This window comes from Amblyomma maculatum, chromosome 2 (genome assembly GCF_055883805.1).
Source record: "Amblyomma maculatum isolate TAMU_Amacu chromosome 2, ASM5588380v1, whole genome shotgun sequence".
NCBI classification, from domain to species: Eukaryota; Metazoa; Arthropoda; class Arachnida; order Ixodida; family Ixodidae; genus Amblyomma; species Amblyomma maculatum.
In genome coordinates this window covers 139,827,395-139,899,483 of record NC_139345.1, presented here as the reverse complement: position 1 = coordinate 139,899,483, position 72,089 = coordinate 139,827,395, and the positions used below count along the sequence as shown (strand labels likewise).

The window sequence follows — 72,089 nt, the reverse complement described above, 5'->3', positions numbered from 1 at the left end:
ACACCCCGCCCACCACGAAGGTCGACGCATGGCGAGGGTTCACTCCCTACATGCTAAGTACGGCCGAAACGTCAATGGAGCGTACGTGGATGCGGCGGACTATCGCCATACCCAGAGACAAGCGTTCGCACTGGCCGCTATAAATGGGAACGCGTAAGTCACAATTTCACAAGGGGACGCATCACGTCTACCTCCTTCCGCATCTTCCAAAGCATCCCCGATCCGATTAGAGGAGGAGGAGGAAAAAACTTTATTTAACCCTATATTATTTGGCAGTTTTTGGACGTCTTCAGAGATGTCTGCTTGTTGTATCCACAAGAGTCTTCTCCGTCGACTTTGTCCACTTTTTCACAATGGTCGGTTGCCCTCAGTCCAGGGCTCCGCTGGCTGCTGCCGCCCGTTGGGCTCGCTGTACCAGACCTTGCTGGTCTTCGCAGCGGTCGCTGGACAGCAGAGTCTCCCATTGCTCCGCACTCGGGTTTCGAATTTTGGGGACCACATCTATGTTTTGACATTCCCATGTGATGTGATATAGTGTTGGTTTTTCATCGCACCACGGACATCTGTCAGCGTATATGGTAGGGTGCATTTTGTTTAGTATGTGTAGGTTTCGGTATGAACCCGTCTGTAATTGTCTCCATATGACAGTTTCCTCTCTGGTGAGAGAACTGTGCGGTGGGGGATATCGTATTCTTCTTCCTCTATAGTTTTCTAGTATGGCCGAGTATGCCTTGGGTGCTGAAAAATTCCGTGGACCCGTCGGGTGCTCGGAAAGTAGTGTATGCTCGAGCTATCCTGTCAGCCTCTTGGTTCCCTGCCACTCCCATGTGCCCCGGTACCCATATAATTTTGTGTCTGGTCTTGTTTTCTTCCTGGTTTTTAATTCTGTCGCTCGCTTTGAGGAGTATACGGAGCGCGTGACGACCAATCCTACCATTCATGAAATTTCGACAGGCTGTTTGAGAGTCCGTGAGTATCGTTAGCGACCGCCCAGCTCTATAGCCCTCCGCCACCGCAAGAGAAATGGCTACTTCCTCGGCCTCTGCTACTGTGCAGTGTCGGATAGAGGCGCTGGTCACTTCGCGTAGAGACGAATTGACCACCGTGGCTACTGCAATTTTGTTCTGACCTCCTCTCGAGGATGCGTCTGCATACACAGTCGCGTCCTGAGGAGCGTATATTTTTTGAATAAAATCGGCCCTTGCTTCTCTTCTACCTTGGTGGAGATTAGGGCCATGTTTCTTGGGATTGGAGCTACCTTGAGGGACTTGCGAAGTTCGTCGGGGATCGTTACCGTCCTCGCTATTTCTCTCATCTGCTCACAGTATCCGAGTCTCTGTAAGAGCGCTCTTCCAGTCGTCGTCTGCAGCAGCCTGAGTTTTTGCGACTCAAGCTGCGCCTCACGTAGTTCTTCGAATGTGTTTTGCAATCCAAGCCCCATGAGCTTTTCTGTAGACGTGCTGCGCGGTAATCGGAGCGCCGTCTTATACGCTTTGCGTAGCAGGGCATCCGCTTGTTGTATTTCACTCTTGTTGAGGCACTGATAGGGCAGGCTGTACATAATTCGGCTCACTACCAGGTTTCTAACTAGTTTTAGTGCGTCCTCTTCGCGCATGCCATGCCGCCTGTTGGTGATGCGGGTGATCATGCGTGTCACTTGTAGCGTTGTTGTTTTGAGCATGGTAAAAGTGTGACTGCTGCGTTGGTTCGATTGAACCCACATACCTAATATTCTTATTGTTGTCTTTTCAGGGATGGGCATTCTTTCCAGGTAGATGTTGAATTTCAGGTTCTCACTGGTTGGGACTGTCCGGTTTTGTTTGCCTTCCACACTCGAAGCAGTTCCGATTTCTCGGTCGAGCATGCGAGTCCTCTTTCTCCGAGATATGTCTATACACAGGAGGCCGCTTCCTGTAGTTTTTCTTCCTTCTCCCCGAGGGAACCGGTGTTCGTCCAGACTGTTATGTCATCTGCATACATGGCGTGCCTGATGCCTTCGATCTTCTCTAGTTTTCGTGCTAGACCTATCATAGCTATATTGAAGAGGATAGGTGAGATGACTGATCCTTGTGGTGTTCCTTTGTTTGGCACGCGAATTTTGTTCGATCGAAGGTCTCCCATGCGATGGTGGCAGTTCTATCTGACAGGAAGGCTTTGACGTACCCGTGGATTCTGCGTCCGCAGCGCAGGTCGTCTAGGCCTCTAAGGATCGCTTCGTGACTGACGTTATCAAATGCTCCCTTGATGTCAAGGGCCATTATGACATTTTCACCTGTTCGGGGTACGTTGCGGAGAACATCTTCTTGTATTTGAAGCAGCACGCCCTGCGTCGAGAGGTTTGCTCTGAAGCCGAACATGGTATGGGGTTCATGTTCATTATCTTCCATGAAATTTTGCAGTCTGAGCATCACCACCCGCTCGTAAAGCTTGCCGAGGCACGACGTGAGTGAGATGGGCCTGAGATTTTCACTTTGGATCTGTTTGCCAGGTTTAGGTATCATAATTACTTCGGCGTGTTTCCAGTCTTCGGGAACAGTCTCCGCCTCCCAGTGTTCGTTTAGAAAGCTTACGAGGTCTTGTATGAGGTCGTCACTCAGGTTTCGGATCAGGGCATAGTCGATTCTGTCGGCTCCTGCTGCCGTGTTTCTGGTCGTATTCCTTATGGCCTCATAAACTTCTTCCACAGTTATTGGGCGGTCGAGTCTCTCGTTTTCGGCTCCGCGATAGGTTCCTTGGTATCGTGAGGGGTTGCGATCACCGAAACATTTTTTTCGTGCCTTCTCTAAAAGGTCGGTGTCCGAACCCTCGAAGGAGTGGATGAATCTGTGGATGCTTTTATTTTTTCTGATTTTGTTTTGGTCGGATCTATTAGTGCTCTTAGGAGATTCCAGGTTCTGGCCGTACCTAAGGTTCCCTTAAGCGAGTCGCTGAATTGTTCCCAATTTTGTCTCGCGAGTTGCGCTCCGTATTCTTCAGCTTTTGCCGTAACTTCTGCTATCTTTAGTTTTAGTTTCCTGTTGTGTTTTTGCTTCCGCCATCTTTTGGTGAGACTGCGTCTGGCTTCCCATAGTCGCAGAAGGTGCCCGTCTACTTCGGGCGTTGTTGTTGTTCGTCTTACACTTTTTGTGCATTTGTCTCGCGTTTCTGTCAACATGCCGCTCCAGTCTTCTAGTGATTGAATGCCGCCTACAGATTTTTTGCAAGCCCCGCGGAACGCGTTCCAGTCCGTGAGTTTTGCTTGTCCGATCCGGCATCTTACCCTTTCCGATGCTATTCGCGTCCGGAGGATAAAGTGATCGCTACCTAGGTTTTCCATCATGTTTTCCCACTGTGACTCCTTGCTCTTCCTTACGAACGTGAGGTCCTGGCAAGTGTCCGTGCTCACACTATTACCGATTCTCGTGGGGGTCGCGGGATCTGTGATTAGCTTACAGCCAAAATATTCGGCTACGTCCGCAAATGTTCTTCCCTTGATATCTTGTTTCCGGTATCCCCAACTCGTGTCCATGGCGTTGAAATCTCCCACGATAATGAGTGCATTTTCTTTGGCCAGCTTGTGCGCTCCGTGGAAGAGTTCGAAGAATTTGGCTTTTCTTTGTCTTGGCGGGCTGTACACGTTCAGTACGAATGTACTCCTTCCCTTTCGCTTTTTCGGAATGATTTCGACATGCGCGTGCTCGATGTCCGTGTCGGCGATGCTGTCGTGCCTGATTGCGGTGATGGCTTTGATGACTAGAACGGCTGCTTTACCTCCGTTTTGGCTCTCGTAAACATCGTACCCCTGTAAAGAGGGCCTGGTTCCAGTCTCTTGGAGCGCAATCACATCGGGGGGTGTAAGCTGTGTGTATTATGTATTGTTTTAGTAGGGCCTGTTTTTTGCGGTAGCCTCTGCAGTTCCATTGCCAAATTTCTAAGCTTTCTTGGTCTTGCTGACGCGTCTTGGTTATGTTTATGTGTTCGTGCTGTTGCCTTGTTCGACAGCGAACGCCGTTAACGCTGGACGGTTGTACGCTCTTTCCCTAATGTTTTCGTTATGTCTTTGTTTTCGAAAAGCACTTTTGATTTCTGAGATCTGCCCCTGAAATTGTGCTTGCATCTGTTGCATTTGAGATTGGATTTGCCGCATCATATCATGCATCATCTGCTGCATCATCTGTTGCATTCGTGTTTCAAGTTCTCCATTGTTGGATGCTTGTGGCTGTTTTGGAAAGGCTCTGGTGATTTCGAGCTCCCGCTGTCGTGCCTTTAGTGTTTTTGTTAGTTCCTCGACCTTGCGTTCGAGCTCATTTTGTTTGAGTCGAGCGAGTTCAAGCTCGCGTCTTAGTGCATCACTGCTCGCGTCTTTAGCTTCTTTGACAGGAATATTTTTGTTGTTTGTATATTTTGTGTTACTATTTTCTACCGAGTGCGGATTAATGGTAGATGCCCAGCTTACTTGCTTCCGCCTTTCTGGGAAAGCTCCTTTTTCTGCTTTTCTTGTTTGTTCCCCTCCCTTGAACCGGCCGGCGACAGAGGTGGGAAGGAACTGGATCTTGATCGGCTCTTCGAGGTCTCTCCTTCTGAGCTGAACCATCGCTTGTGTGGTCACCCGCGTTGGCCACTGCGCCCTCTTTCCCCGCTGGGCTTTGGTCTTGCTTTTTTCAGTCTCTCGGGGTACTCTTTGGATCCGGTGCGATGTGCCTCACCGCATATTAGGCACTTTAGCTCGCACACATGGTCCTTCGTGGGATTTTTATCTCCGCATAGTCCGCACACAATAATGTCCGGTGTGGGGCACACGTCGGAGCGGTGTCCTTGCTGGAAACAGACGTAGCACACTTGCCTCGTGGGGCGGTACTGGTAGCACGGTAGTTCACCTCCGTAGTATATTATGAATTTCGGCAAGATCGGGCCGTCAAACGTGATCACAGCGGTCTTGGATTTTCCTGGAGAATGGTTACTCCTTGAGTTCTGACTCGTAGGTGTGCTTTCAGCTCTTCGGGAGACGTACCTGGGTCAACACCGTGTATTACGCCGCGAAAGACGTCCTCCGGAGCTGCCACGTAAGCGTTGAACTCGTACGACTTTCCGGCGAATTTAAGGCGGGTAATGCGCCGCACCCGGTGAGCCGTTTCTTCATGTGGGGTGCTAACGATAATGATATTTTATCCTGTACGAAGCCTTACGAGTATGTCCTCGTCCTTGCATTGTTGGCCACACGCCATGATAACGGCGCGCGCTACTTGGTGTGTGGTGAGTGATTTCACCATGAGTCCTTTCTTGGGTTTAAAATTATTTTGATGTCATTTTTGGGGAGTGGCGGCATTCTTCGCCTAGGCCTCCTCTGCTCCACTTGTCCGGTCTTGTTGCAGCCGGTAGCAGTGATTTTCCATCATGAGGTTGGGCGTCCGGGCCGGTTCCCGTGCCTTTCCGTTGTCCTTGTCTCTGAAGTTTTCTTTTCTGGCGCTTGGATTGAACAAGCTCCCAACTGGCATCGTTGTTGTACCCGACACGCTCCGATAAGGAATCTGACGGGATTCCGTCTTCGCTTCCTGACTCGGCGTCTCCAAAGTCGTCTTCATCCATCCCTTGGAATTCGTCAAGGAGGGCATTTGGTGGTTGTGGCGACGCACTTGGGGCTTGGCTGGGCCCTCCCATATGGTCTCCCTTTGAAGAAGCGTCGGTGCTAGGCGCCGCCGTCGTCAATAAGCCCAGCGTCCCATGCTCTCCCGTTGTCGTGCTGGGCGTCCCGTCAGGGTTAGCAGGCTGGCGCCCGCTTTGGCACTTTCAAGTCCGGTAAAGATCCGAAAAAATGGCCCTACCGCTTGAAATATGGCATCCAGGGGATCCAGCACCTGATGTCTTCCAGTTCCGAATGAAATCCGGTGGCGAAAAAGCATTGGTCGGGTGAAATCGGTCAAAATTTGCGGAGCCGAAGTGACGCGTGTCCGCCAGCAACAACCGCCATATGAGAATCTCTGATCCGATTAGAGAATTTGAACCAATCTGGGTCGCAGCCCACTCGTTTAATCCGGGGAACGAGGCGGCTCATGCCCCGGCCACGAGGTTTCGTCAACAGGGCAGTGACCACGCCCTCCGACCCGAATTTCACGTGAGAAGGGTTAATTTCTTTCCGTGATATTATTCACCACTTCAGGCTGGAAAGGTACATATATCCGCCTCCTCACAAATCCATAACGAAGACGCAGGAATTACGTTGCCTGGAGCTTACTATAAACAGGCTCCCCCCTAAATTCGGCGTTGCTTACCCTAATGTGTCCAGGCCAGTACAGCCTAACCTGCAGTAAAAGCAGCGAAAGAGCGACGTACGACGACATTATCTGTAACTACTGAAATGATCTACTTGTGATGGAATTAATACAGCTCTCTTCTCCCGAGCGGTGGGAAGCCGAGCTGGTCAGCTTGGGCCCGAAGACCATCCAGCGTGCTAATGAGGTCGTCGTCAGCCGTGGACAAGCTGCCATCTAGTAAGTCTCTCATTAGACCTGCTTGAGCGACGAAATAAATGTTTGGCAATTCAATCCAATCTCCGGTTTCCGAATTGCCGGCTAGCTATCAGCGAATCACGGTGTGTGCATCCTAAGACGAAACGCAGAGCCATTGACTCGTTAATGGCGTCAGCGCCATCAATCAGTCGATGCTATCTCTTCTCCGCGCAATATTTATATGTGCCCACGTGCTACCTTAATTCCTCTCTTCATTTCTCCGACCACAAAGCTTCCTTCATGACAGTCAAGAACTGTTATTGGAGTACTTCTTGAAGGACCATGTGTGAAAAATAAAAACGTTTTCAATTGTACATACATGTCTTGTTTGAAATCTTTGCCTCAATCTGTCGAGAAAGGTGAAATCTCAGATGAGCAGCGCTCAAATTTCGATTAGGAAGAAACGCAATCATCAGAAAATGTTTATTTTTCTTGCTATTTCGATATTTATCCCAATTATTATCATATAATATTATCATGCAAATATTTCCTAATATATCTCTAGCCATTATTTGTCATTTCACGAACCCTGCTAAGAAGGAGGAGGATGAATGACGTTAATTGGTGTCCAGCAGGGTCTCCCACGTGGGAACTGCGAAATCGGGTCTCTTCGCCGCCACGAGGGCCTATTGGACTGTCCAGAATTGGCCTTTTAGGCTGGAGCTGCGCAGTGCGGCGGACCACCTCGACAAGAGCGTTTCGAGACAAACGCTTTTAAAGTGAGCCTTGCACTCAAGAGTATGCGCTGAAGTGTTGCTATGTTTGGCTTGAAGACCTTCATATGTTGGTGTCATATATTGGAGGAATCCTGTTGTACTGCAGTAGTTTCGGGTATGTGTTTGTATTTGCATCCGCGTGATTACCTGACCTCTGCATAGTTTTCTGGTAGGCGGAGGGAAGGTCTGGAGGGCCAGGTAGAAAGCTTTGGTTAAGTCATTAAAGTTCGTCAGCCTCTTTCTGCCCCTTTCGCTATGACTCTGACCAGAATGGTACGCGAGGCCTCGTGCTACGAAGTGAGCGACTTCGTTGATGATGATCAGATGCGGAGAAACGTTCCCCATGTGTTCCGGTGTCGCCCGCTAATAATTATAAGTTTATGAACAATGCGCCCTTAACGGTGCGCGCACTGCCAGACACCCTTAAAGTGAGGGGGGGTAGCTGGTCCAAACACTGTTGCAGTCCGACGCCTCGAGCGCCATGCAAGACGAGCGCCGCTCCATCACAGGCCTGCGGGCTTGCCAACAGCGGGTGATCTCCGGGAGTCCAGCTGTAGCACTAACCAGCACGTCGCAATTACTGACTGACTGACTCAAAAAAGTGCTGCGCCCTTCTTAAATAGGGCGCGCCGCGTCTGTTTGTTAAGACACGCCAAGACTAGTGCGCTCACACACTTAGCTTCGCTTGTTGAAGCGTTCCCTTTTCCTCCGGTCGAGCCGCGCGTCGTCATTGGGCAGACGCCGTCGAATGTTCTGGAGACAGCTGGCATCTTTTCCTCCGGTCGAGCCGCGCGTCGTCATTGGTCAAATGCCGTCGAACGTTCTGGAGACAGCTGGCATCTTCCGAAGGCCCCGCCGGGGTGGTGCAGTGGTAAGACGCCCGACAACTGTCCGGAATGCCCGGGTTCGAACCCGACCTCGGCGCCTGCGTTTCGATGGATGCGAAACGAAGAGGCGTCCGTGGGCTGTGCGATGTCAGCGAACCTTAAAGATCCCGAGGTGGTCGAAATTACTCCGTAGCCCTCCACTACGGCTCTCCTTTCTCTCTTTCCACTTTCACTCCCACCCTCATTCCTTCCCTTACGGCGCGGTTCAGGTGTCCACAGAGCACGTGTGACAGATACTGCACCTTTCCCTTCCTCTGAACCAACCAACCAATCTTTCGAAGTGATGATTTATTTATAGGAAGGGGAAGGCGCGGTAACTGTCTCACTTGTTTTCTTTGGACACCTCAACCGCGCCTTAAGGGAGGGGAGGAAGGTGGGAGTGAAAGCGGAGAGAAAGAGGAGCCGTAGTGAAGGGATGCGGAGTAATTTCGACCACCTGGGGAAGTTTAACGTGCGCTGCCATCGCACAGCACACGGACACCTCTTCGTTCCGAAGTGATGAATCACCGACACCGACATCGCCGGGTGATGAGAGAGAGGGTGACGCCGACGCATACAAAGCTACGCGGGGAAGGAGACTTTTCTCGAACGTCGTAGATCCTTCGATGCGGTGCTGCGCGGGCCTCGCGCCGCCTCGGCTTGATAAAAATGTGCGCCAATTTCATGCAGCCGGGAACCAAACCAGTTCGACATTATTTTATGATGAGAGTTTCTGGTCCCTGGTTATTCGGCAGGCTTCCACGGACATTCTCCCCTTGAGGTAATTCTTAATTGCCATGCGTCAGTCGTTGACAACGATCCCGCAATCGGGTTGGTTGGTTGGTTGGTTGGTTGGTTGGTTCATAGGAAGGGAAAGGCGCAGTATCTGTCACACTTGCTCTGTGGACACCTGAACCGCGCCATAAGGGAAGGGATGAAGGTGGGAGTGAAAGTGGATAGAGAGAAAGGGGAGCCGTAGTGGAGGGCTACGGAGTAATTTCGACCACCTGGGGATCTTTAACGTGCGCTGACATCGCACAGCACACGGACGCCACTTCGTTTCGCCTCCATCGAAACGCAGCCGCCGAGGCCGGGATTCGATCCCGGGAACTCCGGCACAGTAGTCGGGCGTCTTACCACTCACTTATGGAAAGTGTGATGGTTAATTCTTCAGCCACTTAAGCATGTTGGTACTTTATGCTGGCGGAAGTGGACAAGAACTTCGGCAATGTTGACGACAGCGGCAGCTTATCATCTATAATGATGATACTCGGCAGCGTTTACGAAGCGTACTTTCCTCGCTTTTCCACACATTGGACGCAGGGCCGCGGCTCTGGCCAATGCCAAGACACTCGAATATGTGTCGTCCAACTACGGAGGTCGGCAGCTGCGATATGTGCTGCGCTTTTACGAGTTCGTTCGAAGTGTTGTGAATTCCTAATTTTAGTCTGAGCCCTGTGCTTGTCGAATCCGACACTCCAAGAGCTGTCTTTTATATTCTTCGTATAAATGCTTCTACTTTTTTCTCCGCCTTGAACCACTTGTGAAAGGCAGCCATGTAGGCTATGCGGGATATGACATGCTTTGATTAGTTTTGAGGAAATAAAGGCGTGTTATCTGTCACACTCTCTGTGGACACCAAAATATTATTGTAAGTATTGCCTGTGGCTTAGCTGCAGTTAAACCTAGTGTGAAATGATAGCTGAAGCATGGGGACTCCGAAGCGGTATCATCTGTGCTTGTGCTGCTCGTCGCTCATGCCTCGCAACAGCGTTGCGGGGGCGTTTCGCAAAACACCCCTCACGTTGTCTCGGCGTTTCCTTTGCTCTTTGACTTTAGGTCATACTCGCCTCCTCCGCAAAGTTTCAGCGCGCAACGCAATGTCCTCTGTATTGTCAGATGCAGCCAACCGACGATCGTAACGAGCAGGGCTACTCAGTTGCTCCTCCACCGCGTCCATGGCGCTGCTCCGGCCGAGACACGCCTTTACATACACTCGAGATTGACGTCCGCAATCATCTGCCTCACTACACCGCCACTCACGCGTTAAGCTATTCCCCTCTTCCGTTGAACTTTCACCTTGATCAATGCCGGGAACATAGCTACCCAAAGTGGTGGTGGTGGCTTAAGATATAACTTAACCTAGAAGCTATTTGGAGTGCATTGGGCCCCTCGGTGACCTTGGCTTTACCTCGGATGCGAAGCTATCACCTAAATAATACGTTCTCAATAGAGGAAAGCGCAGTATCTGTGGCGCATTTTTAGTGAATTCGTACAAAATATGCATCCAATGAAATTCAATGGCATAAGCTGTTATCCATGCAATCTTATTTCGCATAGATCTCGCCGAGACGAATCGTTCGATACCACACGCATGTGTTCACGGCACCCCTTCAAACGCAAATATTCACCATTTTGGACTACAAAAGGTCGAAGGTGCAACTCCCCTATGAAAATGAGAGTCGATCGAAAATTACAATTTTACACCTACGAACTAAAGTAATCGTTAGACCCCTCTCTTGTCTATCTAAGAAAATTCGTTGGGTCACAATTTAGCTTAATGACATATTTGCATTGATGTATGAATTTGAGCGCACCACCGATCAGCATTCGATTGAAGAACATTAGCTGCTTACACGGACTCGCAACTGAGTGCTAGGTACGTTTGAATATCACTCCTAGGTTCCAAATGTCTGCAAACTTGTTTCGCACGTACGACGGTTCGTTTTGTACCCTCCGCTTCCTCCTGCTGCTACTGGCTTGCCCGTCAGTGGCTCAGCGGTTAAGGCGCTCGGTTACTATATAGGACGACCCGGGTTCGATCCCAACCTCGTTTCGCCTTCATCAAAACACAAAGTTGTCGTGTGCTGGTGGCGGTGGTGAAAAACCTCTTGCAATGCTGGGAGCCTTAAGTGATTACATCTTAATGACGGGTCGGCTCTTGGCTGCGTGTTGTGGTGGGAAGCTGGTGCTTCCCAGCGACACCCAAAGCTCAATCCGTCAGCCGCTTTTGAACAACCGGGTCAGAGCTGCGTACTGCAGTCTCCCATCACTCGAGGTCGGAGAGTTGCCAAGTGGCTGGAGGGTGGAATTCCGAGCATTTGATTATGATGTGTTCAAAATCAGCTTTAGGTGCCCTACACAGGGTGCACTGCGGCGAGAACCGTCCTGGATAGATCAAAGCTAAGAAAGCAGGGGATGAGAATGTACGGGCTTGAAGCTGGCGCTACGTCACCTGTTGTAGCTTAGTCAGATATTTATGAGGAGGAGGGTAGATGATTCTTTGATCACATTAATGGAGAGAGATTTTGGAATAGGATACCATCCACTCGCGAGCATCTTCCCTGCCGGTGGCAGTTCCTGCTCGGCTGACGTATCCTCGATCAAAAGAGCCAGCTGATTCGTTGCCTGGATGACCCGTATGAGCGGACACCCATATTTATTGAATAGGGTGTTCGGGTGGGGGGAGAAAGGCGAGGAACCGGAATGTTGGTCTAGAGATCCTACCACGAGCGAAGTTCCGTACGGCGGATTTAGAGTCGCTAAAGATGGTGGTGGCTCGGGTAGTAGCTATGGCGATGGCAACCACCACCCCCTCCGCATCCAGGGCAGCGGAGGCTAAAGTTGTACCGGCCGCGACCAGTTGCAGAGTTGGAGACGGCGCTGAGGGCGAAAGCAGGGCGGGAGGGGTATGAGGCAGCATCTACATAAACGGTCCCTGGTTGGAAGCTATAGTGTTTGTGGCGAGCTTTTGCGCGTGCCTTGCAGTGAGTGACATGGTGCTCTGGGTGCACATTCCTAGGGGATGCACGTTAAGAACACGGTGTATCGCAGGGGGAAGTGTATGTTGTGAAGAGCAGTGACCGGGAGATGATAGATGGATGCGAACAAGGATGTTCCGGCCGGTGAGGGTAGATGATAGTCTCTCCAAATGTGCTGAGCGGTGGGCTTCCGTGAGCTAAGTCAGGGAGTTATGGGTGCCTATGTGAAGAAAGCATTCATTGGAGGTGTAGCGGGGTAACTTGAGGGTGGCTTTTTACGCCTGTCGGATAAAGGCGTTAACCTTGTTTTCCTCCGCCCGCGTGAGGAAGGGGTAGGTCAGCGAGTACACAATACGGCTCAGGACAAATGCCTTTACCAGGCGTCTGAAGTCATGCTCGCGCATGCCACGATGACGGTTGGCTTTGCGGCGAATGAGGCGGATTGTTTGATGAACCATCAGCGTCAGCTTAGTGAGGGTTGCGGTATTCTTGCCATTGTTTTGTATCAGGATGCCAAGAATCAGGATTTTGTCCACTTCTGGAATCCGGGTGTTGTCAACTCTCAAGAAGAGGGGGGGGGGGGGAGGGCCTTTGTCTTGACGACATCTAGGAGATCTGAGTATGAGAAGCTCCGATTAGGTATGGGAACAAGCCAAGCCGACCTTTACAGGAGACATATACTACAATGTCTGCTGCGGCCTGTAATGTATCTTCCATTGCGCCAATGTTACCTGTGCTGGTGCACAGTGTAATATCTTCGGCGTATAAGTAGTGGGACAGGGCAGGGATTTGGTTGAGGGCGTGTGCCATGAGGATAAGGGTAATATTAAAAATGAGTGGAGAGAGGGCAGAGTCCTGTGGGGTTGCAATGCTACCGAGCTTGAAAGATGGAGATGAGAGAGAGCCGACGGTGATTGCTGCTGTACGGTGACAAAGAAAGACGGATATGTACAGGAGACACGCGAGCCGTCTTGAAGCGATGAAAGAGCATCTAAAATGGCTGCGTGACGGACATTATCAAAGGCCTTTGTGAGGCCTAGGCGAATAATTACTCGGGTGCGCTTTGCGTGGCGGGGGTCAAGGACACCTTCTGACAGCTGCAGCATAATATCCTGTGTGGAAAGATGTGGTCGGAAGCCGACCGTTGCGTCAGGGAAGAGGTTGTGGTCATCAAGTCATCAATACGGCTTTGAAGGTGTGAGAGCACATGTTCAAAGAGTTTGTCAAGACAAGTAGTGTGCTATTTCACTGCATGTTAGAGATCGCCAGGTGGTCGAATTTATCCCTGAGCCCTCCACTACGCAACTTTTTCTCTCCGTTGTTCAAGGGTTCGACAGAATCCTGACTAGCCAGCGGTAAACATAATGACCGAAGAAAGCATATATTCTCGACAAACACTGAAAAATAGATTTGGAACAAGACGTTTCGGGACACGCAGGGGTTCCATGATAACATTTACAGAACGTGCGGAATGGGTCACCTCTTATAAGCGCGCTTGCAAGCATAGGGAGTGTGCGTAGATTGAGTACTTCGTGATTGTATGTTTTGTTCCTTCATTATTTCTCTCCAACCCATCTCCTTTACTGCGCGGTTTAGGTGTCCGCCGAGAAGTGTGATACATAAGACAATTTAACAGTTTATCGCCGCCTGAAGTCACACCCAAGTAATGGTGGCATTGACCAGAGGCCGTGGATACCACTCTGCCAAAAAAAGCGCGACTCGACTAACATGTTTGTGTGCATCAACAAAAGAACCGTTTAGCACTGGTCCGAGCTTCAGATGTTAAGGTGAACGCCATGTTGGATTGTTAATGTGGCACACCATTATAATTAAAACTGCTTCCGACAGAAATATCTGGAGCCCCGGATAAACCCACAGAAATTGCCAAACGTGAGAATGTCAACATCGCATGCCCTGGCAAAGTGAAGTTCATGAGCTTCCTTCTACTTGTCCGCTCTTCCAAAACAACGAACATTAAAAAAAAAAGAATTGCCCCGCCGCTGTGGAGCAGTGGTAAGACACGCGAATACTTTTCAATTAGCAATTTAACTTATTTTTCATGAAACTTTTGAAGAGTCACCTTGGCTAAAAGCTGTGATGTCAGCTTGACAAGGCCCATGTGCCTGATGTACAACAAGGCAGGGCATGGTGGCCGACCATGTACTATAATACACAAATTCATGTCACAGATTTCTACATGGGAAAATCAATGATAACAGGGCATTGAAACACGTTTGCAACAAAAACAGAAATATAAGCATTCAAAAAATAGATGCAAGAAAAAAAATTATAGATGTGCAATACATGGTAACCCTTTTAAACTGGAAACATATAGAAAAGAAGTGCCTTTTCATATTCAGGTCTTCTTTGAATGAGGACAACAGGAAATATCAATGACTTAAATTTATGGCATAAAAATAGTTCCGTAATCGGTTTAGCTTCAGGTTGCCAAATTCATAATATTTATTGACAACTTGTGGAAGATTATATTTCAAAGACTGTAGTTTGTAATTGGTGCCGAAACGTGGAATCAGCCACAAATCAGTGCTGTGTGTAGAGTAATTACTTGCTTTTATAATGTCAGGATGCGATGGACGTAATAAACTATTTCAAAACAGGTGGTGAATAATTGAAATGAGCGCAACATACGAAATTCATATATTTTTTGTACCGAGACTATATTGTACTGAGAAAAATAATATTCTGCTGAAGAAAAGTAGTCAACGTTAGTTAGGATGCACACAACCTTTTTTTGCAACATGTTAACCTACTTAATTTTACCTTTAGTTGGCTACACCAAATTGCAATAGTTAGTATATGACAACAACAGTGCTTGATATATTTGGAGTTTAGTAGGTACTGGAAGTATTAAGAGGCTGCGAGATATGGCCCCGGTAGCTTCACTGAGTTTTGCGCAGATATTGATGATCTGCGAGTCCCATGTTAATGAATCGGAAAACGTCACTCCTAGAATCTTATGTTCTTTTACAACTGAAATTTCTTCACCAACACGGGGAAGAATGGTCGCCGGGCTTACAATTTTACTCCTCGGCCGAAAAATAATTACTTGTCTTTGCCGGACTATTTTTCATTTGGGGAGTCTGACCAGAAAACAAATTTTTAGGGCATGTCGTTACATTGTATCGCAAGTCTGTTTTCTTGTGCGCCGGATAAAAGAATGCTACTATCATCACCATAGATAAAGATTTAGCCCCCGACCCAGTCGTCTCCAATATAATTATTATATACATTAAACAGAAACGGGCCTAAAATACTGCCCTGTGGAGCTCCAGTAACAATGGGTAGGACAAAGGACTGTCTGTTACAAACATGTAGGCACTGACTTCTGTCTAGAGAGTAAGACCGGATAATGTTTAATGTTGTTCATCGAATTTAATAAAAAAACTATTAAAGTAAAAGGATATGATTACTGGGTGAACAAATGTCTTGGAAAAATCAAGAAATTGACCGAAAGTAAGCAACTTATTTTCAATATTCTTTAAGGCCTTCTGTTTAAGAACCAGCAGAGCATGCTCTGTCGAGTGCCCAATTCAAAAACTAAACTGGGCATCAGAAAAAAAGCCTCATCTCGTCAAAACATTTTGTCAACCTTAATGGTATATTTTCCAACCCTTCTGAGAATTTTGGTATAACAAATATTGGCCTGTAATTATAGCGTCATATCTGTCGCCGCCTTTGTGTATGACAGTAACTCGATTTAATCATTTCGTTAGGGAATTCATCATTGTTGATGATCAAATTGAAAATGTGCGTGAGAACAGGAGCAAATTATTTATGTCATGAGCATTGCTAGTGATAAGTTGCATGAATGTTCTTTAAACGTGTATCTTTGCATCAGGCTGACGAACAAAACTGTTAATAGGGCAGTTAATAGTTTCAGTTGGTGAAAATGAGAGGCTATTATCCGCATGTATGCTGTCGACAAATACTTCGATAAAGGGATCAGCTAGAGCTTGAACGAAAGCTCACGATTATTAACAAATATCTTCTCAGGTGCGGTGTTCTTATTTCGAAGGCTAAGAACCCTATTTATGGCTTTATAAGGGTCTTCTAGTTTATCCTTGCCAATATCAGCGAATATATGTTCAAAATATGCCGTCTTTTCAGGTCGGAGCTTGGAATTCACTTTAACTCAGAAGCTTTGAAATGTTAAAGTGCGACCTGCGTGAGGGCGCTTCAAGCGCGCGACGTGAGTAGGCGATTTGGGGCTGGAGCCGCGTCCCGAATCATCGTATACCCCGGCAACACTGGCAGCGATCGAGCCGGAAAACTATGTGGAACAACTGGACACCAAATTATTCCAGTTAGACGGATGCTTTCCAAATCTATGGACGTTTTTTCAGTGTTTCATGGACCTGGGGATGCTTAACATATTGCGGAGCTCCTGGATGAGCACTTGACCAATTAATACACAAGGCTTTCATAAACGCCGTCGGGATGAAGCCTAGTGGCCCGACTACACATCCACCACCCAATATTTATGCAAGAACGCGTACGTATTCCTCAAATCTGGAGATACGCCCTGCAAGTACGCCGAATTCCGGCCAACAGGACACGTCACGACCAGAATGGCAGGCGCCTTGCGCGTGTGGAGGCACTGGCCCGTCAATATGGGGACAAACACAGAATATTCTACGTGGACGCCTCCGACCCTCAACATGGGGGTGGTAAACGGCCGCAGTCGTCCACCAAAAAATTATAGTGTACGGCTTAAAGTTCAGAGTTCAAGACATAACAGATGCGGAAGAAGTTACCATCGCGTTAGCCGCCGCAGACCAGGACTCGCGAGTCATCGTCAGTGACTCGAGAGAAGCGTGCAGAAATATTAAACCGGGTACATTCCTCTCTTCGTGCACCACATCCTTCAAACCAGTGAGTACCCCGGGGCCCCCACGGAAAAATTCTCTAAACTGGGCATAAACAACACAGTGCAAGTGCACATCCAGGCCCACCTTTTCGCGCGGATAATAAGACCCATGCAGACGCTAACGGGAAGGAACAAATTGAATATACTGGGCATGAGAGACGCTTGCATAGAAATAAATAGTTTGAGGCGCATACCAAAGGAAATAGGAGAGATCATTAAGCTCAACCAGATTCCGAAAAGCATGCATCCGAAAATACACTAGGCCAGAAGAGAAGCAAGATCAAAGGCACACGAAAGAAGCACACGAAAAAACATATTGTACGTCGACGCGACCACATGCAAAGAACAATACGGAGTGGTAGCCAGCGTGGTTGATCAACAGCTTAGGGAAATCAACTGCACTTCGATCAGGAGCAACCACATTTTCGAGGCTGAGGAAGCGGCAATCCCTCTCACTATAACCCATCAGGGTGAGAAGGCTACTACACAAATAATTACGAACTCGCAAGAAGCATGCAGAGGGTAGAGCAGTGGACGCATATCCACTGTGTCCATGCGCATGTTCAAGGCAAGTAGAATCACTTTTCAAGATGCTTCATAACGTACACACCACGCCATGAGACTGTCAAAGGTGACCAACATGCCGACGCCAATGCCCGAGCATACGCCAACCGGAAGGCTCACAAGGATTGGAAACTGAACGCAGTCACAAGACGCTATGGAGCCATCCTTGAACATCAAATAGCCTTAAGGAGGATCTACCCACCTCCCCACGAAGACCTTAATAGAGAGAGTCGGTTGCCTGGAGAGAGCTACAGACTAATACTTGCCCCAACCTGAGTCTACTCAGTAAAATCGTTTCCACAACATACGAGAATAAATGTCCCCTATGCGGGCAACCCCCTACACGCCCCCATGTTACATGGGCGTGTCAAAAACAACAGGTAGCGCCAATAAACACCACACCAACACCGGAGCAGTGGGAGGATGCGCTGTCCTGGTCGATGCCTGATGACCAGCTCAAACTGATCGACAGAGCGCGCAAGACAGCAAGTTTCACTGGGGCCCTGGACTGAGGGTCCCACCCACGCCGGGAGAATTTCCTTTTTCATTCATTCATTCATGGGCCTCGAAGGCAATGAAACGGCAGCAGACGCCGTGCCCCGCGCGCTCACTGTCCGGGCAACGCCTTCACACTCTTTTGATACGGATCCCAAACTAAATCCGGCCCTTAATTTTCGAAAAATTACTGAATTATTCCAATTCGGCCATGAAATTTATCCCAAGCCTTGTAAGGGCCTTAATTAGGTGGAGGAACGCACACTCATCCGCCTTTAAACCAAAATGCTGCTGTACACAGTTCTAAAATGCATTAATCATGCCAGTACAGGAAATGCCTGCACTGTGCGGAGAAGTCTTTGGACACCTTCTACATGGTATAGGCATGCCAGTCAACCCCGAACCTCGCTCCTAAACCCACCTGAATCCGGGAGGACTGGGAGGCAGCCCTGCTCGGCTGCTTCAAACTGGAAAGCCAGAGTGCCCTGGTTCACCGAGCCCGAGCCGCGGCGGTAGCTAATGGGCTCCTATGAAGAGGGCACCCAGTGATTGCGAGATGTTGCAACGGCTATCTGAAGATTCCTCCCTGCAATAAAGTGTTACACACAAACACACACCGCGATACAGAAATGCATGAAAGACGTTATTTCTTTATTTATTATGCGTAGGTGAAATGGCCCAAACTGCGTTGAAGTACCCGGGTTACGTTAAAGATCCCCAACCTGCACTACAAACACGCCTTTCTGTCTTTTCACTTTCACTCCCACCTTCCTCCTTTTTCTTGTTTACTAATTGGTTCAAATGTACTAACAACAAGTGGGTCAAATGCTGAGTCTTTCCTTTCCTGTGAACCAATTATTTTACTTGAGAACCGTCACTCGGATTGTAACACTACAGAAATGATAACAGACAGAAACATTACTGAGCGGTGAATGTTGAAATTCATTTCCACGTGTTGATGTTATCGGAAAAAAACATGCCCTCGATCTTCGATAGAACCTAAATTCATGGGCTCACCCGTCACCTAAATGAGCTCCATTAAGTGTGGATGACAATGACCGCATTTTGTTTCTGTATAGGAGCACGCCTCTTAGCTCACTTAAACAGTGAAAATAAATAAGTGAGGAAACCTAGTGAGTGTCGGCTAACTAATCACATGGGCAATTCATGGGACGGAAATAACATGCAGAAAGGTGGGCTACGGCCCGGCACGCATACGTGTTCCGGAATATTAATTGGTTCACAGGAAAGGAAAGGCAAGGTGTCTTCTTCTCAGTCCTGTGGGGTATTCCGAATACCGGACGCGGGTTATGCCGGCCTAATGTCGTGGCGGCACCACGGTGGAGCGCCACGCTTGGCGTCCAAGTGATGGGGAGGTGGGAAGTGGGGGGGGGGTGGTTAGTTCATTAGTTCATTATGGCCAGCACCAAGCAAACAGCTCGGAGCTCGGTACAGCAGCGCTCCAAGGTAGGTCCAGGCGAAGCCTGGTACTGCTCTTCGGCGAGGCACAGCGAGGACTGCTGAAGTTAGCAGACCGCCACAATGGTTGGAACAACCGCTGTAGCAGAAATGACCCCGATTGACTACGGCCAAGGCAGCTGCGCGGCGGTTTGCGCTGGTAGACCGCCATGTCCGGGGGCGCGCAGGGGTCCGTGCATCAAGGAAATTGAGGGGTAGCTGAGCGCATGCAAGGAAGGCGCGCGAACGTCCAGGAGCTGCACCGAAACGTGCAGGAGGGGTGCTGCCACTGCGCGGCAACAGCGAAGTCGAGGAAGAAGGGGCTCGCTCGTCCACCGTCGGTCCGCTGGATGCAGGGAAGAGATCGGGGAGTTGTTTGCCCCAACGTATGTCGCACCACTGCTGCCGTTCCTTGCAGCTAGTAGGCCCGCGTTGGCAGGCGTCCTGGCTGGAGCCAGCCTCGAGGCCAGCACTGGCCTATGGCAGCACTTCGCATGAGGTATGGGCGCAGCGAGGACTGCGGCATCACGAGGATGACGGCAGGAAATCACCGCAACGAAAAGGTCGGGCGGCAACTTGGGAGACCGCCGGGAACTGCTGCAGCAGCTGCAGCGAGGCGGGTAGGTTGCCACGATTTACGGTATCACGTAGTCCAAGGCGGCGGGGAAGGCAAGGTTCTCGTGCCACCAGGATGCAGCGAGAGTTAGCCCGGAGTTGTCCTAGGTCCGAGGAGCTGCATGTAGCCGCGGGCGGTTCTGCAGGCTGCTATCCCTGAAGCAGAGGGGGGTGGGCGCCGCCGCCGCAGGAAGCGACGGCGGCCCTGAGGAAACCCTTCTTTGAGAGCCCGCCGAGCTCGGCCTCTAGGGGAGGTAGCCAGTGGCGTCGGACGTGGCCGGCTGCTGGGAGGGCTGCTTAGTAGTAGGAACTCGCCGGCACTACAGAGTGCGCGACGAGCGAGGACGTACGCCTGCTGCTTCGGGCGGTAGCGAGCGCACGCGAAGGTGATCGGCGGCAGCGAGGCTGGCGCAATCGAGCGAGGTGCGACGATATCGCGGGAGGGGAGCGAGAAGACATCCGCATACCTCGGAGGTAAAATTGGCTCTGCACGCTGAGGTATCTGACAGACTTTCTGTGGACATCTGATCCGCAACATAAGGGAAAAGGGGGAAAGTAGGAGAGAAAATGGAAAGCGAGAGAACGAAACAGGAGTCCTAGTGGAGAGCTGCCGAATGATTGCGACCACCTGGGGAATGTTAACATGCGCTGACATAGCCGAGAGAAAGGTGGCTTATGCTGACCCTGATGGGGCTGGGACAGGTCAGTCAATGCCGTTTTGCGGCGGGGGCTAGCCTGCTACCGCAGTTTTTCTTTTGTAGGCCGTCATTGCACCCACCACTGCTTCGGTGGTGGAACACGGCTGTTGTTGCGGCGCGCGTCTTTCTCTCCCCTTTTCTTCTTTCTGCTCTATTTTTTTTGTCAGCACGAGGCAGCGGAGGTGGCTCAGCTACAGAGTCAGTAGCAGGCCCGTCCATTTTGTCTTTGCCCAAGTAGCACAAAGTGGGCTATGACGTGGGGGCCCGTGTTGGGCCCTGAGGGCAGCCCATATGGGCCCCATGCGGGATTTGCAACACGTACCCAGAGGGCCCCGCGTGGGCTGCCTAATTCTGCCGCTATCGGTCCCAATCTGTATCCGTGTGGGCAGCCCAAATAGGGCTGTCCGCATTCAGCCCAGGTCGACGAATGTGGGCAGCACACCAGAATCATTAATGGGTCCCACATTTGTGCAGGCAATGGCATCCCATTGATCAAGGTTTTAGTTTTTAAGTCGATTAATCCCTCCAATACCTGAATTATACAGGCGCGGGATTTGCGAAAGCCAGTCTGTTTCGGGCCTACCCACGTGCTGCCCTGATAGGTTGAATCTGGCATTTTCGGGGCTGCCCAAGTTGCAATAATAATCAATTGCGAAACAATAGGCGCTATTGTTTTGCTTGTATGCGACACACAGTAACATGAGAGAAATTAATTCACAACACTACAATAATGTGGGCTGGCCCACATCAACCCTACATGTAGGTCTGAATATTTATTTTAGTGGTGCGTGTAGAATGGTAATGTCGTGGTTCTTGTGGCTGTAGGAAGAAAAAAAAGAAAATGCACGGGCCTGCTACTGGCTCTGTAGCTGAGCCACCTCCGCTGCCTCGTGCAGACAGAAGAGAAGATACAGAGAAGAAAAATAACAGGGAAAGAAAGACGCGCGCCGCAACAACAGCTGTCGTCCACCACCAGCGGTGGTGTGTGCAATGACGACCTAGAACAGATAAAAATTCGGTTCCAGGCAAGCGCCCGCCGCAAGGCGCGGTGACCCACCTCTAGCAGCCCCATCAGGGGAGACAACTTCATGTTGTTGTTGTTGTTGTTGTTGTTGTGGGTGTAGGAAGAAAGAAAAGAAAATGCACGGGCCTGCTACTGGCTCTGTAGCTGAGCCACCTCCGCTGCTTCGTGCAGAAAGAAGAGAATATAGATAAGAAAGAAAAGGAAGAGGGAAAGAAAGACGCGCGCCGCAACAACAGCCGTCGTCCACCACCAGCGGTGGCGTGCGCAATGACGGCCTAGAACAGATAAAAATTCGGTGCCAGGCTAGCCCCCGCCGCAAGCGGCGGTGACCCACCTGTACCAGCCCCATCAGGGAAGACAACTAGCTCAGAAACATTTGGAGGTCGTTCAGTGCATACTCGTAAAGCGGAACAGTTACTGTTGCATATTTTCTGTCGATGCTGCATAGTTAACGTAGTTAGAGTAAAAATTAGTAGTCTTTATTCATAGCATAGATATGCTTAGGACAGTTATGTGAAACCTTCAGTAGAGGCAATTAGTAGCCGGTATAGCATGATTTACATAAATAAAATGGTGCCTTAAATATAGGGTGGAGGTTTCAGAGCGGTAAGCCTGCCTACGGCCAATTTGGGGCCTACTGCGGCATTTCATGGGCCGCCCCAATTTGGCTGATCTTGATTTTACCGCATGAACTACGAATATATGTTGCATTTTCCCGCAAGAACCCCAAAAATACCCGTGTGGGCAGCGGGGCCGTGTGGTCGCTTTTCAGCCTGGCCGCAAACCATGCGGGACCTATTCGGTTTTTGCGTGGGCAGCCCCAATCGGACTAGCCCGTCTTCTATTTGCTTTCGGCATTGCATCGCATCTGCCCTAAATGGCCCCGCAAGAGACCGATGCGGGCAGAACTGGGAAGAAGCAATTGCCTGCCCCGCTAACGCCCACGCGGAAATTATCTAGGTTTTTGGTGGGCAGCCCTATTTGGGGCAGCCACGAATTTTCTGCATGAATTCCACATTTTCGTCTGACCTTCCCTCAAGTACCCCTCAAGGATCCCTGTAGGCAATGTGCGGGCATACCCATATTTAGCCCCGCCGCGGCCCATGCGGGACCTATTCGGCTTTTGAGTGGGCAGCCCCAATTAGATTAGCCCAGGCGTTTCCTACACAAAGCCCAAATTTCATTTGCATCGGCCCTAACATTTCCCAAGCGGGACCCTTGAGGGCCAGATGTGGGAATAATGACTCAGTTAGCCCTTTCCACGCCTATATAATGCCCAGATGGAAAAAGCAAGGGCAAGCCCAATTTGGGCTTGCCCGCTTGATCCGTAAAGCGGGCCCTCGTGGGTGTTATTGTGGTTGCCCAAGTCCAACTTGCCCATACGGGCCCCCGGTGGGCCATGTAATGTGTGCTACTTGGGAGCGTAGCGCTTTGTAGCAGATACCCGATCATTTCTTTGTTTCACTGCGCTTTCATGCGATTAATGAAACTCTGAGGTGCTTGTGCAGTAGTTGGCTGGTTGGTTGCATAACTTTTAATTCCATCAGAAATGGGCGTTTTCTTCCCCGCCCCCGGCATGCGTGCCGGGGAAGACGGGGAGTCGTGCGCCCGCGGATTAGAGGCTGGCAGGTAGCCCTTTGCTTGTTGCGGCTTCCCGCCAGATGAATGGTGCGGTGATGGATTGCAGGGTCCGCGCTTCGCAGTAAGGTATCCCAGGCTTGTTTACTTGTTATATTTGGTCCTATCCCTGGCGATTGTGGGCACTCCCAAATTATGTGGTCGAGTGTCCCTCTCGCCCCACAGTGTTTGCACAGATCATTGTCCCTAAGGTCTGATAGCGCGTGAAACGCCCAGAGCGGGTTCATGAACGTATTAGTTTGCAGCCACCTCCACGCGACAGCTTTTGTATTATTTAGTCTAACATTTGGCGCGGGCCCCAGTTTACGTCTCAATTTATAGTGGTCGGTGATTTCCCCATAATTTTGCAGACGCTCATCGTATGCCCAGTGTTCGGGGCCTCGACAGCTATCCGGAAGTAAAGAGCTCGGGCTAGCTCGTGAGTCGCCTCGTTACCAGGGACGGCAGCGTGAGCGGGTGTCCAATATAACTGAGTTTTCGCATTTAGCGTTCTTTGGGTGAGGATTTTGGCCGCTTCCGTCGATATCCTCCGCTTACCAAAATTTTGAATGGCGGTTTTGCTGTCGATAATTCTGACCTTGGCTTCCTTTCCTACGCAAGCTATAGCTGTCGCAACTTCCTCCGCAGTCTCTATGTTGCGGCCTCTGATGGCTGCAGGGGATACCGGCGCCCCTCGGCCATCGACTACCGCAGCTACCGCCGCACCTGTTCTGCCTCTTGCCGCTTCAACATGGAGTACTTCCTTCGCTCCCATGTTCTTGATCCGCCCATCTAGAGCTTCAGCTCGTTTGGCTCTTCTCTCGACATTAAATTCTGGATACATATTTCTAGGGAAGGGGAGGGGAGGGGACTACCAAGGCATTCCTGCTTTGAAGGGGGAGGGGGGGACTACCAAGGTATTCCTGCTTTCCCTAATAATTGACTGTTTTTTGAACTCCTCTGTCTGGGTTGAGGCCTACTCTTGCAAGGATCAGCCTGCCCCTCTCTGCCATGCTTAGTCTCTCTAATTGGGAGACTCGCACTGCTTCCGCCAATTCTACCTACGTGTTATGCACCCCAAGTTCGAGCAGTCGTTCGCTCGAGGTACCCATGGCAGTCCTAGCGCCTTCTTAACGCATCTTCGAATCAGGCAGTCTAACTTCTCTTTTTCGCCAGCCTTGATGTCCAGGTAGGGCGTGACGTAACTGATTCTGCTTATTACATACGCCTAGATTAGTTTGAGTAAATTTCTCTCCTTGAGGCCTCTTCCTTTAGGGACGACCCTCCTGAAGAGCCCCAGGGTTTGTATTACGTAACTTTCTCATTTTTAGGACCTCTCCGTCCGGGATGGTCATCCAATCCCGGACCTCTCCGGGATTGGATGACCATCCCCAAAATCCTGATGTGATCTACTTTTGGCACCGGTTTGCCCTCCACCTGAATATGAAAGTCCCTGCTATTATCGCAGCGGAGGTACATTGGGTTATAAACGAATAACTCAGATTTATGCGGGGAGCACGAAAGTCCTCTTTTAGCCGCATAATCGACAATGATGTCTGTCGCTGTCTGCAGGCGGTCCTCCATACTCGCATCGCTTCCATGGTTAATCCAGAGGTTGATATCATCCTCATACATGCTAAAATTTAGCCCCTTGATTTGGTTAAGTTTACCCGGGAGGCCTCTAATAGCCACGTTGAATAGGAAAGGCGATATCACTGAGCCCTGTGGCGTGCTTTGCGTCATAACTCTATGGTAGAAGATTCTAAATTTTGAAGCATCATGTAGGCTTTTCTGTCCGATAAGAAGTCTTTTATGTAGTTGTAGTTCTCTCCTCTACTCCGAGCACTTCGAGCCCTTCGAGGACAGCCTCGTGCCTAACATTGTCGAAGGTCTTGGTGAGGTCTAGGCCCAGGATCACATTGGCGTCTCTCGATCGCGAGTCTATGATATTGATACTGTAAAGAAGAAGTTCCGATTAGGTGGGCAGATCACCGAGAAAGAGGAAGTTATTTTGCGGACCAGCTGACTGCAAGGTAGGCCACCCCCGCTCCGGTCCTGCTCGCTACCAGTGCCCGATACTAGTGCCTGGATCCCCGCTCAACACTTGGTGGAGGTCGCGGAATTTCTCTTCCATTTCCTCGCCCTGGAGCTCCGCAGCCGCCGAATTCCTACCTCAATGACTGACTGCAGCACTAACACCACCGGCCACGCTACTCAGCCCCTTCTATTCCATGCTTCGGGGTGCTTCTCCAGCGGGACCCGCTGGTCTTCAGCGGTACCGACGATCAGGACGTGGAGGACTGGCTTTCGTCGTATGAACGCGTAAGCACCCACAATAAGTGGGTTGATATCTTGAAGCTTAACAACGTGATATTCTACCTCACACAAGTAGCAAAGCTGTGGTTCACAAATCACGAGGCTGACATTCCAACTTGGGCCTCGTTCAAATCTCGCTTTGTGGATGTCGTCGGTCGCCCTGCGGTCCGCAAGCTTCGCGCCGAACACTGTTTGCGCGAGCTGGTGCAGCAGACATAAGGTAAGATGGAGTCTCAGACAGGCGAAACCTTCACCAGCTACATCGACGTTTTAGCTTTGTGCCATCGTGTAAATGCATCGATGACTGAAGCCCAGAAGATTCGCCACATCATGATGGGCATCCATGAAGGCGTGTTCAACATTCTCATGGCCAAAGAGCCCCGCACTGTTAGTGATGTTGTCACGATGTGTCAAAACTACGACGAACTTCGTCGCCAACGCATCGTCCCTTGACAACCTGAAGGCACGATCGCGGCTATGTCTGATGGCACTGTCAGCTCCGCACTTATCCAAGAAATCAAAGGCTTCGTACGGGAAGAAGTTGCCCGGCAATTATCATTATTTTAAACGTTCCGCAATCCCGTTCACACCTCGCTTCGAACATGCGCCAGGTTATTCAGGAACAATTTGCCGAAGCACTTCCGCCCCCTCGACAACCACCTCTTCATGCCGCTCCACTCACAGCTCCGCTCATTCATGCCGACGCTGTCCCGACGCCCGGGCCCAGTCCACTGTCTTATGCTTAGGTTGTCGCAAGACCACCCCCTCCTACCCCTTTTTCATCGTACGGTTCACCTCAGTGGGCATTTTTCACTTAGCGTCATGCGCCACCTAATCTACGCCCTTAGCGCACATCTTACAATCGGCTGATTAGCTTTGCATGTGGTCTCCCTGGCCATGTTGCATGCCTGTGCCGCCGTCGCCCGGCACCGTACGCTTTCGATCAGAGCCCGGTCAACTACGCGCAGTCGCCGTCCCCTCTCCGTGTGCCCCCTCAGCCCTCGTCCCACTTTGACCACTTCTCGCATGGCAACCGCTCAACCTCTCCGCGCTGTCGCTCTCCGTCGCCGATGCGCCGCCGTTCTACCTCGCCAATGTCGGGAAAACCACTAGACGCAGTTCCGCAGGCAAGAACTGCGCTCTCGTCGAACAGTGAAAGTCCTGCTTTGCCACCGAACAATTTATTCGAAGTTACCATTGAAAATGTTTGTACACTTGCGCTTCTAGATACTGGTGCTGCTGTGTCGGTTATTGACGTTAGACTGTGCCGCTTGTTACGAAAAGTTGTTCTGCCGTAATCTGGGGTTTCTTTACGCACCGCCACTGCTGAGCACATCAAAGCGCTCGGTACCTGCACGGCTCGAGTCATCATTCAGGACGTTCTCTACGTCATCAGTTTTATCGTTCTTGTGACTGCTCTCATGACATTATTTTAAGGTGGGACTTCTTGTGTCGCAATCGCACCATAATTTATTGCGCTCGTGCCGAAGTAGAGCTTTCTCCGCTGTGCACGGCACCGACCACCGTTAACGTTCTTGGGGAAGCCAAATGCCACGTTGCGGATGCTACTGATATCCCGCCTTTATCTGCCGCTATTGTGCCTATAAACGGTGCCTCTCTTCATGACTGCACAGTCCTCTTCACCGCATCTTCCCTTTTCGTCTCACGATGCTGTCTTCCCTACCCTTTGCCGTTCTTAGTGTACGAAGCAGCCGCACCGAACTAGCCATTACTAATGATTCGTTCTATCCACTCACGTTGCAATGTGGCGAGTGCGTTGGGCATGCCGACCCTGTTCGATAAGATGATTTTGTTACCGTCCCACCGATTCTCTCCGCCTGTGCCGACACAATCTCCGATAGCATAAGTGCCCTTAGCCAACCTCGTTCCTCGTCTCCTTCATCGCCTCTTGCTGCCTTTGACAAAGCCATCGACAGTGCTCTCGCACCAGATCAACGCGCCAAGCTCTTCGACTTGCTGAATCGATTCCGAACTTTCTTTGACATTCAGCAGCTATCCTTGGGTCGGACATCAACTGTTGCCCACCACATCTATACTGGTACGCACGCCCCGTTACGCCAACGTCCTTATCGTGTATCAACCTCAGAGCACCGCATTATTGATGAGCAAGTCGATGAGATGCTCCGTAGAGGTGTTATTCAGCCTTCCAGTAGCCCTTGGCATCCCCGGTCGTTTTTGTCAAGGACAAAGACGGGTATATTGAATTCTGTGTGGACTACCGCCGACTAAAAGCGATCACCCGAAAGGACGTCTATCCGCTGCCACGCATAGACGCGCTGGACACTTTGCATGGAGCGGAATTTTTCTCTTCAATCGATTTGCGATCTGGCTACTGGCAAGTTCCAATGGCTGAGGACGATCGCCCCAAGACAGCTTTTGTCACTCCCGACGGGCTCTATGAGTTCAGCGTCATGCCATTCGGCCTGTGTAACGCGCCCGCTACCTTTGAACGCATGATGGACAATATTCTCCGCGGTTTGAAGTGGCACACATGTCTCTGCTACTATTTTAGGGCATTCAGTGTCCAAGGACAGCATCCTTCCTGATCCATCTAAACTCCTCGCTGTCGCTGAGTTCCCGAAGCCAACATCTATCAAGCAACTGCGCAGCTTCATAGGCTTATGCTACTATTTTAGGCGTTCCGTTCGGAACATTGCGACCATCATTGCTCCTCTGACGCGACTTCTCAGCGCCCACGAAGATCTTTCTGCCTGGTCGCCGGCTTCCGATACTGCTTTTACGAAATTGTGCACAATACTTACCTCACCCCCCGTATTGCGCCATTTTGATCCGGCTGCTCCTACCTAAGTGCACACCGATGCCAGCGACGCCGGCCTCGGCGCTGTTCTTGCCCAACGAAAACCCGGTGTTGATGAATGCGCTGTGGCGTACGCAAGTCGAACGCTGACCAAGGCCGAGAACAACTACTCGGGGACAGAAAAGGAATGCTTGGCAATTGTTTGGGCGCTTCAGAAATTTTGGCCATACTTGTATGGGCGCGCATTTAATGTTGTTATGGACCACCACGCTTTATGTCGGTTGTCTTCACTGAAAGACCCCACCGGCCGTCTCGCCCGCTGGTCGCTTAGACTACAAGAGTATGATATCCGGGTCATCTATCGTTCAGGGCGTATGCACTCCGACGCAGACGCTATATCTCGCTCGCCAGTACCGCCTGACGCTCCGTGTCCCCTGCCTCCAGCTCCGCCTTGTCTTCCTTGTCCATCGACGACATGCCATCAGAACAGCGCAAGGATCCGTGGCTTACATCACTAATCGATCTTCTTACGAAGTCGTCACTTTCACCGGCTCTTCGCGCCCTTCGTCGTCAAGCGCAGCTTTTCGCCCTTCGTGACCGTCTTCTCTATCGACGCAACTATATGCCAGATGGCCGTAAGTGACTGCTCGTCGTACCTCTCCACCTTCGAAGTGATATCTGCGCATCTTACCATAACGATCCGCAGTGTGGCCATGTGGGTATATTTAAGACTTATGAACGGTTGCGACAGCGCTTTTCCCTGCGCGGTATGTATACCTTCGTCAGTATGTGAGTTCGTGCATCGATTGCCAACGTCGCAAGCCGCCTCCTGTCCATCAGCCGGCTCCAGTACAGCACCTTCCGTGCCCATACCGACCATGCGATCGTGTTGGCATCGATTTGTATGGACCTCTGCCATGCACACCTGCAGGAAATCGTTGGGTAATCATGGCCGTCAATCACCTCACTCGCTATGCGGAGACAGCAGCACTTCAGGATGCCACCGGACTCACTATCGCGTCCTTTATTCCTCATAACTTCATTCTGCGGCACGGCGCCCCCCGTGAACTTCTAAGTGATCGAGGCAAATCTTTCCTATCCGAGGTTGTCGAAGCGCTCCTACGCGAATGTCAAACCATCCACCGGACAGCCAGTGCGTACCGCCCTCAAACCAACGAACTGAAAGAGTGCTTCAATTGCACACTAGGTGACATGATGTCCAAGCACATCGCCTCCGATCACTCCGATTGGGACAAGATTCTCCCATTTATAACCTGAGCCTACAACGCCGCCGTTCAAGCAACTACCGGATTCTCGCCATTTTGTCTGCTGTACGGGCGTGAACCTTCGTCTCCACTCGACACCATCCTTCCCTACCGTCCTGATATCTCAGAGTATACATCGCTTTAGGCAGCTGCCAGGCACGCGAAAGATTGTCGCAAACTGGCTCGCTCACTCACTTCGGACGAGCAAGCCCAGAAACAAGCGCGCAGCGACAGCAGCCACTCTGTCCACCAATTTTCTCCCGGTGCTCACGTGTGGCTATGGGTCCCATCGACACCACCCGGTCTGACCAGCAAGTTTATTTCCAAGTACCACGGACCCTATTTAGTGCTCCAACAGACTTCTCCCGTCTATTACCTAGTTGAACCGCTAGCCGCTTCTACCGACCTTCGCCGCCGTGGACGTGAGATTGTTCACGTCGACCGTTTGAAGCCCTACAATGATCCCGCATTCCTTTCGTCTCCTTGAGCCGCCAAGATGGCTCCTCTTTTCCGCGGGGACAAGATTGTAAAGAAGTTCCAATTAGGTGGGCAGATCGCCGAGAAAGAGGAAGAGGAAGTGATTTTGCGGACCAGCTGACTGCAAGCTAGGCCACCCCCGCTCCGGTCCTGCTCGTTACCAGTGCCCGCTACCAGTGCCTGGATCCCCGCTTAACAATACAAACTATCGTCGACGACGAAGCGAAGACGATCAGTGGCTAGTTGACGTAGACGGTGAAGTGGTTGCTGGTTGGCGTAGACGACGAAGTTGGTTGCCTGAAACCACGCTCAGACCGCTGCTTGGACCGCTCTCGTACTTCGGCAGTCTTCCAGGCTCAGGGCGTTGCCTGGACGTTTGGCGCAATACCCTTTACAGTCTGGTGCAATGCGCTGGGTATGCTTTCGCACGTTTACACGCTTCACGACGGATCTGACTCCGGTCCACCAGCGACTCAGTCGCCGCCTCCGCAGACAGTCGCCTGCGGTCGGGCCCCTTTCCCCACCTTCGAGGATCACGCAGCCGCAACTCTCGAGCCACCTCGACATGGCCACTGATTCCAGGCCCTCAGCTCCGATCCTTTGCCACCCGCCGCGAACACCACCATCTTTTCACGGCGACGTCTTCGAAGGCAGTTAGGATTGGCTGGCGATCGTCGAGCGAGTGGCTCGGTACAACAGCTGGAGTCACGAGCGAAAGCTCAATAGTGTTTACTTCGCTCTAGAAGGGCCTGCGCGTACGTGGTTCGAAAACCACGAGGGCGCCCTTACTACCTGGCAAGCATTTTGCCGTAAACTTCTGACCGCCTTCCCCAACGCCGACCGCTGCGAGAAAGCTGAAGCAGCATTTCAGTGCAGAAACCAGCGGCCAAATGAAAGTGTGCGCATGTACTGTGAAGACATGACCCATCTTTTCCAGCGCGCAGACCCCAATATGAAAGAGGAGATGAAGCTTCGTCACCTCATGCGTGGAGTTAAGCAGGAGCTGTTTGAGGGCCTCATTTGCAGACCACCGCGTACGGTTGCTGAATTCCTCGCGGAGGCAACGACCATGGAAACGACGCTCCAACAACGGGCCCGGCAGTACAACCGAGATGTCAGCAGCCTGGCCCCAGATGTTTTTTCGTCGTGCGATGTAGTCGGTGCGGACGCCTTACGTGACCTCATTCGTTCGGTTGTTCGAGAGGAACTTCAACGTTTCCGTCTGCCTCAGAGTGCGCCAGTGACATCACTGACCAAGTCGTCAGAGATGAAGTACGCCACGCTGCTCATGAATTCCCGTTCACCAACGTACTGCAGCGCGTCTATGAAATGCCCACGCACACATCCCTTGTTCATCAGGCAGCTGCCTACGATCCTCTCGCTACCATGCCTCCACGGGTCGACGACAAACGAACATACGCGTTCGTTGCACGTCAAGCAGCTGCCTGTGGTCCTATTGATTCGACACCGGTGGTTAGCCACATCAGTCCGTATGACGCATCGGCTCAAGCTGTGGTGCCTGTTCCACGCCCTCGCTAGTCGGACGTGTGGCGTACGTGGGACCGCAGGTCAATCTGCTACCACTGCAGGGAGGCCGGCCACCTTTGCCGTGCATGCCCGTATCGCCGAGTGGGACTTCGTGGCTTCGGACCCGATGCGCCCTGTCCACGGAACGGCGAACGGCCGCTCAAAATTGAAGCTCATCTGTCGGCCCGTCAGAGGCCTGGGAGATACTGGCGCTGTGACTCAGGATCGTCATATCCGCTGCGGTACCGTTCCCCAAGCCCTCGCAGAGACTCCAGCAATACTGAGCGGCGTTCTCGCAGTACACACCGGGAGAACTAATTCCAGCGGTCCCCGGAGGCAAGGCCGCTGCTGTCGGAAAAATTGAAGATCCACTGCCGCCGATACACCGATACGATGATTTTTCACAGGGGCAGGGTTGCGACAGCATCCGACGCGCCACTTCTGATTTGTGCGTGACACTTGACGGAACTGACACGACTGTTTTACTTGACACCGGTGCAGACTACTCAGTGATGATCCACGCCCTCGTCCAGGAATTGAGCAAAGTTGTGACGCCATGGTTGTGACGCCAATTCGTTGTCCTGCGTGAATGTTCCAGAGACTGTTCTGGGGCTCGACTTTCTGCAGGCAAACGGTGCTGTGATCGACCTACACGAGGCACGAGTCACATTCTCGACTAAACGGGCAGTGGCACGCTTCGACACCCGCGATCCCTGTAGCCATGCTTTGTGTATTGTGGAGGATGATGTCACGGTGCCACCACGGTGCAGTGTCGTAATGCGCGCGCAGAATGACCTATTTCATGACTTTGAGGGCATTGCGGAGGGTCATATCCCGCTGCTGCTTAAGAGGGGTCTCATCGTTGCCCGAGGTTTCGTCCACCTACGCGATGGCTGCACTACCATTCTGCTCATCAACTTTTCGAACGAATTTCAGCACCTCGTCAAAGGCACGATGATCTCCTTCCTCCAAGACGTCGCGGAGTGTCCACGTTTGTGCGCCGTGGAAGAAGCCCTTCAAGACGATACTGGACCTCGTCACATTCTACCACCAGTCGAAATAAACACCGAGTTATCACCGGCTCAGAAGGATCTGCTTTCGGCTCTCTTCGCAGGTTTTGCAGGCTGCTTCGCAACGTCTTCCAAAGTGGGCCGAACTCCAGTCGCCAAGCACCGTATAATAACAGACGAGACAACGCGCCCCATATTCCTACGCCCATACCGCGTTTCTCCAACGGAACGTGCAGCGATTCAGAGACAGGTCAACAAAATGCTTTCCGACGATGTCATTAAGTCGTCTACAAGCCCGTGAGCTTCGCCGGTTGTTCTCGTCAGAAAGAAGGACAACACTCTGCGGTTCTGTGTCGATTACAGAAAACTTAATCTCGTCACTAAAAACGACGTTTACCCACTTCCCCGCATAGACGACGCACTCAATCGACTGCGAGATGCCCGATACTTCTCGTCGCTAGACCTATAAAGTGGGTACTGGCAAATAGAAGTGGATGAGAGAGACCGGGAGAAGACGGCTTTCGTGGCAGCTGATGGCTTGTATGAGCTTAAGGTGCTACCGTTCGGCCTATGTTCGGCACCGGCCACGTTCCAACGCACGATGCGCACTGTTCTGTCCGGTTTGTAGTGGCAGTCGTGTTTGGTTTACCTGGACGATGCCGTCATATTTTCGACCACCTTCGGCCAACACCTAGAAAGGTTGCGCCCTGTGTTAAAAGCTCTCCTAGACGCTAACCTGACAGCAAACTGGAGAAAAGTCACTTCGGCTTTGAGGAACTTCGCTTCATTGGTCACGTGGTCAGCGCAAAAGGTGTTCGCCCGGACCCTGAAAAGACAGCTGTCGTTTCTGGTTTTCCGCACCCTACTGACAAGAACGCTGTTTGACGGTTCTTAGGTTTGTGCTCCTATTAAAGACGCTTTGTACGAGACTTCGCACATCGCAGAGCCGCTAACCACACTGACTCTAGATGACACACCGCTCCTGTGGGGAAATGAACAAGAGGCCGCTTTCCTTCAGCTTTGCAGCCGCTTACAGAATGCCCCGATACTAGGCCATTTTAACGAAAACGCCGCAACTGACGTTCACACTGATGCCAGCAACGTCGGGGCTGGTGCAGTACTAATTCAGTGGCAAGACGGCGCAGAACGGGTCATCGCTTACGCGACCCGAACACTTACCCGCTCCGAAACCAACTATTCGTCAACTGAGGAAGAATTTCTGGCGATAATATGGGCACTCACCAAGTTCCGACCATACCTCTACGGCCGACCTTTCCGCGTTATAAGCGACCATTCATTATGCTGACTCGCGAGCCTCAGAGACCCCTCAGGACTATTGGCTAGATGGAGCCTTATATTACAAAAGTATGATGTAACAGTCCTATACAAATCAGGACGGAAGCATCAGGATGCTGACTGTCTGTCGCGCTCGCCCATCGCCATATGTCCAGAAGAAACGGCCGATGGTTTTTCCTTTCTGGGGGCTATTGGTACAACCTAAATGACGCAGCTGCAGAGAATGGACCCAGAGTTAGCGTCACTCGTCGACTATCTGCGGGGCGTCGACGGCCGTATTCCCTGTGTTTTTCATCGTGGGCTTCAAACGTTCGTTCTGCGTGGTAACGTGCTCTACAAGCGAAATTTTGCTAACAGTGAAGAGACGTTTCTCTTTGTTGTGTCCTCCGAGTTGCGCCGAGATATACTGAGTGCCTGTCATGATGAACCCACCGCCGGCCACCTGGGGGTGAGCCGTACACTCGCACGAATTCGTCAAAAGTATTATTGGCCCAGGTTACTCCCATCAGTGCGGGCCTATGTACGCTCATGTCGTGACTGCCAACGTCGGAAGTCTCCGCATTGAAACCCGCTGGATTTCTTCCGCCTATTGCTCCACCGAAGACCCCTTTCCATCAAGTGGGCATGGATCTTCTCGGTCCTTTTCCGAAGTTTTCGTCTGGCAACCGTTGGGTAGTCGTCGCGACAGACTACCTAACACGGTACGCAGAGACCGCGTCCCTTGTTAAAGTACTGCAGCTGAAGCTGCTCAATATTTCGTTAATAACATTGTCCTACGTCATGGCGCCAGCACCGTGGTAATTACTGACCGTGGAACAGCTTTTACGGCTAGCCTAATCCGGTTGGTAATGACTCTTGACTCGCACTACCAATCGACGTGCGACGGCGTATCACCCTCAAACCAACGGGCTGGTTGAGCTCCTCAATCGCACCCTCACCGACATTACTGCTATGTATGTGAACGCAGAACATCGCACCTGGGATGCGACTTCGCCCTATATAACTTTCGCGTACAATACCGCCACTCAAGTGACGACGCGACTGACCTCGTTCCAACTTGTCTTCGGTCGCTAAGTGAGCACGCCGTTGGATGCCATGATGCCAGTTTGTCCCTCTTGCGGCCCTGACGCCGAACTTGACGCCTACATGTTTGTTCTGCGTGCTGAGGAAGCGCGGCAACTAGCACGCCTCAGAATCTCCACCGACAACAGGCGAATGACGCTGCTAGGTATAACCTCAGCCGAAGAATCGTCACTTACGAGCCGGGCGACTTCGTCTGGGTGTGGACACCCGTTCGTCATCGCGGCCTATCTGACACGTTACTACGCCGATACTTCGGCCCTTACGAAATTGTTCGCCATATCAGTGACGTCACCTACGCCGTTGTTTCCGTAGCTTCAGCTCCATCCCGAAGGCCACAGCGTCCTGAAGTCGAGCACATGGTTCGGTTGAAGCCCTATCATGATTGTGCATGACTGAACGTTTCGTCAACGCCGCTGGGGCCTTGTGACACTTTTGTGCACCCTTTCGCTAACTTCTTCCTAGTAGCACCGCGTCGCATCGAGTCGAAGCTACAGAGGAGGGGGGCAGGGATACAAACTATAGTCGACGACGAAGCGGCGACAATCAGTGGCTAGTTGACGTAGACGATCAAGTGGTTGCTGGTTGGCGTAGACGACGAAGTTGGTTGCCTGAAACCGCGCTCAGACCTCTGCTCGGACCGCTCTCGGACTTCGGCAGTCTTCTAGGCTCAGGGCGTTGCCTAGACGTTTGGCGCAATACCCGTTACATTATCATGCTTTAGTCGGAGCATTACGTCCTGCGTGCACAAGTGTGGTCGGAAACCAACCATTTCGTGCGGCCACAGGTTGTTTTGCTCCATGAAGCACGTTAATCTCGTCGGCATTACGTGCTTCAGCAACTTCCCTACGCATGAAGTTAGGGAAATCGGTCTCAAGTTTTCCAATTGCGGGGGTTTTCCCGGTTTGGGTACTAGTATAATGTTTACCGTTTTCCATTGATCTGTCAACTGGCTGGTTTCCCAAACGTTTCCAATGAATTCCGTTAGAAGGCTAATTGAATCATCGTCCCGATTCCTTAGCATTTTATTCCCCCCTCCCGAGCTGAGGTGGCACGCCCAATGAGGCGCTTGACGCCCCCATCACGGAGGCAGAGGTAAGGGCGGAAATTTTAAGACTAAAAACTAAATCAGCTACGTGCTTATGCAGTAGACATGTCTGTGTCACATCGGCATATTCCGCTTGCATGATTCCCTATAGCACAAAGCCACATATAGTAGATTTCGGAATGCTTCATCTGGGCTACTGAAAATTCCAAATTACTCATGTAAAAGAGAAGCCTCATCCGAAATGAGCTTGTTCGCGCAGAAAAAAAACCACATCATTTGCATTAGGCCATACTCTGCAATAGTCTGCGGGATGATCATACATAGCCGTTCGAGCTCAATGCAAAGATAAATAGTAGTAATGGACACATACTGCCAATTAAAACCATTCACAGTTCAAGAGGGGGAAGAAATTAGTATAGAAAAGACGCATTCTCCCCTATGCAGTTGACCAAACAGTGTCGTGCTCTATAGGTGAGAAGAGAACGTACTGGAGTCAATCTATAGCTTTCGCCCCGCCGGGGTGGTGCAGTGGTAAGACGCCCGACTACTGTGCCGGAGTTCCCGGGATCGAATCCCGACCACGGCGGCTGCGTTTCGATGGAGGCGAAACGAAGTGGCGTCCGTGTGCTGTGCGATGTCAGCGCACGTTAAAGAACCCCAGGTGGTCGAAATTTCCGGAGTCCTCCACTACGGCGTCTCTCATAGCCTGAGTTGCTTTGGGACGTTAAACCCCACCAACCAAACCAAACCAAACCAATCTATAGCTTTCGCAAGGTCAATTTGAGTCATATACACTTGTTCCCCAGGGTTGCTGTAATTTAGAACTGTTCGTGCAATATGTAAGTTTGAACAGAAGTTCCACGCAGATCACAGGTCCAATTACAGTCGACATATCAAACTGCAACTGATTCGCCACAACATTTCAATGAAAATCTTGAATCTCACAAGGCTAAGGACCACTACACTACCGTAATAGTCGATCACGCTTTTTGTAAAGCTGAATCACGCGGTCCTGTTGTGTCTTCATAGAGTTCCCACTGCCACACCCTCTCGCACTGTGTAATGGACTTCCTCGCCTTAATGAAGTTCCACCTGCTTCGCTCCTTCATATACGCTAATTAAATACGTCACACACATAAGCCATTTTCGAAAAATTTACCAGCGCTGCTACAGGGGACAAAGAGGTGAAGGAAAGAGAAGCGCTTGTCCTTCATTCACTTATGCATCCGCTATCGCAGCTTTGGTAGACATTTGAAAATGTACCAACTAGCTCACATATCTGTTTTGCTATAAAAAGCCTCTCTCTGAGTGCAACAGAGGATCGCTAGCGTAGTGTCGGGCGAATACATCAAGTGGCGTGACAGAACTCGCAGCCATTTCGCATTACCTGGGCAGACTTAAGAGGACGCGTGAAATATTTTTGAAGACACCTTATTTTGTTCTAGAGATGATTCTGAAACGAAATACATTTCTCGAATTTGTCTCATTGCTGCAAATATTGAATTTAAGGTATTTTTTGCGGTTATTGTTACGGGAGTAATGGTCAAGAATCTGCGCAAAGAATAATAATTCACCTTAGAAAACAGCACTATCTCTTGTGATGATCAGTCAACCCTGTAATTTAAACACGACAGAAAAACGCGTTTGATAGTACACACACGTCTTGACGCATTGATTCGCTCCTATATATTTCGCAAAGTCCCACACCAGGCTGTTATCACTGCAAAGCAGCCACTTGAACATAAACCGGTGTGAAAAAAGTGCAAGAAAAGTTTTTGCTTTGTTTCTAGTTAGCCTTGTCACTCGTCACATCAGCATCCTGCCTATGCCACTGCAGGGGAAAGGCTTCTCATATATCCTTTCCATAAACCTGGTCCCGTGTCAGCTGCATTAATCTGGTCCCGCAATATTCCCAACCCCCTCTGCCAAAATATTTTTTGTCGCCCCTGCTATATTACCATTCTTATGGAATCCACTCTCTGACCCTCAAAGATGATCGGATATCTTGGCTCTATTATATATGCTTTGCCCATGCCCCTTTCTTCATGTTGCCCAAACTAACGTTTTTTGGCACACCTCCTATCGCTTTACGTTACTCCTACAACTTTTTGTTCTATATCCATCTTTGTAATGCTGATTAATATATTGATTATATATTTTTTCACTGTCTTTATCACGTCTGCACTTTCGGGTCACGGATGCTTTAGTTACACTCCTGTTAGACAAACGTTGTGTCGTAGAAAGCGAGCTGCAATGAAACTGAACGGCTCCTAGGCAAATGTTGGTGCTTTTCTGTACACACAAGGAAGACAAAAGAGGCATCCCTATCCTGAGGCAGAAGTGTACAAGTATCCTATAGTGTACAGGCTCTGCAGCAAGCAGACGATCAAGGGATATATCCCATTATATTACACATAAGGAATGGTCAATTAGCTACGATCCTCTGCCGTCTAAGTAAGGCTAAATATGGATGGGGTTTCTTTATGCAATGTTTGCTTATGACGCCATCATTGATGATGTTAATGCGGCATGGAGAATTCCAAATGCTTTACTGTTTGTCTCTCCCTTCTTAAGTGACTGTTTATTCATGACGCTTTCCCTGTGACCCCACAGTAGTCTCTCACTGGTAAAGGCATTCGACTGCTGAGGATGAAGACGTGGGTTCGATCCTGACCGTGACGACCGCGTTTCCATGGAAGCGAAAGGCGGGATGTATTGTCTTGTGCTACGTAAGCACATGATGAAGAGCCACCGGCAGCCGAAGTGGCCGACGATACCCATTGCACCGTTCCGCACAGCCGATGTCGTTTACGGCATTAAAACATGCATGCCACCCTATACCTTTGAGTATGAATTAGGTTTATCACAAAATGAACGCCGCATAGTATGGTAACGACCGTGCCCGGTTCTTTTGAATACGCTGGCAATGTGAAAAATGTCAGAGACCTTTAATACCCACGATGTAATAACACCATCAAACGATCTTCTAATCAGCCTAATCGCACAGTGGAAACCTTTCCGCGCCATATCCTCCCGGATACTGCAATCATATTGAGCAGAAGATATATTGCAGCCGGCGGATATAACCGGAAGGTATCATCAAGGTATCATCACAATCGCCGAGAAGATAAAAATCAGACGGGCACAATAAAGCTTTGCCATTTTTCTGTCTCTTATACATCCGGTGACGTAAACCCCCTCAGCAGGTAGAAGAGAAGACCGCAAATGAATTCCCGGTTGCGGCAAGTGAAATATTACGGGATGATATCCGATTAAATCTTTTGCTAAATTCAAAAAGAAAAAGATAGTGAGTAGCAACACAAAAATAAAATATAAAAAAATATTAACGCCAGAGGCAAACAAGAAATAGCAAATGAGAGGACAGGAAAGTAAAAAAAAAATGTGTTATTACTTATGAAGGCGAAATAAAAAAAAGCACACCTGTAATAATGGATTATACTGAAAGTTAAGTACAAGAAAGTAATTGCAGGGGAGGAAATATTGTTATGCAGAAAAGAGTGAAACTGGGGGATTTATAAATGAATAATGAGAGAAAACACTAGAAGCCGAAAGGTTATCTTTTTTTTGACTGCTGCTAATATCATACACTCTGAATATAAATACCTTAAATATTTGCTATCTACTACAAAGTAGGCGACTATTTGTATAACAGCGGTGTCACTAGGCCCATATGTCAGGCTGAATTCATTACCAGTGGTAAGTTCCCTTTAACAGGTATTATCGTTGTTTCAGCCTGCAGGGTTTTGTAAGGAAATTGAGCTTGATAAAACCAATAATATTATTTACACTTGCCTTGAAGGGAACATTGAGAAATCCCCTCGGAGTAAACGAGGAATAAAAAATCAATCCAGCGGATTTAAAACATACATAATTTTGTTTAGAGATCTGTGTGGGTGATACTAATGCAACCAGTGACGTCTAGTTAGGCAACGCTAGTAGACATATTGTGTGTAAATAACTACAGCACTTTGTGTGAGGTTTAAAAACAGCGATCACAATTTTATTTTTGCAGTATCAGCGGTTCGTTATCATCAAAAGAGCGCGCTTACACCAAATGCAAAAGACGCACCGTAAGAACGTGATTGGTGTGACTTCTAAGCCTTCCTGAAGAGCGAAGAAGCACACCTTGCAGAAAGAAAGACGGAACATACAGTTTGATGACGATTGTTTCTGTAAAAGTTCGCTGTCACTTGCGGCGAATTTCCTGATGAGGGCTTGGACACAGAAAGTGCGTTCTCGTATGCCAAATCAGTACCTGAGGGAGTCCTCATATCTTGATAGAGGACCACTTTGAGAGCCTCTGTTCCGGGCCGGTGTTTCATCATCGAAACACGTGCTTACTCTATCGCTGTTCGCTCTGGAAAAGCGGCGAATGCGCTCTGGCGTTATACCTTACGATATAGGTTATCTGGAATCATAGTTGCAGCAAGCAAACGTGCGTGCATCGTTCGCAACCAATACACGGAATCCTCACGCTCCAGACGCACATTATATGCTTTTTTAAGTGAATATTTAGCAGCCTTCGGTACTCTATCGGCGCCTCGCGGCAGCCGATAGTCGTCCGATCAGCAAAAGGTGCGGTCCCGTGACGCTTGTGAGTACGCAAACAACGAGAAGCCAAACGCAGATAAAAAAGGACGTTGCATCGGTGGCGGAAACTTCCCTCGAGACCGTTCTATCTTGAAAAGGCGGGGCCGATAAGGGCTTACAACGACTACCTACCTGTCACTCGGCTTTCGACGCTATGGTATAAATGCACCGCGGAGCTGTGAGCATTGTAGTGCCGGCATTGATATTAGCTCCCATTCATACCCGGGGAAAGCGAGTAAGTATAGAAACGCTCATATGCGAAGACATTTCGTGCCTTTGTTTTAGAATTCTGGCCTACATAAGCAACGTACGTTACTTATGTCTTGCGTGCTGAGCTGGCACCATATTCGTTTGTGTCCGTTTTCTTTGGAGAGTTTCGTGAAATCCAAGAGCTAATTAACGTGGTTGCTGAAAGCATGATTCCAAATCCGAGCTTCTAAGGTAAAAGACATACTTCAGGAGCGACTAAAGCGAGGTCTTGAACCATAGATCGTTGTCGAACTGCTGATATGAATGGACGAGAATAGCTCTTCGAAGGTAGTAGGTGGTGTAACACTATGCCTCGTTTCGTGTGCTGCAAAATGCACGTGGCAGGGTTTGTAACATGTGATATACATAAAACAAAGAAGTCGTTCTTACTTAAAAGCTGGGTGTACGGGATTCATTTTTGTAAAACCATTTTAAGATACTAGTAATTACGCAGTGAATTAGATAGTATTCTTTGCCTACTACTCAAACCGATGGCTTTTTCAGGGCAAAAAAAGGCTTCACATTTGGATTATTCACTTTCGAACGCATGAACTTATTAGGCAGTAACTATTGCTGTCATTAACGTACGCGTTTTGATGCGCGAAGAGAAAATGGGGTCGGCTACTAGGACAAACACTGATTGGAGGAGCCTCGGGCCAGATTTGAAACACTCAGCATGTTATATATTGGGTCAATGCCTCCCCCTCTGTACAGAGCATATCTGTAGTTAAACAGATTTTCCCCGTTCCATCAAATTCATGTGAGCTTTGGCAGTCGAGCAACGAAGCCTCGAAGGGTTTCTTGGACACTGGTGGTGTGGTATATTGTGCAACAACTGCACTTTTCGGCACTACAAATATTTCAATAACACATACTGTTTTCTTCCCCACAGGACATTTTTCTGATGACAAAGATTAGATCCAGTGGCTAGAAGGGAGGGGAGGGGGACAGCCTCATCGCTCAACGCTAGCCACATTCAGCGTTTTAGCACCATATGTCATCTCCATACAGGGCATTGGTGTTTCTACATCAAGAATTTTTAATTGGTGTACAGCACATGGTCAAGCAAGAAGAAGGAAGACAAAAGTGCAAGGAAGATAAACACTGCAGGCAAAAAATATGTAGTAGCAGATTTGTACCCTTGTCGCCTCTGTCAGGTATGAAAAAAACAAGATTAGAAGCACCGCCAGCGGTGAAGAGCCAAAGAAGGCTTGAGGATCGAACGAGCGGTGTTTTTCCTGTCCTGAATGCACTGCGATGGCGGTAGTTTATCTGAGAGTTATCGGTGTAAGGAAAGCCTGCTTAGGCTATTTTTACTGCAGCTGCCTAGCCGATTAATCCGAAGAAAGTGCTAGTAAACGAGAGATTATGCTTGAAATGTCTAAGAAAAAAAAACGTGATTAGACGTTCACAGGTTTACCTGAGGGGCAGAAAGAAACGCGCCAGAGCCTAAAGGTATGCGCAGACGCTGTTTACATGCGGTTTATTATAACCGAATGCCGGCCAAGTGATCGCTTCTAAGTATGTACTCGTGAGCGCGTGCGTGTGCGAGAGCGCTGGTGGCGTGGCGAGATCTTGACGTCCGGCTCCCCAGGCGTTCGAACCGGAAAAACAAACAGTGGCTTGCGAGACGCCGAACAAAGTCGTCGTGCTTAAAATCGTCACCGTAGTTTTCATTTCATTTCGATGAATAAATTATTTATGTTTACCGAACCTTACTATGACCAAACTTACGAAAGGGTTATAGTACGTGTATACAACGTCAACACAGCAGCAACTATCTTTAATGGCATTGGTGCTTACCAGATGGTAATGCAAGGAATAAAAAGATTTCTTGAAATGTCTCATTCTCAAAAGAATTAGTATTAGCTGATGACATTTGCAGTAGCGTGTCTAATATGAATGTTGATATGCTGAAAATAAATGAATATATTTTTCAAATTTGCAAATAAGGCGCTGATGCAGCAGTATGACGGTTGGAATTAAAGGTGATTTTGCATTATGCTCGGATTTGAAGTCGAAATTTAGATGAATGCTCTCATTGAGAATGCTCCTATCAAAATGCAGAAACGACGAAGTCCCCAACCTATGACGAAAAACAAACCCAATACACGTCAAATGTCGTTTATTACGTGGTTTCATTTCATTGTTGACACGTGTTGTTCTTCGTCAGCTCCTAAGGTTTCACGTTTCAAGCAGAACGGCATATTGGGCTAGTTGATTATAATGCATAAATGTCTAAATAAATAGACATGGACAGAGAAAGGAACGAAGCAGTCGGATAGACTCTTCGGCGTGCAAATTTACGACGCGTCAGCTGCATTAGCGCCATTTGATATCTTCCGTTCTGTTCTGTGAATGTTCTACCATGCATTCAAGATATCTCAGTACAGCTAACCTATCCCCAAAAACGTATCGATGATTCTGTCTTGCGTCTATCGGCCAGTTTACGCCTATTTGTTCTCTAATATGAGTAGGGCGTAACTACCAAACTTAATGTTGTTTATACCTTATTGAATGTAACTTGAGATTAAATAATTGGGGCCTAAATATTCTTGCGTGCATTTTTAGGTCAAAAGCACTATGCCTTTGCAAAATATATAGGCAGTGTTTGGGACTGCTAATGTTTCATTATCGCTCAGCTCATTGCCCTAGTTAGATTGCCTAATATTGTGGTGGGTTTTATAAATCTTAATGGATGGAATGTGAGCTATCTTAAAATATCGGTGTCGCGTCTAATTAGAGCGCACGTGGTGGCCATGATCATTTGATAAACAGCTGCCTATTGTTCGACACTCAGGACTATTGTAGCCGAGACGCAATCCTGTTTTGCACCTGGACTTGTCGGATAAGCTCGGAATCAAATAGGTCATCGCGCTACCCTATTCGTGTTGCTATCGCCCCACGTCAATATTGAATGTAGGCCTCTGAACATATGCGGGTCACTTTGAAAACTTTTATAATGCCCACGTTCAATTTATATCATACATATTTTTTAGTGAAGCAATTTCTTGTTTTAATAAAAAAGTAGTTTTGGAAGAAAATATTGGTCATTAGTAATCACTGTTTTCACCTAAAGACAATTTATTGGATCATCGTGAAAGTTTTTCTCTCAATATTATTTCAGGCATAATGAAGATGAGGTCGTGGGTCTTCCTTCCTTGCCTTTTTGCGGCCGCCTGTGAGTTGCTCGTTTTTTTAAGCCTAATAATATGAAAGTTAAAACAGTGTTTACTATTTTATGAGGTGTATAATCCAGGGAAATTCATTTCTTACAGGCGGAGCGGCCATAAATACGTGAGTACACGTTTTCGGGGGGAATTTTATGGAGATTTTCTTAGACTTTTCTAGACTTATGGCGGGTTATGTAGGAGTTTAGGGTAAAAGTGTTTGATGACAATCGTTTGAACGAAACCATGATTTTCTTCCTGTTTACGATCGTGACTTCAGCATGCCTTGTATTAAGTGAGCTCATAATGCTTTCATTACTAATAATATAGGCTCCCAGTGTTTAACGATAACGTTCTGTGTGATACGGCAACTTTTCTGTTTACGATGACGACTTTATTTTGCCATTATAATAATGAAGGCCATAATTTTCTCTTAGACCTTTTAATTAAATATCTAAACAACACTTGGAAATAAGTGCTTTCAGAGAATTTTTTTTATTTTAATATCCACCATCGTTTCCTTATTTTTGCTAAGTAAATTTAGTTTAAAATATGGATGATGCTACAACGGGAAAGCTATTGAAATGGATTGGTGCACCCGCTGTGAAATCAGCACCAGTTCTGTATTCATAATGAACGCCAGCGTAAAGGGAAAAGAGAGATGGAAACGAGTGACTAGGACCAACGCTGAACTAGTCCAACTCTCAATATTGACAAAATCTAAGGCGGTCCTCACAAAGGGCCCACATTATTGATAAGGTGATCCCCACAGAAGGCGCATATTAAGAACGTTTACAAAGTTTTAATTCTTTCACTCGGTTAACTGGCTTTGCTAAGTATTCCGGAGGACAGGTTGAAATATATGCGCTCGGATATAATGCTTCATTTTCGATGAGAAGAGCACACATGGTTCGCTGCTATGGTAGCAAATTTTGAACGCCCACTACATTGTTGCGGAAGTAGTGAATGGGTCGTGAAACACCACAACATAAATGTTTGGTAAGCTGCTTATTTTTGGGACACAATTTTAGCATAATTGAATTGATTTGGCTGCCCTTTTCATCCTTGGAGAAAATAGTTGGAGAAAAAGTGAAAAGGACGAAAACGAATCTATCTTTAACACTATTTTCGCATTAATGTCCAAATTGTGTGCAAAAAGGATTTCAAAATATAAGAAGTGATAACGTATTCACTAAATATTTATTCAGCTAACGATCAGTTGTGCATATAGGTCTAGTTTGTTTTGTTGTTGTTGTTTCTTTAAACTGAGGAGCGCGTTTTATGAACGACGTTTATTTATTTGCGTGATTTATATTATCGCGTGCAGATTCTGATAAGTATATTCACAATTATATATTATGAAGACGCTCGAGTAAACGAAAGGTGTGATGTAAGTCATATTCGAGTGTATAAAAAAGACCGGGCGGGGATTTCGCCCTATGTGATAAAAGGGTAGATATTCCAATAATGAAGCGTTACGTCTGTACTCAACTGGGCATATTTTGATTTGGAATTCTTAATATTCAAACACGCGAAAAATACGCGACAAACACAGGGAAGACGACTGGACGAAGCGCCACTAGCAAGTAGCAGTAGAAAGTGGTTTTATTGAGTAAAATAACAATAAAGGAAGGAAAATATTTATGCCTGCCCCGGTATCTGCTGTTGAAATGAGCTGAAGCACCTGAACTGGGGCGGCGGAAATGAAGGGATAGTAAGGAGACAGGTAAGCGAAATATATACCTGTCTCCTTGCTATCCCTTTATTTCCGCCGCCACAGTTCAGGTGCTTTACTTCATTTCGATACCCATGGTTGGTTTCTAGGAGGTTACAAGGAGGTTACAAAACGAATCATTTATATGCTACTTAGAAAAATTCTTAGACAAATATAGGCTTAGGTATTTCTGCTATGCGACCTTCTCCGTCCCAGTAGTAATGACATAGCCTGCTTGTGGGGTTTAACAGAAAAGAAAACTTGCAGTGTGTCCCTATCACTAGTGCTAATTTGGTTAGCAAGAGTTGTTAAACAAAGGTGATTACATAAGGCCAGTGCAGCGGATTTCAATTTTGTACCTTTTACTCTTATAGAACAAAATTCTTTATATCGTCCTGAGTTGCTCCTACTAAAACCGTTATCGTCTGAGATAACTACAAAAGCGCGCTCCTTATCTGCTTTCAAGAGTTGCATTTGCTTATTCTTACAGTACGACGCGATAGCTCCAGTATACATTTCCTGGCACAGCATGGTCTTCAGATAACGAGAATTTGAAGGCTGTGAGCGCCTTTCAGTGGATGCATGTCTCGCTCCTCTGAAGTGGATTTTATTGCAATCCGCCGGTTGATAGCCAAAACTCATACGGCAGCACTTTTGGTGCTGCAGTACACTTCGGTTCTTTTCCGGGACAGACTTCATATTTTCAGTCAGTTGAATGTCACCCACTGTCACGAAACCACTTCCACCTTTCTTCCTCTTGTCATCCTTTTAGTTCCTTAGTAATACAGTGAGCATGCCTGCCCACAGGTGTTCGGTCATTTGAGAGGCCAGCTTACAGATGGAATGGAAGTTCTTTTCTGCAAGCCATGCATGCAGGAGCTTGTGCAAAACAGGCAACCCGCTGAAGGTCGTTAAAAGGTAGCATTCGTTTTAAAAGCTCGCACCTGAGGATTTTGCTAATCTTTTTTACTTGTCCCCAAGGATATGCCGTTTCGAACTATTGTGACTGAGAAGGGGGCGTGACAGAAACATCTCTCAGCCTATATTTGTCTAAGATGTTTTTGAGCTGCATAAAATGATCCGTTTTTGAGCAAACGATCGAGGGAAATTTCTAACCTCCTAGAAACCAACCCTGAGGTTGTAGTGTTCGTTCGTCCCGTGGTCTTCACTGTGTTTGTCCCGTATTTTTCCTGGCTTTAAAAATTAAGAATGCTGTGCAACCAACGCACCTTATAATAATTCTCTTTGTTTGGAAGCTGGTTTATAACGCGTCTAGGAAATAAGTCCAATGGAAAGAATAAAATATGTCTACATTGAAATTTTGAAATTGACTGAGAAAGAAAGGGTACAAAAGTTGCGGCAATAAACGTTTTAATGATGCGTCAAAATCAGACCTTGACGTTTCACAAACGTTTCCGTTCACTTTGTTTCAGGCCCTTTGACGACAGCTATGACGGTGAGAAACCATTTTTTTTTTTCAGGCTTTAGCTCTGCCATATGATTAGGCGCGTTAGCGCCATTAACACCGTACTTTCATTCCGCGATTTAGAAAAGATGCTTAGTGCTGACTACGCTTCGTGACAGCAGCTATTTGCTTACGGAGAGCTTTGTAAATAATCTGCAAATTTGACCTGTGTTGTAAAGAAGCGCTAGCAACAATGAAAGAAATAAAATGAAGACCATTCGTGGCCTATGCTTTGCGTGTTCACGGATCCTGCAGAGGGCCTAGGTTAGACCGTTCTGACGTCGAGTTTATTTTATTCATTTGCGTAATTTTACCACAAGTTTGTAGATTCTGTTTGTCAGTTACGGGTTACGGCGACCACAAGGGCTTTTCTCATGAAGCAGTCCTATATGTTATGCAGTAATAAAAATAGTCACTATAAATACTATATCTAATGTTATATACCGACAGAGCATTGTACGGTTTAAGCATGATGCTTACAGTGCGAGCTTGAACCCGTTCTTAATGAGGACAGCAGTAAACGCGACATCTTCGAAGACCAGTTTAGACAGTCACGTAAGCAAGGAAATGCCAGACAAGCTAACATTTAGCTGCCATTTGGTACTCTTGCTATCAGGAGTGCATCTTGACATTAGGTAATATGTGCGTGAGCTATTTAAATGCGCTGCAGCCGCGCTGTAAAACTATCCTGTCTATAGCCACTCATGGTGAATGATTTTGTACATCTTATGAACGTACGTAGCGGGCCAATTGAGAGATCTGCTGTCTGTTCCCTTTTTCATTAGCTGTAGAAACGGAAAATTCTCCCGATCAGACCTGATGAAGATTAAAAGCATCCATCTTGAGCGTGTCACTCCCTAGAGCTGCCGTAGCTACAAGCCGAGACATGAACTTTCATACGACACCATCAAAGTTCATTGCGACTTACCAAAATGTTATGGGAATGATTACGGGAATGATTGACTCCCGAACTTCTTTTGCTTTTGTAAAATAGATCTGATATCCAAAACTATGCCATACGGGAAAAAAGATCACTTATTCTCATGAACAAGGTACAAGTTATGTACATACGTGATTACATTCTTTATTTCTATGCCGCGACGGTACTTACTTCGGTAAATGAGTTGTTCACATTCATGCTTAGCCTTAGAAGATTGTACGCGGCTGCATTAGGAATCATTAACGTTATCCGATTTGTAGCGCTGTGTTCTGTGCTTTGAAGGACGCGAGTAGTGCTACAGTCGAGCTTGTTCCCAAGGGCGTACGCAAACAATCTGTTGTTTATATGGCACTCGGGCCTCAGAGATCGAAGCTGTGTGCATTAGGTGACATTAAGCTTCGTCTCTTCTTGCATTCGGCACCCTGACCAGACGACCCGACGAGCGAATACCGCCAGTGGGGCCAGTTCCCCTGGGAGCAGCCGGGGAATCCGCCGCCTATCTTCCCACCAGATGATTTCCTAATGCCCCGGAGCGGCCTGAGCAGAGAGCAAAAGAAGCTGTCGGAAGAATCCTCGATACCCTTGAGGTGAGGCCTAAATTATTCGCTATGACTGAGTCCTGATTGACTGCAGAAATCGACTTACAGGAATGGTTGTATTGGACAACATTGAATGACGTAGCTGATTATTTAGGAGCCAAACACATTTAGGAGACGTTTAGTCTTTCTCCGGAGCGGCCGCAGTTTCTCAGTGTTTATTTCAAAAGAGTACATGTCTATGGGGCCGTAACAGACCTGGATAGAACCTAACAATCACTTTTTGATTTTGCTCTGGGAATTAAGGTATACACAGAAGCGTTCTGCGAGGAGAACAAACCAATAGATATATTTATTAAAATATTATATTGTTATGGGGATGTACTTAATGTGACAGCACTGCAATGGGCTGAACTCGACGCTAAGACTTGAGTAGCCGTGCAGAATCCACTCTCTCAGCTTCGTCCTCTTTCTCAACGCTTCGTCGTGCCCGCGTTCCTCGATCGTCGTCTTTATCAGTGAGCACATCACTTTGGTCCCGCGTTTCCCGGTAACACTACCCCCCTCGGCAAAAGGCAACGTCCCGGTGCGTATTAGGCGTGCGGTGTGGAAAGGGAGTATTATGGCTTGAGGCGGGCGACATGTACGATTTCGGAAGTGGGTGTAGCAGTCGGTGACTTTGGGTGGAGCGGTGCAATCTCATAGGTCACGTCGGTCACTGGGCGTAGTACACGGTAAGGACCCGTGTAGTGGGGCAGAAGTTGTTAACACAACCCCACACGACGGCACGGAAGCCAGAGCAACACCAGAGATCCGGGAGGATAGTGCACATCGCGGTGGTGAGCGTCGTAGCGGCGTTTTTGAGCTTAATGAGAGACGGTGAGAATGTGACGAGCAATCTGGCGAGCAGCGTCGGCTCGGGCGATGGTATCGCGGGCATAGGTTGTGATGGGACCAGCGGCGGGAAGCAAAGTGTCGAAGGGCAGTAAGGGGTCTCTTCCAAAGAGAAGATAGAATGGAGAGTACCCAGCAGTGTCATCACGCGACGAATTATATGCAAAGGTGACAAATGGCAGACTAATATCCCAGTCGCGATGACTGTCGGATACGTACATTGCGAGCATGTCGGTGAGTGTGCGGTTAATACGCTCCGTAAGGCCGTTCGTCTGAGGGTGGTACACAGTGGTGTACTTGTGCCGAACGGAGCAAGAACGAAGTATTTCCTCAACAACTCGGGAAAGGAAACAGCGGCCACGGTCGGTAAGTAGTTGACGGGGAGCACCATGGTGAAGTATGACGTCGTATAAAAGGAAGTCAGCAAAGTCTGTGGCGCAGCTGGTTGGAATGGCACGAGTGATCACGTACCGCGTGGCATAATCGGTGGCCACAGCGATCCATTTGTTTCCTGACAAGGACTCGGGGAAGGGCCCTAGGAGGTCAAGGCCAACACGAGAAAATGGCTCAGTCGGGATAGCAATCGGCTGCAGGTGTCCAGGTGGTAGCACAGGGGGTTTCTTCCGGCGTTGACAGAGGTCGCAAGCGGCTACATAACGTTGGACAGTATGCTGCAACTTAACAATGCATATGTTTTTCAGCATATGTTCTTGCCCTTTATTGCTGAACGCTGGATTGCTGGTACTTTTTTTGCGCGACAATCCATGTGCATGGTAGCAAAGTACTGAGGTTCCTGAGCTACTTAAAGGCCTCAGGTAATGAAATTTACTTCCTATGTATTCTTGAAAGTGGACAGCATAGTCAACTTTTTTTTTTTTAGAAAATGTTTATTACACATTTTTTGGTATGTTATCAAGTTTCAAACAAGAGTTCTATTCATATAGCTCTTAGTAAAGACTCAATAAGAAGTTCTATTTCTGCGGGCGCTTTAGTAGATATGTTAGCGATCATCGATTACGTGTACTAAATTAAACGAAGCAGTTTGCTAGACTGTATCCACTTGCAAATCAAGTGCGCAAACTCATGGGATTCTTCTTCTTCTTCTCCTACCTTAATAAATGGCACATAACCATGAATAGGGATTGGCCAGGGTTCGTTGTGGACTGCCAAATATCCTACAAATACTGAATTAGTCTATTAAATATTTATGAACTAAACAAAAACCTAAAGTTTAGGATCACAGAATTGCATAAACAAACTACGGAAGAAAAATTTAGAATTTTTTTAATGAATTAGCAAAGGAATCTGTCCGTAGCTGTGATCTTATGTAAATACTGACAAATTTGAAGCCACAACAATCATTTCCGACTCGCACAGAAGAAGAGTAGGAGCGGGACCGACAACGTAGATACCAATTGTGGTATTGAAATTTCTAAATATACCCTCCTCATGGGTTTACCGGGTGCTGAAGAGGAAGAAAAACATGGCCTCTGCACTGAACGGGGAGAGAAATTGCTCCACCAGAATAATACCACAACATCGAACATATGATTGCACAACAACAACTGCGGATTTCCACCCAATAGTAATCGAAAAAATGTTATCACTGATCTGTCTGCATCAGCTGTCTTCATTAGTTCATTGGTAAGGGAAACACTTTAGGTACACGTTTGCACTCAGACAATGGTAAATTTTATTCGTATATCATGTTTTAAAGATCCCCCATTAGAAATTGTGTTTCAAAATATTGAAACTGCAAACGCATGTATGCAACGGAAAAGCTCATTTTGAAGTAATACCCCACGAAGAAATGTGTGAAATGCTGACACCGACAAATGCACCTTGTGGCTCTGTACTCAGGCCTGCTCTGCCCGTTTGACGTGAAACATTTTCTTTATCTTCATGCAGCACTGTGATCACTCCCAGCTAATAATCAAACATCACCGTCAACATCGTATAATCATACAACTACAATGCATCAAGCTTAAAGTGATTGAAATGGATCGATGCTTAACATTATTTAGTTGCGTTGCGGTGAGTTTCGTACTTTTGCAGTGACTCATTCACAGGATCATTTCTCTAGATTGGGTTTCGTGATCAGCGCAGATTTTATATTATTTCGCTGCCATTTTAAGGGTGCCCCCAAAGCGCTATGACTAGTTGCTAGCACGAAGTCATTCGGACATTGAATTTCATTTGCTACCAAGATGCCTGATTACTCTTCAACAGTTTACCATAGTACTTGACAGTGGTTTGTTCATTTTTGCGAAATATTATCCTGCATTTTAAGGAGTGAGAACCTGCAATTGTTTACTCTGAACATTGGTATTACAAGAAAGTGAATAGCCTTCAGGCATAAACAGATTTACTCTGAACATTGTTATTACAAGAAAGTCAATAGCCTTCAGGCATAGACAAGTAACAATCCACTTCCACTTTTTTAATCTAAGGGAAAATTAGCAGCGAGGTTAGCATAAACGACGATTGATTCCTGGATTAGCCTTTAATGAATGTCTTTTTTCTCTATTTCAGAGAACTCTTCAAGGAATACGTAGGTAAGGAAAAAAGGTTTTCTTTCAAGAATTGATCTAGAGACAATACATAAATGTGCGACACGTATTTACACACATGCAGAATTTATAAAGGATGGCACTGATTCCGACATCCTGTACTATGATTATCACTTTTCCTACTAGTATAAACGTTTACCCACATCACACTTTTTCCAACGCAGCGCTTATCTACAGACTGGGCTTTGTTTGTGGCGTATCTTTCTCGACACCAGAAAGGCTTTTATGGGCTAGCAATAAATGCATTGACATATGGCATAAAGAGCTAATGGCGTTCATTCACATCCAGATACAAAAAACTAGTTGGAGCGGCATGTCAGTTAATTTAAAGTTTTAGAGACATAGAGTATATGTAACTTTTAAAGTCAATAAGGAAATGTGTGCAAAAGAAGTTTTCAATACAGACAATTATGGCGTACACGTAGAAAAGCTAAGTGATAAAGCTGCTACTATCGGTGTTATTTTAAAGCATGTTTGTGTGTATAACGCTACTCTGAGTATGACTTCTTCCGATAACAACAGTTGTAAGGGCCTTCTTGCAAGCCGGTTCAAGTAACACTCGTATTTATAGTTTCCGCCTTCGATTGGCTACAAGTGTGTTCGGAAAACCAGAAAGGTTTTCACTTTTGGAGTTCAATTGGGGGTTGCGCTTTGCTATAGTGAAAGTGGACAATCTAAATCAAGGTATCTTTGCTGCACGTGTTTTTTGTTACAGATGTCAAACCCTCACACAAGCCGGCGTTTATTTGTATATTGCTACTTCGACGTAATACTTAAGTGTCTCGAATAGACTAATCTCTACTTGAAAGACAAATTCCGTCTCATATCACGTAATTGCTTCAAAGAAGTTAAAAGGTTCTTTCAACGTTGTACCGAAACGTCTGTGCTCAACTAGGAAATGCAACAGCTTATATGGCATTTGTCCGAAAAGGAAGATGAATAGTGTTTTAGAATGTGCCTGTGGAGATAATGTCGTTTGTGTGCAGATGGGATTAGCCATAAAGTGGTCTGCGTGCGTTACTTATTCCAGTGGAGGCATTTTTACTACTATGCCAGAAGGGACAGTGCGTTCTCTTATATTACAGTATCCTTATCCTAAGCTACACTCCGTTCTGGATAGCTCAGAGCGCAGGATATGAGAGACCTCATCCAATAGAGTACTGATTCAGCTTAGGTTCTATACTATAGGGTTTTATACTTGTCCCCAAATCGTTTCCACATGTTAAGAAAAAGATATGACCGATAATGGTGAGCAGAGGGTTGGTGAATAATACCCTTGTTGAGAAATATGCTTTAGGCTGAGTTGATGAGGAGAAGATATAAGACAACCCCTAGCACGACAAGCGCTGTAGAACTCAAGAAGGAATTGCAGAGCCGGCCGAGGTGAAAGAAGGTGCACCTAGTCAAACGTGGTTTTGCTTTGGAAAGCTCTCGCATTGTTAGGCAGCCGCTAGAATTAGATATTATCGAGCTTCCTGGCAAAAGTTTACATTTCTTTTATCAGCTACATCAACTTGAGATCAGAGCCCCTGGAACCAGTCTATAAATCCTCCCATTTACATTCTGTTTCAAATCAGGGATAAGACGCAAAATATATTTCCAGACGCTCTATAATGGACTTAGATATAAATTAAGGAAAGGTGATGGTTGGCAGAAGTAGAAATATTAGAGCGACTTTTGTGCGGCATTTTAAGTCGGAACATCCGGTATCCTCGAGTTAAGCGCTACAATCGACGTTAGCGTGACTCCTCGTTTCCGCTGTATTAGCAATAAGTGTAAGCATGCGGGTGGAGGTCTTGGCACTCTTGAGGGTTTCTGAAAAAAATCACAAAAGGTCATGGATACGATAGAAACGAAATAAGTTAGAGATATCTTCAATGCCATGAATTTGTGAAAATTCGAAACTTATTAGATATTAGGAAAACAAATGTTACGTACGTCTTAAATCGCGTGATATGGTGGCAGTGGAGCATGAAAAAAAAAACATGCCACTGTGCAAAAGCTGATGATTTAGTTCACATGAGATTGCCGTAAAATGAAAGAAAAAAGCTGCTTTTTTCAACACTTTCTTGGTGAACAGCTTGCCTGCCGGTTTCTTTTTTTGTTGGAAAAAGGGGCATGAGGGGGGGGGGGGGGGGGGAGGGGTGTAGCGCCGGCAGACGTTTGACTATTGTACCAGGAATATTCATTTGAGCTTTAAAAGTTAATCTGTGGATACGATTTTCTGCATTTGTTTTCAGTCCTTTGCCTTCTAACCCATCAAACGGCTCTAGTAAATTGGAAGGCGACAAAGTATCAATGGCTTTATGTCGACGCATCAAAAGCAATACCAGGTGTTCAAGCTTATTTTGAAGCTATCCGCCGTGCCAACCAGAACTGCTGAGTTTTGCTTCATGTCGTACAAATCAATTGCCAGCCTGACTACACTCACTGGAACGCACTACACGCTCTCATTATCCCTCCAGTTAAACCGGTCCTCTTCCAGTTGCATCCATTTGATCCCTGGAAAGTTCCTAACCTCATCTGCGTACGCAACGTTCTGCCACCCCCTGGTGCGCTTGCTATCCAATGAAATTTACTCTGTTGCCCTTAGCGAGCATGCGTTACCTTGCCATCGGATTACATGACCTATCCATTTTAAGTTCTTCTTGATGTTTACAAAAATTTCATGAACTCACGTTTCTTTCCTGACTCATTTGCAATGCTTCCTGTCTCTTCGCGTTAAAACTATCTGTTTGTTTTCCATAGCTCAGTGTGTGTTTTTGAAATCCTACACTGTAAATTAATTTGCCCAATTGAATAGTGCCTGGGATAGCAGGCCGAATAATAGATTAACCAAGCTTCTTTCCTTGAGGGTGTTACTATCTCAACAATAAAAGAAGTTGTACTCAAGCTGATGGGCGGTGTCTGACCAAGGCCATTATTCGTTATGTCGTCAATACAGGACTCCCTATAATAACAGCGTACATTTGATTTGCGGTTTTTAAAGCAGACCACTGCAAGATGTAAACTTAGTCTCGTGTTACTGAAATACTTATTTCCTGTGCCCTGCGCTTGCTATTGCAGTTTATAGAAGCAACTGTAAAAATGAAGACAGTTACCTATTAACCAGAATTACGGCTGAAGAATAATATCTGGGACATTCGGCATATACCTCTGCACTCGGCCCTTTTTTAGATTCTCGTCACTGAAGCCTGATTGGCATAGTTGCGTCTACTCTGAGGGCATCACTGAAAAGGACCTACCCATATCTTTTAGGCGAAAGCGTTTATAACAGGCGTTGCAAGGATTCAGAATACTAAGTTTTGTGAGCGGGAATTCGGGAGTCTGCAGAAGAGACTTTTGGTGTAGCTGAAGAAGCCCAAGATTACAGAGAGTTCTGACTCATTCATGAGTTGCCTACCCATTAGGAAAAAATAGAAAAACATTTCTGGTGTCACAACAGGCCTAGGCTGTTTTCAGGCTTTGTTTAGCCACATTAGAATTTTTATATTTTACAACCTGCGCCTTCTTACGCCTTTTTACACTGGTTTTAGAGCATTTATAAACAAGATTCTTTAGAAGTAAAAGTTAAGTTGATCGACAGTGAGCACTTCATATGGCTGCTTGTCTCCTCATCGCGGTCTCCGCTGTTGATTATGCTGAATGTGGTATCACTACCAACGAACTCATTTGGAACGTTGAACGAATTTTGCTCATTTCTTCAACTGGCTAAACGGGAGCTGCCATAAAATGTAATTGAAGAATTCAGAGTCACTTTTAATCGGTGCAGATTGACTACAGCACAAATGGTACGTCGTGAGCGTCTGTCCGTATACTCCTTTTGTACTTTACAGGCGACGAGACCGGCGAGTATCGCATCTGGGGTAAATTTCCATGGGAGCGTCCTCAGAACCCGCCACCTTTTGTGCCACCTAGTGACATGATGGCTTTTTCACAAATCGGCCGTTGGTGGAACCAGGATTACTTGCAAGGGAAACCTGAGAAGGGCGGCGTCAGGTACGTGTTGGGCGCGGCTGCTTTTTTTACCCCTTGGAGTTCTGTGCACGCGATTGAGCTACAGCAACCCCTTCGAAAATATTGTTAGCGGATATTTAGAGTTGTTGACAGTGCAAAGAATATCGCAAAAGAAGGTTATACAAATTATCTTTTTAAGTGTGACGTTTTCTCAATTTTTTTGAACACCGTCAGTTAGCGAGTAGTTGTCAAGACAGTGTATTTGTGCTTTTGTGTATTTTGGTCATAGCAATTTGGTAAGTAGGCACATCAGGTTCTTATCTACTCGCTATGTAGACAGAGCATCAATAACGCCATGGATTAGTTTCTTTACTATTCGGGATTGTAAAAGACAGTTCAACGTACCCATCGAGAGGGTTTATACAATCGTTAAGTTCGGCGCCCTTATGAATTGTGGGCATTCTTTAGCCAATGTTGATCCACCGTTCTTTGAGTAATCGCACACAGTAGTGTCTGTGCCCTTAAACCATTGTCGTCAACAGTCTTTAGAAACTGTATTAACACCTTACTGGCTCTATCAGTATTGTACGTACTTTTAATCTGTATGGGCATGTGTAAATACGAAGTTCATACACAGTTACTTTTGTGTATTTAGATCAGTTCATATAAAGTTAGTACATAGCAAGTTGTTAGGTAAATATACTTCTGTGTATATACTCCTGTCAATATACAGTAGGTGCGTAGCCAGGGCTCTGTTTCGATTTCGGAAAACCTTCCGTAAGTTTTTGAACACGTTCTTTCGGCCTTTTTTGCAACTTTCTTGATGTATGCCGTATAAAGCTCCCGAAAATTATGTCTGGTTATACTTACCACTCACACACAGCTATTACAATATATTGAGGTAATTTGGCATGTCGGAAAAAATTGGCATGTTGGCATGTCAGGTCGAAATTATATAGTCCCAATTAACTGACCAAGTGCATGCGGTTCATTGCAACTCATATTTAAATTACGTTATTTATTATGAATACATCTGTTAAAAAAGGAAATAGAAAAGAACAATTGATACGATCAACTTGCATGAATTATAGATAAAAACGTATAATGTTATATTTTGAAAAATTTACCTGGTTACAATTTCGCTCTTTCTTCATCGCGAATTTCTTCGTCAAGCGTACGGTCTTATTGATGACGCACTGAGTCCTTTTATCGAGCTCGCTAACACCATTAAAGACAAAAAACATCACAAATAGAAGATAAACGCGGACAACGCGGCGTCAACCACCGCGCTACCGACTTTACTGCAGTGGCGAAAGCGCGCTTTGGGGTGTTGTCGGGTTACGTCGCCGAAGGCTCTCTAAGAAGCGCACGCCCTGGACGATCGGATCCACGTAGCTCAGAAGCTATATGGGCGGGACTTTAGCATTATTTAATGACATACACACAATGATAGTATATGCACATGTACAGTAAACTAGCGAACGAGCTCCCACCCCCCTCTCCGCCCCGCTTCCTTTTTCACGTGCTGGGCACAAGCTCACCCCGATAAACAGTTTTCATTGAAAGTTTTCTTTATTTAGGCTTGCACGTGGGTCTTCATTACAATGTGTTGATGTTCGACAAGTCAGAAGTGACTGATATAGCAGAAAAAAAATGTGATCGAGCAGGCGGTACATGGTAAATGTAGGCTCGATAAATTGCTTGCTGGTACAGGGCGAGCTGTGATTTTGCATTGGAAGCAGACCAGGACCTAGGCGGGTTTGTTATTAGTTGAAAAACTTAAGTTTACACATAATGATATATTTGCGCTGCCTTTATGGCGGAACCACGAAGGCAAAGGCACTGGAGAAGATGCCGCTATATAATTTCGATAATCTTAAGCGTAGCCCTCCTTGCGAGGGAGTCTGTACATATCGTAATATGAAATTTCGGCCTAATGACTGTCATGATTTAGCATGTCTAGTAGATCAGTGCGCTGAATTTTGCGTCAAGTTGCTTTCCTGAGCACTTTAAGATAACAGTTTTCGAAAATAGACGAAGGAATAGATATAGTCTGCAGGCTAGGATACTCTGCGCTGCAGATGAAATGTGGAGGCTTTCTGTAACAAACCTTAATCAAAATCTAGCTTTGTGTTTATTTTTCAGTAATGTTTTCAAACCGTAGGATGGAGAAGGACCCGACTATGAATATTTTAATCCCCGTGAATGAAATCTATACCTATAGATGGAATATACGTTGATATCTAAATACATTTTAGAGAAATCAGACGCTCCATCCAGTCGCTTCAGTAAAAGATTGTCGGCTTTATTTTGTGCCTTGTTTTGAGATCTCAAATTGATTCAGTCTATGCGTACCACCCTATGGAAGGGCTCCGGAACTTTCGGTCGCTTTGGTTCATTAACATGCAAAAATATACGAGCGTTTTTTTTTTCCTCCTTGATCGAAAACAAGCCGCCAAGACCGCTATATTATCACGTATCCCAAGGTTCAACTATCTAGCGCCCTAACACGAGAGCCACAGCCAAGGAAACTATATTTTCCGCTTTCATATTGCGTTAAATAGAAAGTCTTACTCACTAAAGTATTAAAAACCTAGCATTCACTGTATTGGAATGCAGGTCTGAAGAATTCCCTGAGTAGTCGGTTTGGCGATAGTACCAGTAAATAAAGTAAGCACTAAGAACAAAAAATCGTATTGTACTCCCAATAGGTGCTGAATATATTTAAGAAAGCGATGTCTTCATCCTCTGAGAGCACCATTTGCGGAAGTTTTAAATCAGGATTCAGTGCTGAATCTACTGTACTGCATGTGAGAAAGCGTATTATTCATTTCATGATAGTTTTACGCAGTCGAAATAGTCATTTTCGCCTACTAATGCATTTGCTGGCGACAGTACGTTTTAGAGGAAATTGTTTGAGAAGTCCGGATAGTAGAAATTTCGGCCCGTGTCCGAGATTGCAGCCGTTGCATAACACAAGCGTTTTCAGGCTAACATTTCTAAGCTGTGTTAGAAAAATTGATTGGCCGCTATAGATTAATTACGGCGTTTTTATTCTTTTTATTCTGTTACCTCTTGCTCCCTGGCTTTAAGATAATTTTGGTTTCAAATTTAGATCACACCGTCCGAAATATATACACTACAAAACTGCTTATGCCATACCAGAACGGCCTATTTTAGGCAAAGAAAAAAATGGAAGTGAATATTGAATACACAAAACGCAGTCGCAAATGCACGAAACTGTGATGCCACATTTTGTAATAGTACGAAGTTCAGCACACCTTACGTTTTAGATTAACTTCAATTTTCAGTTAATTCCACAGCCACTGTTTTATTAAGCAATGTTTACTATTTCCGCTCCAGGGGTGGGTGACTGAGTGAATCACTTCATGAATAGGTTAGAGGCGGGTCAAAGAAATAGTTGAGAAGTTCTAGGAGAATTGTGGTAAATTGTTGAATTGGTGGGTCTAAATCCATTCATTCGCGTTCTCATGATTAGCAGAACGTGTAAAGGAAAGCCCTGAGTGTAACACAAACAAAAGACATAACGAAAGTTTGGCAGACAATACCATAGCGCCAGCGCCATCATGCGTCTTGGTGCCATCAATATGCTGACTGCTGCAAAGGAAGAGAATTGAGGGTGGTCTAAAGATAGGAATTGCATAGCAGCTTCTGTAAATCTGACCGTCGCATTGTGTCCGGTTGAAATGAATAGCCGCTTTTACAACTCGTCTAGAAATGAGCAAGCTATGTTGGATTTGCCCTACATTGTCAGGTAATGCCCGGTATTCGCGTACGTGCTAGAATTCACATCAGAATAAATCACGCCTAATTGCAAATCAGCCACTGAAACGCTAAAACAAAATAACAGTGTCGCTGAAACAAGCATCACAAGAACATCGACTATCCGCGTAGCACACATTCTCTGAGATACATTGTCGTAGACTATAGGGGGCCAGGGATGTAATGATTGTTGGATTCGGTTTCAGTAGACTATGTATCGTTCCAACAACCTAGAAAAGAATTTTATACATGTTCATGCGCATTCATTGAAATACAGGCCTGTAATCTTGACTTTGTCAGGTGTGAAACTTAACCCTGGCGGTGTCTAATGGTTCACATCGAGTTTAAAAAATGCCACATTTTGTACCTTCAAAAAAGAGCAGTTTATTCACGCGGAGATAGAGAAGGCGGGCCACCGATAAGATTTCCCAAGTACCACAGAGTGGGCTATGAATGAGGTTTTGTGCTAGGCCCACTGGGGCGGCCCAAACTTGCCTCATGCGGGATTTACAACTTGTGCTAGATGTCCGACGTGAACTGCCCAAGCTTGCCACCACCATTCCCAATTCGTACCCATGTGGGCAGCCCAAATAGGGCTGCCCGCGTTCGGCTCAAATAGCCGAATGTGGGCAGCTTACCAACATCACTATATGGCCCTAATTTTCTGCAAGCGGGTGCCACTTTATTGATCAACATTTTAATGCTCATGTCGCTTAATCCCTATAATACCCATTTTTACCGGCGCGGGTTTTAGAGGCGGGCCCAAATTGAGCTCGCCCATGTGTTGTCTTCGTGGATTGATCACGGAATTTTCGGGGATGCCCAAGTCTCATGAACCGTCATGTGTGAAACATTCGTCACTATTTCTTTACCTGGTATTCTATTCCCAGCACCATAAGATAAATTTATTCCTAACACTGTAATAATATGGGCTAAGCCACACTGCCTCCCCTATAAGTGTTTGCACGTAAATTTATTTCGGTGCTCTTTTTCTGATAATAATGGCATGCGGAATATTCGGAGGTGGTTAATACATACTCGTAATGTGGAACAGTTGCTGCTGCATATGTTCTACCAATATTGCATAACTGAATGCCCTCGAATGCCCCTTAAGGGGCCCATGTAGGCAACGCTCACGCATGCCCGTTTTTAGCACCGCCACGGCCCATGAGGGACCTGTTAGGCTTTTGAGAGGGCAGCTATATTCAGGCTAGCCCAGGATTTTTATAAATAAAGCCCAAATTTGTTTTGCATCTGTCCCATAATGCTCTACAAGGGATCGTGGAGGGAAAGATGTATTATTGGCTAAGTTAGCCCCTGCCACGTCCGCATGATACGAGAATGGGAAAAAGAAGGTATAAGCCCAATTTGTGCTTGCCCACGTGATATCTAAATGGGACCCTCATGGGAATCATTAAGATTGCCCGATCCCAACTCGCCCCGTATTGTGTGCTATTTCAGAATGGCGAAAAGGGAAAAGAAAGGAAGAGGCACATGCGTGGAGGTTGTGGTGATGTCGTAACACAGCAAAAATTTCTGGGTTATCCGGACAGTAGCGCTGTTCACGCAGACGGTGGCTGGCAGTCGTCCCGCGTAGAGTCGATATGACACAGGCAGCTCAAAGTTTGTTAAAAAATTTGTCGCGATTGTGCACAGACAGCATACAAAGATCAAAAGAAGCGCTCTTAGAGCAAACACACGTGTTCTGGCTCCCCATCTTGGCTTGTCTTGCATAAACACTTCAAGACAATTGTCGTACCCCAGTACTCTTCAGTGAGTTTTGCCGTGGTGCTTAGGGTATAGTCTGCACGGAGAAATGACGAGAGTATAATGTATGACTAGCTTTCAGGAAATGAATTTTCACATTTTTAAACAATCCTTTACTGCCATTAAGACGGTCTCGATACCTTTTTTTTTTTGCTGCAGCATTACATATACCAAAAAATATATTTTGAAATCTCCAAAATGAAAATAACAGCGACAGTGTGCTAATTTGTTTCGAAATTTTTCCTGCTCTACTTGTATGTTTAAAGAAGATTTTGTGTTATTTTTACAGTGACTACATGAAGTTTTAGCTTCCTGTCTATATCCAAAAGGTGCCCTTATTCGGCAGATGTAATTTTATTTTAGAGATGACTCGGAATGATGGATAGTATTTTGTTGTGATTAAAAAAAATGTGTTCGCATTTACTGTCATTTTGCAGGTACTCAGCGCAAGATGACGACGGTGAGTCTATCAGCTATATCTATATTCTTGACACTCTCTCTTCGCGCAAAAGAAAACCGTTCAACGTCTGTTAAAAATGGTGGAAACACAGAGGGAAAGACGGCAGAACAGACGTGAATGAATGCCTGCAAGTGCGTTCATACACTATTAGGCTTATGGCCTGAAACCGCAATTTTGCTGGTCGCATAAGCAAACTGCAGTGCAAAAAAATGCCTTTCTATGCAAAAAAAAAGTAACAGCATTCTAATGTTTTTCATCAGTAAGGAAAGGGGCGGGGACTGATGAGGGTTTTCATGATAGTGTTAAGCTCTTTCTTACTTAATAGCCTGCCGTTCTTTGCTTTTGAAGCAGGAGACATAGACGTCCGCTAGCAGCGATTCTTGGTTTCCAATGACTTTCCGAACAAAGGCAGGGTGGAATACGAATTATGAAGGAACCGTTAATGGACGCTTGCTATGTAGTTATATGGCATGTGTGATTATTATGCACAAGTATTTGAAACTGGAATAATTCAATGCGGATGTTTTGGTGTTTTCCTGCTCTAAATGCTTCCTGCGTGCGCGATGAGTACGTGTTCTATGATTTCACAGAACTGACAGACGTGGGTACATAGTTTTCTCACAATTGCCTGGTCGTGCAAAAACAAAGGTTACTGCATAATTGTATACCTTTGGTTTCGGTTCTCCGCTGAAAGTAGTTAGCTAAGACGTCATTCGTTAGCTCAATTTAAGTCACGCATAAGTAAAGGCAGAGTACATGCAACAAACTTTACAACTGGTCTTTTGAAGACCACAAATTTAGCGCATATCAAACTCTCAGTTCCATCCTTACGTAGAATGTAACGTGACAATGCTAAATTGGTGTAATTTTTATTCTTTTTGACTATTCCCTTTGATGCCGCTTAGGTGCTTTTAAGATGATTTGGAACTTGGATTGTCGGTGGATCTTTCGACAAAACGGCAGATATTTACTTAAACCGAAAATGTTTTTAGGATATTAGAGCTGCCCGGCTCAAAGTTGTCGTACGCACATTCACTAGCTACTTTGAAAGCAATGAATAAGACGAGAAATAAATTGGACAGAAAAAGCAGCGTTGCAAAGGTGAATGCATTGGTTTTCGTGAGAACCATTATACTCCTATTTCAAGAACACCTATCAAATATAAAAAAAAACCGATTTAGCGTACGTAAGTGTTTAAAGTACTGCCTATCGTACAGCTTTCAATCATTGTAAGCGTTCTGTCTCATTTTTCTTTAGATGAGTACGCAGCAGAGAAGACTAGAGAAAGACATGCCTCTCGGAAGGACCGCAAGTTCTCCAGGGTCGCCCGATCTGTTTGGAATGGCAAACCCTGGGAGAAACCTTGGAACCCTCCCCCTTTCCTGCCAGACCGCTATCCTGGACACGCTTAACTCGGCTGACTAGTTCCTAGAAAACACCGCTTTTAACCAGCGTTCTAAGACCTCAACCAAACTGCCTTCCATTTTGTCAAAGGAACCAAATGACCCTCCATGAAGCACTATACTGGGCCCTGGAATCTGCACTTTCGTTTACTTATTAAGCGTTGAAACGTGTTGCTATGCCATCGCGACCACGACTGAATGGCAAATAAAGCCTGAGAGTAACGCGAGTTCTCAGTTTAAAATGCCAATCTTTCGAATCACAATAAACATGTTTGATTCCAAAGTCTCGATTTGACTACGGTTGTTGAGGTCTTGTGCTTGAAATCATAAATAACTATAAGAGTAGTCAAATGACGCCAGGCATGGCATAATGCTTCATTGATGATGTTAGTACAGATTTGGCTACACTATTCCCACACACCTAAAAAAGCGACCGAAGGTTTCTTTTGGCTAGAATTTAAAGAAAAGACAATTTAAAGCCTTTCATTTGATGGCTTGTTCTTCTGAAGAAATTCCTTTCCGCTGAATTATTATGACTGCAGTCTCTGACCACTGACTGTGTGCCAGTGAACGTAACCTTGTATAAGGATGTATATCAATAAAAGCATCGGCCTTTGTCTTACGACGGTTTGCTTCAATAGAGCCCAACGGGATGCAAAGACGTAGGACACCAAGAGCCTAATGAGACTTGCTATGCGCCATAGGGTCCATGACGAAGAAAGTGTACTCAGCAAGCTGATAGTTTCTGTGCACTGGCTAAACAGTTTAAATAGTTTACACATAGAAATCGCCACCCTACCATCCAGAACGAACGTTTTAGCGGAAAGTAGAAATCCGTGCATAAGGTTAAATGTGCGGCACGCATAGCCTGATATTGTTTAGTCGCAATTGATTTATAATTGAGTTATAGATCAATTCGCTCTCGCCCTACCATCTGATCTGCTGACCGTCCTGGTTAGCTCAGTCGGTAGAGCGACTGCCCCGGAAAGGCGGTGGTGCCGGGTTCGATTCCCGGATCAGGACGAATTTTTCTTTAACTACGAAGTTTCTGAGAAAGCTGTATAGCTTTCCTTTGTAGCCGTATGGCTGCGCTTGGGTGGATGCAATGAGTAATTACTCCCTTATTACAAATCTACTCCACCTTGGGGGATTCCCCTAAATATTTGACCAAGAATTTATTATGTAGTCGAAAACGTTTATGTGAAAATGTTTAAGGTGGCATTGTTCGGAGTTCGAATAAAGGCTTGAAGTCGAACGGAATAAGTCGGATAAGCCGCATGACCTAGCAAGAGGTTTGTGAACGTCCATCGTGCCATCGAAAATCACAGGGGCGTTATATGGGCGAAAAGGCATGAAGTTGTACTGGGAGATGCCGGAAGGGATCACAAGGGAAGGGCAAAGTATTTATGCGGCGGAACTGTAAGCATTTCGACACTGATTATGAAATAAGGACGAATTTAAGGTGATTTGTGCGGGGAGCCCGCGGATTTTCATTGTGCAAAGAATGAGATCTTGCTGCTTTGATTTTCGTTTTCCTCTACGGTGACAACATGGCCGGAAGTCGTTGCTTATAACTTATTGCGGTCGAAGTTATGTTCCACCCACCATACACAGTTCACGATCTAAGCATTCAGCCTAAAGAGAAGCAAAAGCTCAACACGCACACTGTAAGAGGGAAGCGGATGGAATTCCACCTAGTTGATTCATCGCTGGAAACAGGCCTGTATCTGAGAAACGAGCGCTTGTAGCTACACTTGGTGCGGAACATTTATCCAGCTGCTATGAGCGGATATCTCGAGAGTCCGCCTATCAAACATGGGAACATCTGAATTTCGAGATGGTCTCGACGGAATAGGCGGCAAGTTGCGGCTTCCTCCCATTCGAGTTTCTCTAGACGGTACGAAATACTGTAATAGAGGTGGGCAGACCACTGTGAAGCGGCATATGTAGCCATGTAGAAAGCTCTTCTTGGTTAAGAGCTGTTGTCTACATATAATTAAAACTAACCTGTAAAGCCCTCATGCAGAGAAGTCTCAAACGACATAGGCACTTCACGCAGTGAATCAACAAGCTTGTGCAGGTGTTACAATACAGCAGCATACCAGTTGGATCAACTTTGAAGGGTGGATTACCTTTTTTTTTTGAGACGGAATACTAAAGGCTCTAGAAAAGGTAAAAAAATTAGTTTGTAGGAATAAATGTTTTAGCAAGTAGGACTCACTCACCGTGACGTGAAAGATGGCATTTTTCAGCGAGTGTTTTGTGCTGGAGAGATTAACAATCTACTTTAATTATGATAGAGCGCGTGGTACCGGCGTGTTTGTTTCTAATGAACCTCAATAAAGGCGAAACTATTTTTCACTGTGACAATCATTTAGAAAGACGCCCAACATTACCTGCGAAGTCTAACCACAAACATTTGTTAGAAACTTTGTCGTGGGTACACAGGCAGAGAAGAAATTGTGACCACGTGTGGCATATTTTAGCTGTGGGATTTACTGAGGTAATTATGATTGAATATTTTTCAGCTAGGAAGGGCTTAATAGTCATGACGTAGGCAGTAGAGGGTTTAGTAGCTTGTCATAGCGCTTTGTTTTTGGCCTAATATAGCACTAAAATTTTTCTTTTAGGCTATGCTACCATCAGTAAAAGAATGCACACCAAGCGACGGAGGTAATAAGAGCGGTGTTTATTATGAAATTGAGTCAATAACATGTTTGAAAATGGTAGCATTCGAAAGGCGACAGTCTTGTTCGCATATATTTATTTTTTTCTGTGTAAGCATTTGGTCATGGGGTGCAGGCTGCTAGTAAGCTGTGGTCATGCGCATTATAAAGAAGTCAGTGGAATTACACTAAGGCCATTCCCTATTTTAAGAAACCAACCTGTTTAAGAGCGAACCCCACATTTAGTTGTCGACCCGAGAAGCATCCGCTTTCTGTTTAAATATCGAAACATGATAGAGCAAACCTCCTATTGACGTATAAGAATACTAGACGTCAGACTTTTATATGCGCACTGTATTGAGCCCTGCCAAGTGGTTCGAGTTTAGACAAATACCCCAGTGATTGTGTAGGATACTACATGCATCGTAACATACCAGAAAACCTTCAGTGCTGCTTGTTATGCTCTGAATAATTTCAAAGCTTTGTCCTTGGCTTAATGTTGGGAAAGTCCAGATTTCCTGTGTGCAGATACGATCAGTAATTTAGGTTACTATGAGAGTCTTTCCCCGATGACAGTTACCTAACAAAGAAAGCGCTTTGAGTTGGAAACGAAAAGAGATGTTTTTATCACCTGCCTACCCATCTTAGTTTTTTTTTCTTTTTTTAGCAATCGAGCTTTGGGTGAAGCTCCATAACGTTAAGTGTTGGGCCAGCTGATAATACTTGTAAAACACCCCCCACATCGCCCCCTGTCCTATTCTATTGTATTATCACTTTTTGCAAAGTGTCTTATAATAGAGGTAAATCATGCGGGCCAGTTTGACAACTATTCGTGAAAACGATAAAAGCGAAGGACGTATAAAAGTTTGCGAAGGCTATAAACTGAAGGTCGAAAAGACAGGAAACTACGCTTTCCGCGAAACAAAATTTTGAGAACGTTTGACATCTGGCGAATCTGCTACCTACTCTCGGTAGCAGTTGCTGACATAAAAGCGGTGAACTTCACAGAGGTACCGCAAACGTTCAGAGCCCCGAAGTCTACTTTTAAGTCATACTATGTGGTGGTGGTGGTGAAAAACTATTATTTGTACAAGGAGGTGTTTGGACCGAGGCCCTATTGGCCAGGGCCCTCACAAATCTAGGTGGAGCTCCTATTTCGGAGCCCCACTGGCGTCTACCGCCGCTCACGCCCTGGCGACTGAGGTCAGCTGGGGCTGTAGGTCATGGCAGCTGAGCAGCGCCGCCTGCCAGGCCTCCCTAGAAGCGCGGGAAATGAAGTATTGGGAACTGTGGGGATTGGATGGGCCGGCCCAGACTATGCGGAAAACGTCCGAGAAGGTCGCTCCACACAGGCTGCAGCCCCCATCAAAGTCTGTATTGAAGTGCTTCAAGACTGCCGGGCACAGCATTGTGTTTGTAAAAATTTTGAGAAAGAGCCTTTCGTCCGCTATCCGGAGACCTTTACAAGGTTCCGGAAAGCGGTAATGGCTGTCCCTATATTATTGGGTAATTTCTTTGAATGTAATAAGAGATTGAGTAGGCTCGGAGTAGACTTCCCGAGCAAGTTAGAGCGCCCGGGGAGAGAGCGCGCGGGCTGCCTGATTGGCTAACTCATTGCCCAGGAGACCCGGATGTCCGGGAGCCCAGAGAGATTGCAATTTTGATGGTCGTTGGACTGACAGCAATTTTGTAGGATGCGCTTGGCTAGAGGAGGTACCCAGCCCAGGCCATAATTGCGACCGGCCCCCTTGGAGTCAGTAATGATGTGTTTTGCTAGTGGGAAGGGGAGGGCGGGCGCAATCGCTATTTCCTCCGCGTATGTTGTGTTGTGGGCCTGGAACGTGAGTCCTGCCACTGTGTTGGTGTTGTGGACCACTGCCGCGGTGAACCACCTCTCACGGTAGGGAGCGGCAATGTCCACGTAATATACATGTTGTTGTCTACTATAATGTCGCTCCAGTGCTTCCGCACGCGCCTGGCGACGGCCATTATGATCAGAGTGTGACATGTTGCGGGGAATGGGCCTGACCCTGAGGGCCCGTCTCCAGGGCTCTGGCACTCGTACCCGTTTCTCAAAGGTGGTGTTGCATTGAATGTGTTGTCGGTCAAGAATGCGGGGACCGGATGGCGATTGTGATAGGCGCGTGTATTGGCTGAAACGATGAGCCTCTCGGAGTTCCCTGTAGATGTTGACCATCCCAAGTTTCCACAAACGCTGGTTGGATGTGGCAAGGGGGAGGTCAAGAGCTCGTTTGATAACTTTGCGATGTATGACCTCGAGTTGTTACGAGTAGAAAATTCTACTCGTAACGAATGCATGTGCCAGCCGCAAGGCATCTTTACTTCGTAACCCCCCACGTTTATTGGAGACCCGGTGGACCATACGGCCCACCTGGTCGCCATGCATACGAAGTATTTTTAGTGTTTTGTCCAGTATGCGTTGTTGGTGAATAAAGAGACCAAGAATGAGGATCTTCTTGGCCTCTCTAATCGGACCCGAAGGAAGTGTAAGTTTAATTGATGTATCGTCCCGAGGGGAGGGACGGATGTGGACAAATTCTGATTTGGGGGGGGGGGGGGGGGGGGGGCACTTTTCAGACCACAGTACGCAGCGTAAGCGTCCACCACCTTCGCCGCCTGTTGTAGGCAGGTTTCCATGTGTCCAAGATTACCTTCGGTTGCCCAGATAGAGATATCCGCATATATGGCATATGGGATGCCAGGCATAGAGCTAAATTCTGCGGGAAGATTTTTCATTGCAATGTTGAAGAGGAGAGGAGACAACACTGCGCCTTGTGGTGTACCTCGGGATCCGATGGTATAGGGTCCATGTTCCATGTCTTGAATTCGAATGTAGGCGTGTCGACCCGTGAGAAATTGTCAAACGTATCGATACGTATTCTGACCACAGCTGGTATCTTGGAGATGATTTAGTATCACTTCAAGTTTCACGTTATCAAAGGCTCCTTTGAAATCTAAGACCAGGACTACCTTGTCATTGTAAGGGAGTTCTTTATGCTCTAATATGTCGTGATGAATTTGTAGAAGGATATCTTGTGCGGATTTCGGTGGTCGGAAACCAAACATAGTGCGCGCAAAAGTGTGATGTGTTTCGAGGTAAGTGGACAACCTGTCTCGCACCATAGTCTCCATCAATTTGCCGACACAAGATGTGAGGGAGATAGGGCGCAGGTTTTCCACATGAATTGGCTTGCCTGCCTTAGGAATAAATGTCAGTAGGGCTATCTTCCAATCCTGGGGGAGAGGAATCTCTCCCAGCCAAATTTGGTCGGTAAATTCAAAAAGGATACGCTGCATCCGGAAGGTTCGCAAGAAGTTTAACGGTAACCTTGTCCCGGCCCGGTGCAGTACCGCTGGAACGGGGCATCCAGCTCCAGATTTGCTTGGCCTGCGTATGAGCATTGAGAAAGACGAGGGTCTACTGTGGTACACAGATATCTGTCACACAGTGTTCGGGGCAACTGTGTTGTAGTAGCGGGAAAGTTATGAGTGACCCGTTGGAGATGCCGCTTCGTTTCTGCACGTGTTTGAGAGGGTCTATGAGCGCGCGAAACAAACGCCACGTATTACGACCTGACATCTGGCCGCAGCAGTGTTATGTCGATCCACCCAGTTCAGTTCAGTTCAGTCGTGTCCGACTCTTCGTGACCCTATTGACCATGTCACGCCATGCTTTCCGGTCTCTCACTATCTTCCTAACATCACATAACTTCATCTGCAGTGCCTCGAGGATGCCATCTAACCATCGCGTTCGCTGCCTACCCCTTCTCCGGCAACCCTCAACCTCTCCCAACATCAAATCTTTCTCCAGCGACTCCTCTCTTCTCATCAGATGACCAAAGTAGCTGAGCTTTAACTTTAGAATTTGACCCTCCAATGAGCAGTCAGGGTTTATGGTCGACAATATTGACTGATTTGATCTTCTGGCAGTCCAAGAAACTCTCAAGAGTCTTCGCCAGCACCACAATTCAAACGCGTCAATTCTTCGGCGGTCAGCCTTTTTCACAGTCCAACTCTCGCATCCATACATCACAACTGGAAAGACCATAGCACGAGTTATACGGATCTTGGTTGGCAGACTAATGTCTCTGCTCTTTACTAGGCGGTCAAGGCTAACCATAGCTCTCTTTCCCAGAAGCAAGCGTCTCCTAATTTCATGGCTGCAGTCTTCTTCCGAGGTAATCTTGGAGCCCAAGAAGAGAAAATCAGTCACAGCTTCCACTTCTTGTCCCTTGATGCTCCAGGACTTGATAGGCAAGACGCCATGATCTTTGTCTTTTTAATGTTCAGTTTAAGCCCAAACTTCTCACTCTCTTCTTGTACGCGCATCAGAAGTCTCTTGAGTTCCGCTTCCCTTTCTGCAATTAAAGTGGTATCATCCGCATATCTAAGGTTGTCGATACGTTTTCCAGCAATCTTCACTCCAGCTGAAGACTCGTCCAGACCGGCATTCCTCATGATGCACTCTGCATATAGGTTAAATAGGCAGGGCGACAGTATGCAGCCTTGCCTCACTCCTTTCTCAATCGGAAACCAATCAGTAAGGCCATGCCCAGTTCTGACTGTGGCCTCTTGCCCTTCATACAGGTTCCTGAGGAGACAGATGAGGTGAATTGGAACTCCCATCTCTTGGAGAGCTTGCCACAATCTGCTGTGATCTACGCAGTCAAACGCTTTCGCATAATCAATAAAGCAGAAGTAGATGGGTTTCTGGAACTCTCTTGCTTTTTCTATGATCCAGCGAAGGTTGGCAACTTGGTCTCTAGTTCCTCTGCCCTTGCGAAACCCAGCTTGCACGTCCGGAAGCTGCCGATCCACATACTGCTGCAGCCTACCTTGGAGGATTTTCAACATCACCTTGCTAGCATGCGAAATAAGCGCGATTGTGCGGTAGTTGGAACAATCCTTGGCACTGCCTTTCTTTGGAATGGGGATGTAAACTGATCTCCTCCAATCCTGTGGCCACTGCAGGGTTGTCCAAATCTTCTGACATAATGTATGCAGAATGTTAACAGCGTCATGGTTGAGGTTTTGAAGCAACTCAGCTGGAATGCTATCAATTCCGCTAGCTTTGTTCTTAGCAAGGCTGGCTAAGGCCCATTCAACTTCACTCTTCAGGATGCCTGGCTCAAGATCAGTTATCACAACCGTCTTATGTTGGGTTTGCACATTTGAGTCCTTCTTGTACAGTTCTTCTGTGTATTCCTGCCACCTCTTCTTTATCTCTGCGGCTTCAGTGAGGTCCTTGCCTCGTTTGTCCTTTATCACGCCCATCTTAGCACAGATGCTTCCTTTCATATCTTTGATTGTCTTATACAGAGCTCTTGTTTTCCTTAATTGGCTGTTGTCCCCAACTGCTTGGCGCTGTATGTTCAGGAAGGCATTCTTATCTCTCCTTGCTATTTTCTGAAAATCCGCATTGAGAACCTTGTATCTTTCTCTTTCCCCCATAACCTTTGCATTCCTCCTTTCCTCAGCTATTTGCAAAGCCTCTTCAGATAACCAGTTTGCTTTCTTGCATTTCTTTTGCTTTGGAACTACCTTAGTAGCAACTTCTTGTATTATATCACGAACATCAGACCACATCTCTTCGGGCTCTTTGTCTTCTAGATCTAATTCTTGAAATCGATTCCTCACTTCCACAGCATATTCTAATGGAACTTGATCCAGATTATACCTGGAAGGCCTTCTAGTTTTCTGCGTTTTCTTAATCGAAGCTTAATCATGGCAACAAGAAGCTGATGATCGGTGCCACAATCGGCCCCAAGCCTTGTTTTTACTGCTTGTATAGCGCTTCTCCATCTCTGCCGGCAAATAATATAATTGATCTGATTCCTGTACAGACCGTCCGGTGAAGTCCATGTGTACAGGCGCCTCTTGTGCTGTTGAAAATGAGTA

General features: G+C 47.0%; 1 protein-coding gene across 1 annotated transcript; it reads left to right on the top strand.

Annotated features, from left to right (window-relative positions):
• The first annotated feature begins 40,713 nt into the window (after positions 1-40,713).
• On the top strand, positions 40,714-64,126 carry LOC146200074 (uncharacterized). Its single transcript, XM_084595338.1, has 9 exons — positions 40,714-40,831; positions 43,973-44,026; positions 44,124-44,142; positions 47,163-47,185; positions 48,565-48,721; positions 52,097-52,119; positions 55,971-56,133; positions 62,079-62,101; positions 63,359-64,126. Exons 2-9 carry the CDS (start codon positions 43,978-43,980, stop codon positions 63,511-63,513), a joined length of 612 nt encoding a protein of 203 aa, XP_084451464.1. The 5' UTR covers positions 40,714-40,831; positions 43,973-43,977; the 3' UTR covers positions 63,514-64,126.
• Positions 64,127-72,089: the final 7,963 nt, after the last annotated feature.

Coding starts and splice junctions, on each gene's coding strand:
- LOC146200074 (XM_084595338.1), top strand. CDS start 43,978: ATGAAGATGAGGTCGTGGGTCTTCCTTCCTTGCCTTTTTGCGGCCGCC. Junction 47,186..48,564: donor CTTTGACGACAGCTATGACG/GTGAGAAACCAT, acceptor CACCCTGACCAG/ACGACCCGACGAGCGAATAC. Junction 62,102..63,358: donor CTCAGCGCAAGATGACGACG/GTGAGTCTATCA, acceptor ATTTTTCTTTAG/ATGAGTACGCAGCAGAGAAG.